Source organism: Micromys minutus (genome assembly GCF_963924665.1).
Source record: "Micromys minutus genome assembly, chromosome: 21".
NCBI classification, from domain to species: Eukaryota; Metazoa; Chordata; class Mammalia; order Rodentia; family Muridae; genus Micromys; species Micromys minutus.
In genome coordinates this window covers 38,071,639-38,142,082 of record NC_137956.1, presented here as the reverse complement: position 1 = coordinate 38,142,082, position 70,444 = coordinate 38,071,639, and the positions used below count along the sequence as shown (strand labels likewise).

At 48.3% G+C, this 70,444-nt stretch overlaps 2 protein-coding genes and 1 long non-coding RNA gene across 3 annotated transcripts; 2 read left to right on the top strand and 1 right to left on the bottom strand.

Moving 5' to 3' along the window:
- The first annotated feature begins 2,780 nt into the window (after positions 1-2,780).
- Positions 2,781-4,685, top strand: LOC308434066. The gene is made up of 4 exons (XR_013975461.1): positions 2,781-3,149; positions 3,327-3,452; positions 3,603-3,713; positions 4,114-4,685. It is a non-coding gene; the product is annotated as an uncharacterized lncRNA (long non-coding RNA).
- A 10,681-nt stretch (positions 4,686-15,366) lies between these two features.
- On the bottom strand, positions 15,367-20,332 carry CISH (cytokine inducible SH2 containing protein). The gene is made up of 3 exons (XM_080934177.1): positions 20,202-20,332; positions 17,121-17,341; positions 15,367-16,897 (listed from the first exon to the last, which is right to left on the bottom strand). Exons 1-3 carry the CDS (start codon positions 20,219-20,221, stop codon positions 16,365-16,367), a joined length of 774 nt encoding a protein of 257 aa, XP_080790303.1. The 5' UTR covers positions 20,222-20,332; the 3' UTR covers positions 15,367-16,364.
- Positions 20,333-25,720: 5,388 nt separating this feature from the next.
- On the top strand, positions 25,721-56,656 carry MAPKAPK3 (MAPK activated protein kinase 3). Its single transcript, XM_080934146.1, has 11 exons — positions 25,721-25,960; positions 26,090-26,366; positions 48,030-48,169; positions 49,241-49,305; positions 49,784-49,863; positions 51,505-51,628; positions 52,736-52,811; positions 53,153-53,277; positions 54,196-54,281; positions 54,545-54,625; positions 55,302-56,656. Exons 2-11 carry the CDS (start codon positions 26,142-26,144, stop codon positions 55,452-55,454), a joined length of 1,155 nt encoding a protein of 384 aa, XP_080790272.1. The 5' UTR covers positions 25,721-25,960; positions 26,090-26,141; the 3' UTR covers positions 55,455-56,656.
- The last annotated feature ends 13,788 nt before the right edge of the window (positions 56,657-70,444 follow it).

Genomic DNA, 70,444 nt, shown 5'->3' with positions numbered 1-70,444 from the left:
CCTGAAGTAACTTTCTCTAGGGCCCAGCTGAAACAGCTTAAAGCAGCCCTGGCCTTTGGAAGGCAGGCCTGGTCAGGTTCCCAGGGACTGGGTCTCCCTAGGGATTCTGCTTCTCAGAGCAGAGGCAGCCACTCAAGTGTCCCGGTCCTGTCAGCTCTGCAGCCTTCTCCAGGGGCGGCATCTGGAAAAGCAGACAGACCAGAGGTCCCCACTCTCAGTCTAGGTAACAGTGCCATTGTTGGGGCTCAGTGTACCTATAGAGGTCCCTGTGTAGGTGAAGTTAAAGCCCAGCAGGACAGGAGACAGGACCATTATTTTGGAGGCCCCAATAGCCCATCTTTTCTCCATCCACTAAAAGCTCCTACCCCACCTTGCTTTCCAGAAACAGTCTCACCTGTCGAAGAGGCAGTTAAGTCCCTCTGTCCTTCATGAAGTCAATGAGTATGCAGAACAGATTCAGGTTAGTGCTGCCTGAGCCTTTTGCTCGTCCTTGGACCTTATACTTCCTTAGTGTCTACCTCAGTGTCTAGCTTAGTGTCTCGATAGACACTGGACACCCCAAGCAGCTGATCTGTATTAGCTATAAATCTCAGGGAACCCTACATGCATTGTAACTGAGAACACCCCAGGTTAGGTTGTACAGCAAACTGGGAGGGAGGATGAGGCTGCCCTGGCACCCATCTAACCACCAGAAACACTGAGATGGGCATAAATGGATCTTGGGGTGCACTCTACAGAGCTCAGAGCTAAGGTTCACCTGTCAGAGGAGAGGCAGAGGTTGCTGAGGCTGTATCCATGGAGGTTTTCAGAAATATAGCAGCTCAGTGAGTGTGCCACTCAGAGCCAGGACCTCAGTCTCCCAAGTCACACTAATTGTCAGGCTCCAGAAAGATAGCTAGCTTATGCCCAACCTGAAGGGCTATAAAACTCAGAACCTCAATGTGTGCACACTAGGGCAAGAACATTGGATTATCTTTTTTTTTTAAAGCTTTTTCTTTTTTTATGGGGTGTGTGTGTGCATTTATTTCCCTTTGGACTGGAATTGAAGATAATTGTGAGTTGCCATGTGGGGGCTGGGAATTGAACCTGGGTCCTCTGGAAGAGCAGCCAGTGCTCTTAATCACTGAGCCATCTCTCCAGCCTCACATTGGATTATCTTAATCAGATGTTATGCTGTCTTGTAAGGTAGAAGCTGTGAAGCCCTCATTTTACAAATAAGAAACCAGAACACAGTCAAACGATATGGCGGGCAATGAAGAGAGTCTGGGAAAATGCTTAGGGGCTGGAAGGTACATGAGCAGGTGCCAAGTGAGTAGGAATGGAACAACCTGGCTGGGCTCAGGAATGTGAAGTGAACCAATTTTCAATCCTTTGGACCTCATTTCTCCAGATAACTGCCTACCAGTCCTGTAGTGGTCATGTAAAGTGCATGACTGGAGACCAGGGGCTAATTCATTTATTACATATTTTTGTATACCAAGGGTGTTTTTGTATGTCTGTGCATCCAGTGCATGCCTGGTACACAGAGACCAGGTCCCCTAGGACCGGAGTTACAGACAATTGTCAGCTGTTATGTGGGTGGTAGGAATTGAACCTGGACCCTCTGGAAGAGCAGCAGTATATTTAACCATTGAGCCATGTCTCCAGCCCTGGACAAAGGGGGGCACTAAAAGCAAGGTTTTTGAGCTGAGTTACAGGGTCATACAGGCATTGAAGTTGCTCTTTCTTGGTCACAGGAAAAGGGGGCTCAGGCAAGTGGCTGTAACTGTCTAATCTCTGAAGTTGGCTAGGGCTACAGAGGAGAAAAAGACATTCTGATCAGCTGACTCACAAATATTACTGAAGAGCTGAATGGGGCTGGGGATGGGATGATCAGGACCATGATATATGCCATAAGGCTCTGATTACGACTCTGGAGACAGTGACTCTAAGAGTAGAGGATATTCTCAGAACATCTCAGAGGCGGTACTGGGCATTCAGAGATCTAGATGTGACCATATAGGAACACTGCATCCAATAGGGAAGAGGCTCCCAGGCCTTGGAACTGGTGACAAGAGTATGGTAAGATATCTGTCATGTATGAGCAGTGAGGAGCACCATGTATGAGAAATGAGCACTATGTATGAGCAGTGAGGAGCACCATGTATGAGAAGTGAGGAGCACCATGTATGAGAAATGAGGAGCACCATGTATGAGAAATGAGGAGCACTATGTATGAGCAGTGAGGAGCACTATGTATGAGCAGTGAGGAGCACCATGTATGAGCAGTGAGGAGCATCATGTATAAGCAGTGAGGAGCACCAGATATCAGCACATTAGGGATGACTGCCTGGCCCACTGTCAGGATAGAGTGAGGCCTGTCCTGCCCAAGGTCACACAGCAGGTGCCCATACTGGGGTTTGTACCTAGCCCCCTAATATCTGGACAGGAGATAAGACAGGCCACAGAAGCCACCTACCCAGGCCTTACCTCACAGAGGGTTTGGCAGCTGATTAGAGACCCAGAGCCAACATAGGCCAGGCCCCTAGGCAAAGGAGAAAATGGCCAAACCAAACAACACCAGACTCTGGTGAGCTTCCTCTTGGCTGTCCTTGGGTGCCCAGCTTTCATATCCCACTGCAGAGAAACCAGACAAGGAGCCCCGGGTGTGGGGGAGGAGGCAAGTTGTTGGTACTGAAACAAGACTCCTGTAACTCTGGATGTGAGGTGGGGCTGGAAGACATCATGCTCCACTAGTTCTTGACTGGCAGGTGAGTTAAGGAGGTAAATCGCCATCTCACTGTGAGGAGGAAGCATGTCAGGTCCCCAGGCCTGGAAGGTTCTAGGAGGAGGCACTGGATGGTTGTACCTAAAACCCCCTTTGAAGGCAATTTCTTTTTCTTTTCTGTTCTTTTCTTTCTTTCTTTCTTTCTTTTTTAAGACAGAGTCTCACTATGTAGCCCCGGCTGGCCTGGAACTTGCCATGTAGACCAGACTGGCTTCAAATTCAGCAAAGATCCACCTGCCTCTGATTCCTGTTTGCTGAGACTAAAGGTGTGCACCACTACGCCTGGTGAAGCTCTCCTTCCTTCCACACCAGCCCCTTACAGCTCAGAAGCTTGTTCTTTCAAACCGAGTTTCCCATGGCGTTACATACCTATCTCTAAAAGGTAAAAGCAGCATTTTAATACCATAGTGTTTAAAAGTTGGAATTTTTTCTTTGCATAAAATCTAGTAAAAAAAAAAAAAAAAACACCAGTGTGTGCACAGGGCCTGGCATGGGGGTGGCTTTATTTTTATTTCATATGTACAAGTGTCTCACCTGTATGTGTGTCTGTGTGCCACAGGTATGCAGGACTGTGGAGCCCAGCAGGGAGGCTTCAGATTCCCCGGAAGTGGAGTTACAGGCAGCTGGATATGGGTACCACAGTTCAAGCTCCAGGTCTCTGCAAGAAGTGGAGTCAGACTGTGAGGTGGGTGCGGGAACCAAACCTAAGTCATCTGGAAGAGCAGAAATGCTCTCAACTGCTGAGCCTTCTTGCTATCTCTCCAGCCCCAGAGATGAGAATCTTACACTGACCTAAGCTTCCATGTTCTTTCAATGTTTGCTTTTCATAACACAGGACCAAGGGACTGAGCTCACACATCAGTGGTTGGGAGCTGTGGCAGTGCCTCTGTAGCCCACGTGACAATCTCTGGCTGTGGTGCAAGGAGGAGGCTCACCTCAAGCTCAGGTCATGGGGAGGGCTCTGATCTGTTATAAAGCCGGGCTATACTTGTTTGAGTCTGTGGTGTTTAGATACCATTATTATTGGTTATTTGTGTGGGGGCAAGGGTGGGGTCTACATGCTACAGTAGACATGTAGAGGTCAGAGCACAGTTTTGTGGAGCCCATTCTCTCCTTCCACATTCACATGGGTTCTAGGAATTGAACCCAGGTCATTAGGCTGGCATAACAAGTGCCTTATGCATTAAGTGATATCACTGGTTCTAAAACCATTTATTTATTTATTTATTTATTTATTTATTTATTTAATTATTTCAGTTAGCATACAAAGTAATGAGTTTTCTTGTTAGATTTCCTTATTTGCATGTGTATATACATTGTATCTTTTTTTTTTTTTTTTTTTTCAGGAACAGGATTTCTCTGTGTATCCTTGGCTATTCTGTAACTCATTCTGTAGACCAGGCTGGGTTCAAACTCAGAGATCTGTCTGCTTCTGCCTCCTGAGGGCTGGGACAGCACACCTGGCTACATTGTTTTTACCCACACCCCTCTGCTCTCCCACCCCTCCCCTCTCTTGTTTGTTCTTCCCAAATGGGCCCCTTCTGCTTTCTTGTCATATTCAAATGAGTATGTGGGCCCGGACTCCCCAGACTCCGAATATGAGAAAAAATACTTGCCCTCATTACCCCTCCCTCCCCTTACATAGTCCCTCTTCTGTTTACTTCTGTGCCCTATGCATGTCTGAACATGTATTCTGCTTACAGAGAAGAAACATGGGATATTCAATTTTCTGAGCCTGGCTTGTTTCACTTAGAATGGTGACCCCCATTCTGTCCATTTCCCTACAATGTTTATTTTTCAAAATGATTATTTTTTATTATTTTTATGTGAATTAGTGTTTTGCCTGCATGTCTGTGTGAAGGTGTCAAATCCCCCAGAACTGGAGTTACAGACAGTTGTGAACTGTCATGTGGGTGCTGGGAATTGAACTCAGGAACAACAGCTAGTGCTTTTAATCACCGAGCCAACTCTCCAGCCCCTATAATGTTCATTTTTAAATAGGAAAAAAAGAAAGGGGGAGGTGAGGGCGGGGGGGGGGGAGAGAGAAGGGAGGAGAGAGAAAGGAAGAGAAAAAGAGAAAGGAAAGAAGAGTCAGCAAGATGAGGGTAAAGGTGCTTGCTGCCAAGCCTGATGGTCTGTGCTACCCATGGAAAGAGAAAAATGCAAATTGTCTTGTGACCTTCACACGCACACCATGGCATTCACATGGCACGCACGCGCACACACACACACATGTAAATGTTAAAGTTTTTACCTTAGAAGGGAGGGAGAGAGGGAGTAGGATGGAACAGGGCATTTTCTGTGTTGGCTGTTCTGCTCCTGAAACCTCCAGCCTCCCCAACTCTTCTGTCCTGGGGGCACCTCCACCCAGCCTCTGTCACAGCAACTGAATCTGGGCCACCTATTTCTGAAAAGCCCCAGGAGTCCTCATCCCAGACCTGACTTCACAATGCATGTGCCAGGTGATGATCCTTGGTTTGAGGCAGTAAAAAGAAGGTCCAAGTGGTAGGTGTGGCCTAGGGGCTTCCCCAGGCTTTATGGTGCCTTTAAGGTGGACAGACTGGGGAACCCAGGGCCCCACAAAGCCTCAAGTCTCTCTGGTTCTCAGTACCTTCATTTCTGGGAACTGACTGTGCTTTGGAAAGAGAGAAATGAGAAGCAAAACCCTTTTGGGCCCCAGCATTACCCCCGCCCCCTTCTGTCTTCTTCCGCTGAGTCACAGTTAAGAGCCAGGCACCTCAGCCTGCCTAGCCACCCGGGTGGGGCAGAATTCAGGGTTAGGTGAGGACACAGCATCTGAGATAAGTTCTCTTCTCTGCCAGCATCCTCTGGGGCATCTAAGGGCTGAAGCTTAGATGATGCTTTATGTCCTGTCTCTCCCATTTCCTTCTCACTTTGTTTATCCCACAGCTTTTATTAAGTGCCAGCTGCATACTGAAGCTAGAAAAGTAGGATGGTCCTGGTGGTCGTTAGGTTTCATGTCTTTAGGGGACTCATGGATATAGTAGATAACAAGGACTCCTCCTAATTGGCCCCCAGTGAGGAACTCGGGGTCTTCAGGATTTTCTTGTCAGCAGCGGGGATATCCATACAGGTTTGTTCTCCAGAGAGAGCCAGCCATATTATACATAGCTATACAGAGAACTATACACATGCCTCTTTACAGGAATGCACATGTACATGCATATGCATGGGTGCGGAACTTGAACACTGGCTGGTGTTTATGATCATAGATATCTATACAGAACCTCCCTTGGGTGGAGGAGTTCTAGGCCCTGGAAACTGGGTCAGGGCTCTCTGTGTGAATGTGTGAATGTGTGTGTGTGTTCCTTTATTATGTGTGTGTGTGTGTAAATGAGTATGTGTGTGAGTGTATATGCATGTGTGTTCATATGCGTGTGTGTGGGTGTATGTGAGTATGTGTGTGTTATTATCCTGTCTCAGAGGCCCAACCACTACTTCTGACTCATGGCCGCCTGTGGAAACTCCAGCACATCATCCCCGTTTCATAGGAAAAAGGGCTGAAACTCTGAGGATCTCCCTGACTTGGCTTGCTTAGTGTCACCCAATGTTTTGGGGATAGGTCTGGGAGGGGGATTACCTAGGTCCCTGAACCTTTGGCCTGGTAGTTGGACCCTGACATTATACCTTTGCTAAGACTCTCCTGGCCTCTGGGCACCCAAACTCTCTATCCTGAATGAACCAGTCTCCCACTTTTGCTGAAATGCTCCCCACCTTCCCTCATCCCCCGGAACGTTCCCATGACTCTAACCTTCTTCCTTCTAGCCTTTGTCCCCTTCATGTCCACCCACTAAGGCTAAAACTGGCTCCTGTAAAATCTCCTGTCCTTTATATTAAGAGTTGTGCTGGCCTGGGTTAGATATCTCAGTGAGTGAAATTCTTGCCATGCGAGTTTGAGGACTAGACCCACATAAAAGCCAAGCTTGCTTGTGTCCCTTTATCATCCCAATGGCTGTGGAGGTGGAGACAGGAGGATCCCTGGGACTCACTGGTCAGCCAGCCTAGCCTACATCAGGAGTTCTAGGCCAGTGAGAGACAATGGTTTCAACAGAGAAGAGTGCTTAAGGAATGACTCCTAAAGTTGACTTCTGGTTTCTACATCCATGAGCACACACACACACACACACAAACATGTATACATGCAAGCACACACATATACATACTCACATACATGCACATGTGCATACACATATACTCACACACACATGCTTGTGCACATACATACACACACACACACACACTCACCTACATCTGTACATGCACACATACAAGCACTGTGAAAACTGAGTTTGTATCCACCTTGTAAGCAAATGAGTTAGCCTACCATGGTCTCAAAGATGCAGGCAGAAAACATAAAACTCCTGGTTTAGAAACGAAGGACGGATCGCCTCTACTTTATTGGGAACAAGGGCTGTCAGGGCCTCAACTGAGCTGGCAAAGGTACCGAAGTGGGAAAGAACTGTGGCAAGTAGTCTTCCCACATCCTACTGGGGCTTTTTGGCATCGCTTTCAAAAAAGATACTTGCATTAGGATCCTTGTCTCAGTGAACTTCTTGGGGGATGCAGGGAATCGAACCTCAGTCCTCTAAAGACCAGCAAGTGACTGCTGAGTCGTTTCCCCAGCCCTGATTTTGATTCTTTTAAAAATATGTTTTGGGGACTACGGGATGTAGCTCACTTGGTGGAATGTTTGCCAACTGTGTCTGTTTGATTCCCAGCACTGTATAAAACCATGCTTGGTGACCCATGCCAAGAATCCCAACACTAGGGAGACGGGAACGGGAGAATCAGAGGTTTAAGACCCTGTCTCAATAAATATAAATAAATAAATACCGGTCCTGTGTTTAAGATAGTTTCAGTTCTTGGTATTTTTCATTTAACCTAAAGTTTTTTTTTATAGTCTTTGGTTATACTGTGCTATTTTAACCTTGAGAACCATTACTGTCAAAAACAATAATTACATGCAAATCTTGTAATAAATGAGCTTATAAATGATTATGATAACATGATCATTTTTTCTATAATAAATATAAGAATACCTAGTGCTTCAGGAAAAAGAGAGAATGTATTATGAGTTAAGTTTATCTCTGTTTTCTTAACCATCAGAGAACACCTAGACACAAATAATTATCAAGAGGTTCACCTCGGGACTTTCAGACTAAATGTCTGGATTATAAATTACACATCTATCCATCTGTCGGTAGACACTTTTATTGCTGTGGAAGTATGTTTGTTAAGAGGCTTGCACATATTTTATTAGCAGTGTTCAGTTTATGAGTTTTCAATATTTAGATTTGTATATTAGGACCTCCCTCATCCCTTTGCCCAGGGCACTGTACACATCAGGGCCCGTGCCCCAGAGGGAAGGAAATGCATCCACAAGAGCTCTGGCTGCAGAGGGAGCCACATCTACCGGTGCCTCTGATGGAAGAGAAACTGGAGAGGTGGGATGGGGCCCAGAGAGAAGTCCTCAAACAAAAACGAAGCGATCCGATGTACAGTGTGTCCTCAGTACTCACTACCGTGGTTCCATCGCTGAATGATGCCCTGCCCCCGTTTTACAGAGGGGGAACTGAGTTTCAGGGATGTTCATGACTTACTGAAATCACAACACTGGCGATACAGCTGGCTCTGGAACGACATCAGCTGGGCATGAGCATGCCCCTCAAACGTAGTAGGGCTAACCGCTCTCCTACCTGAACTGAGTGGCTCTTTCTGCTCAAGGCTAGCCCACCCAAGGACAGGAACCGGGGCTCCAAGAGACAGAGAAATGTAGCACTCCTGCTTTTTTTGTCAGCTTTACTAGGAGCCCCCGGATGATTGGCCACCCCAAGGTGAGCACACAGTGAGGGACTATGTCCTGGGCCACCTGTGCTGCTATTCTACAAGGCTTTAAGGATCTCTTTCTATTTATAGACCATAGCTGCCCCCCCCACCTCGAGCCCAGGCACTGCCTGGGTCTTCAATCCCAGAACCAGCCTTGGGAGGGGGCTGTGATTTTTCTAGGAAGCATGTGAGTGGGTAGGTTCCAAGGTATGAGCAGTGCTCTGGGGTCGGGGTGGGGGCAGCAAACGGCGGCATGCAGAAGTGAGCAGGGAGGCAAGTCTCAGCTCACAACCGAAAGCCAAGACACCAGATAAGCAGGTGTGAGCTCAAGGCTGCATGGCTGGGTGATGCTGCAAGGCCAGCCATGGATGACCCGATGCTGATGCTGAGGCTGCAGTAGGGTGCAGGGATCAGAAGCCAGGAACAAGGTGGAGGCTGCCTGTTCAACAGGAAGTTCCCTCAGCAGGGCTGGCACGGCTTCACCTCGCCTCACACCCTCACTCTTTTGCACCCCCTTTCCTCTGAGCTGGCAAGGTGCTCATATTTAATACACACACCTCCTTCACCTGTGAACACGTACCCCCCCTTTTTTTTTTGCTGTCCATGCCCATTTCTAGTTATTCCCTTTGCCCCAGACTGGACACTAGATGCCCCAGAGATCACACCAGACCTGGGCCTTCCCTAGGAGAGGCCTTAGTGTGATGATGGAGTTGAAGGAAATACTTTCAGTCAAGGAGGGCTTCCTGGAGGTGGGGGCCTAAGCTGAAGCTTTTATACACTGTCTCGTCCCTGGGTCACTGGATGTCCTCTGAGCCTCTCCCTTGAATGGCCATCAGGTTCCAAGAAGTGTCCCCTGTCTCTACATTGCTGGTTCCAAGAACAGCAGCTCCTGGCAGCACTTGCCTGGCATCTTTTCTTAGAACTCACTTAGCTTTCCAGAGTCTCAGGACAGGAAGATTTGGAGGTGGAGGGAAGGCCCTTCATGAACTGGACAACGGGAGGTGGTCCTACACACTGAGGCTGGGCACAGGGGTCAATGACACACACCCTACCTCCCTGGGCCTATCGCTTCCACTAGCATTCTGGATGCAACTCTTCATTCCACTAGTCTGGTACCCAGAGTTCCATCCCACAGAGAATCAGACAAGGCCTTCATCAGAAAACATTCAGAGGCACAGGCCAGGGGACAGTAAGGCTGTTTCTCAATGGTGAGGGGACAAGAGCACACATTCTGGTGCCTTGAAAGCACGTGACACCCGCACTGTGCCTTCTGAGGTGATATCACTGTGCATGCCTAGAACTGAATAAGTTGTCCCTCCAAGGTCCCCAGCTGGGTGGGTGAATGGGGCCGGGGTTGGGGGGCGGGATGAGACAAGCCTGACTGACAGATGATCAGAGAATGAGTGAAAATTCCCTCAAGGTCAGTTGGGCCTCTCCTCTGGGTGTCTTCCACCCACTCCACCTCCGAGCTGGCACCAAGCCTGCCCGCTCGCCTGGGACCTGCCCAAGCACATTGAGCAACCAGTTCCTGAGAAGCGTGGAAAGCTGTTTGGTTTAAAATTAACTCCCCCGCGCACCCTCCCACCCGCCCTCCTCAGAGTTCTTGGAAGAGGCGCTCTGCTCTTCCTGGGAAGAGGTCTCTAGCCACAGCTGCTACGATTCTGGCAAAAACACCTCACCCAGGGTGGGGGCGGAGCTGCCCACAGCAGGCCTTCTGTGCCCTCCACCAGCGCCCGCAGGTAACCTGCTGGAACCCAGGAGAGAGACTGGGGATGGTCAAGTTGCTGGAAGGGGGTGCTGTTGTGTCCAAAGCCCACAGCTCCCAACCCCCCGAGACTGACTGGGCCGGCTCCAAGTGAAAAGGTACAGAACCTGCAGACCCAGCCTGGGCACCTCTTGGGTTAGGACACACAGCAAATGGATCCCACAGACAGTGAACCCAGAGAAGGTTGGTGAGAATGCGTGTCTCAGGAAGATAAGAACAGCCAGCTCAGAGTCACCAGGCTATGTCTGGCAAAACTGAGCCTACTCAGTCGACGCCAAGCTGGTGATGGCAAGCTCCCAGGGGCACCGGCACACGAGTGCCAGGGTTAACAGGGCACCATTCCAGGAGGTCTCCCCCTGTGCCCGCCTCAGCATCTCAGACCACCTTGGGAACTATCTCCGTCTGAACAGGCCTTCGTGTCTCTGAGCTTTGAGGAAAAGTTTCCTGAGAACCTGTCTCCTCTATGGCTCCTCCTCCCAAACTGTCTCCTGGAAGGAGCTGAAGAAAACAAAGGAATGTTGGCCAAGGGGAAAGGTCAGCAGCACAGGCGCGCGCATATTCGCGCGCGAACACACACACACACACACACACACACACACACACACACTGATGTGTTCAGTGGGGAGAGTAAAATGCTTCTCAGGAAGAGGCTGAGAGCTGAGAGGCATCTACAACCAACAAAGCCTTGCCCAACACAGGAACTAAAATCTGTATCTCAGGTGGAAAGGGAGCCAATGTCTGGTGACAGGAAAAGTCTGGTCTGGTTTATTGATACTAGGGCTGGAGGGGAAGTCCCCAGAGCACAGTTCTGCCCCTGGAAAGTATTTGATGCCGTGCCCTCTTCAACCACACCATCGGAATATCTTTGGGGACAGTAAGTTCCAGTGTGGGTGGAGCAGTCCTGGAGGACTGCCTGGAGGAGCTGTCATAGCCCCAAATTTCCCCAACCTTCAGGGCCTATCTGCAGCACCCTGGGCTCTGCTTGCTTCAACCAGTTTTGGGTTTGGAGACCACTGTCTTTCCACTGAGCAGACAGCTTGGCTTCCTTCTGCCTTCAGGCGGCTGCATCTCCTGCTTATAGATGAGCATTGGCTTTGGGTACTTGGCTTTCCCTCAAAGCCAGGCCCAGACAATCTCCACTCACCCTCTGGTCTACAGTCTGGCCAGAATTAACCCTCCAGGGACTGCCTTTAGCTTGTGTCCCATGGGTCCCTACCCTGATGCCCTACAGTGACCACTGGGGTGCCCCCTAGTTGGCTGGCTGTGCTGTCCTGCCCCACTGAGCCAAAGACGGTGGGGAGGCCAAGTGTAAGTCTGCTTTAGATTAAAAGTGGCCTAACAGGTCGGTGTGAAAAGTGCTGCTCTGGCCTGCCCAGGCTTTCCTTTCTAAACGCAAACAACCTCAGTGAGGTGGGGGGTGGGGGATGCCCTGTGCACACATCCCAGATCTTCCTGCCTGCTGGACTTGATTTCAGGAACCAGACCGCTGGCCCTTGACTTCATCCCAGACACTCAGGATAGGAAGACAGCCGGTCATGGCTGCTTAGACAGCAAGTTAAATGCTGGACTTAGGGTTCTGGGGCCCTTGGGACCAAGGGAATGTTACTCAACTCAGTAATCTTGAATGACACTGACTCTGTCTGGCCGATTTGACCTGCTGACAAGAGACGGCTCAGTGGCATCTGCTCCCAAACCATTCCAGGGGCCCTTGTGTGTCCAGAGAGGGACACCATGTAGGGGTACTCTTTAAACCTACCTTTCAGTGGCTGGGCAGAATCTTCCAGAGCCAGCATGCTCTTTAGAGAGTCCTGATGAACACATCTACCCTTCTCTCTGGTCTCTGACTCTTGGCAGACTAAGGCTTTGGCAGGTGAGTCTTCAGAGACAGGGTAGAGTAGTGGTTACTCAAATAAAGTCTAGAGACAAGGCTTATGATCCTAAGCTAGTGTTTGCTTCTCACTAAACCAGTGGTTCTCAACTTCCGTAATGCTGTGACCCTTTAATACAATTCTTCATGTTATGCTGGACCCAGCCCCCCATCAGAGAATGATTTTTGTTACTTCCTAGCTACAGTTTTACTAGTCATGAATCGTAATGTAGGTTTCCGTGTTTTCCAATGGTTTTAGGCAACCTTTGTGAAGAGGTTGTTCAACTCTTGAAGGAGGTCGCGACCCACAGGTTGAGTACCACTGTTTGTCTCAGCTGGAAAAACAGGGACAACCTCTATTAATGACTTGTGAAAGGGTTGTGACCCAAAGGTTGAGAACCACTGTTCTTAGTTTAAAAAAGCAGGGACAACCTCTATTAGTGTGCAGGACTGGAGTGAGAATTATTGGGAGTGTTCCACACCCAAAGTTGTCACCCTTGCCTCCAGTTTCCTATGGCACCCCACCCCACTCAGTTCCATACTGTGAACCTTCTCGCTGACCACAGGCTTTGAAGCCCTCACGGAGCCATCAGTGTAGAATCCTTTAGAAATGAGCATCACAGCCCCACTAGAGTCTGACATGTTCCACCAGCCAGAATAAAACCAGCTGGGGTTCCCTTTGTCCTCCCACTCCATCCTGGATGCTAGGTTTGTCTCTGCCTTAGAGCCACTGTCCTGGTTGTACTCCTCTATGTGGCCAACCCCCACTCTTTGTTCTGAATGCCATGTTCATGGCCACCCCACTCAACACTTTCCCGGACCCTCTTTCTGTAGGGTGACCCCACACCTAAATTCACTCTCTGCCCCTACCTTTGCTTTTTTCACCCACTCAAGACTTGCCCATTGGTTAACTTGTTCACCATCTTTCTTGCAGTAGCCACAAGCCCCATGAGGCTAGGGACTGTGTTCATCTTGTTCTCTCCTGTTTCCCCAGGGCCTCGATGGAGTCTGGCTCAGTTTGTAGCCAAAGAGCACATATGTGAAGGGACTCAGTCGGTAAAGGGTTATGATTAATTACTGTTTGGATTTTGTGCAGGGTCCAGCATGCCCACTTCGTGGCCCAGCCTTCCTCCCTAGCTAGTGCCAGCACGGTTGCCCTTTTTAGTGGCCCGGGACCATCCAGGGGTGATTATACCAGGCAGCTGGTTTTCCTTTCCCATTAGGTTTGAGTCTGGGGTCCAGTGACATGTTTTCTGGTCTCCCTGTCTCAGGCAGGCAGCATTTTGATTCCTCTCATATGAAGACTGTCAGGAGCTGGCAGTCCTTTCTCAGGAAAGAGCTAGACTCTGGTTTAAGGTGAGTCAGGGATGGCCCAATGCCAGGCCTGAGGCTCCAGAGCTTTCAGCAGAGATGGGGTAGACAGAAACAATTATTCAAGTAGCCACCCAGCTGCCTATCTATCCCCATCTCATGGGGGCACTCTGGGACAGAAGGGGCAGTTAGGGTGAGTGCTACTTTGTGCTCAGCTCTCTGAATGCCCTGAGCTAGCCCTGCTCTTCGTATTTGAACATAGAGCAGTATCTGGACCCCACTGGCATGAAGTTGTCTCCTCACTGAGTACCCTGTGTGAATGGCTTTTCTGGGCTCTCTTTACAGTGGCCGAGTGTCCAGGCCATGGCAGCAGGTGTAGAGCCAGCCTCTGGTCCCTACATGCCCACTACTTTTCCACTAAATGACTCAGAGCTGGGGGCTGGGGGGGGGATCACCTCACACATTTCAGGAACCACACAAAGGCTGAGATCAATGCTGAAGAAAGACCCTACCAAGGCCATGGTGACACTTGGACGAGGTACATTGTTGGGCTTGTCCCATAGCCAACAAAAGGTTTTACTAGCTGCCACCAACAGTGGGGATTGTGTCAGGCCGAGGAGATGGGCTTGGACACTACTCGTGGCTTTTAAAAATACCATCCTTCCTTCATCTACCTCTTCACTCTAGCCCACTGTCATTCCTTACCAAGAAAGTATTATTACTTTAATGTGTATGTTTGTATCACGTAGGTACACAGAGATCCTAAGACCCACTAGTTCCTCTGGAGCTGGGAACACCGATCGTCTAAAAGAGTAGCAAGCACTCCTAACTGAACCATCTTTCTAGCCCCCACGATGTCATTCCTAGTCTTTGTCATGACTGTCTCCTTGTCCCCAGTCCAGGGTCTCCCTGATTCTAGCTGTTTACTTTTGTAGCCTCTTCCTTACCAAGAGGCCACTCCTTACAGCTTCCGGCTCTCTAGCCACTGTAACTGGCCTCCTGTTGTTGGTGACTTCTGTAGGTCTGGGAACACATCCTGAGTTGTTTCTAAAACAAGGTTTAAAAGGCTATGGGCACAGTTTTGGAGGAGCTCAGCTGGGAGGCCTTCAGACTCAGGATCCCATCAGCCTGCCTATTCCCGAGTCAGACCATCCACCCTGGACAATACTTTCATTTTCATTGTATTTCTGATGTTTGAGATCCTGATTCAGAGGAGAGGGTCCTCTGACTCCAAATAGCCTGAGCCAGAATCCCGACCCAGCCAGGCCTCACGTGACCTATCCGTCACTATCCCTGGCTCAACTGATCTACCCACACTGCACAGGAAGAAGCCTGTCAGGCCATGTCCGGGATCCTCATCATACTTCAAGTCATTTTTACTCACTGTACTTTCTCCTTGCAAGGCTGGCCTGAGTTCTGTGGCTCCTCTTGTTAGGTTACTGCCCACCATGCCCCACTTGCACTCTGAATGGACCCTTCCTCTTGGGCTTGGAGCTCCTCTGCTGCCTGCTCCCCACATATCCAGCAGCACAATGGATAGCACCCCAATGGACATTCACCCTTTGTCTCTCATCTCCTAAGGGGAACAAGGGCAAAGGCACCCGGCAGTCTCCTGACAGACTACCCACCCGGTCGTTAACGTTCTGAGCTTTGGCTTTTCCATGTGCGAAGTGGATTGGGACACTAGAATCACAGGGGACGAACTCTGCGCAACTCCAGACTTCGCACAGAAGGCTTCATGAGTGGAAGGCATAATTTTTATTATCATTACAGAACAAAAAAAAAAAAAAAAATCAGTGGAAGAAAAATTCCCAAACTGGTTCTTGTGTTATAATACTTGTTTTTATAAAGTCTCGTTAGGTATGTCTGTATTTCTCCCTCTCTCACGTGCAGGCAATTGCAATTTCCTGAGCAGGAAGCAGACACAAAAGAGCTGCAGCTGTGGCCCTTGGACTAGCATCCTCTTCCTGATCCAGCACATGCCCCTTGGCAGGGGCTGCACCATAGAGAAGCCAGCTCTATGAAACCATGGTGCTGCCCTGCGAGGAGAGGAGTGGGAGTCCTTGTGTTTCTGGCTCCTGTCTGTCTGGCCACTCAGTCTCCCAAAAGAGTCTTGGGAGAAAAGAGTGGGCATATCCATATGCAAGTGGGCAGGCCCAGGACATTCAGGACTACTTTGGGCCCAACAATGTCTCGGGATGGGGGTCTCCACAGGGAAGAACCAGAGCTGGGGGATCTCTGGACCACCCAGAGCACAGGGCAGAGAAGAGGGATGGCTCATGCCATCACCCCACCCCAAACCCTGCAAGGAGAATAAATAAATAAATACTGTATAACTGTGTAGTCCTCTAGCCCAGCTTGCTTCCCCACAAGGGGCCTTGACACAATCAACCTCTGGCTGATATTCTCCCAGAAATACTCTCTTGATGGGTAGGGGGCCTGCCCTACTCAACAGATGGAGAAACCAGGGCTGGGAGAAGAGACACAGTTCAAGTGACTGGGGCAGGCAAGTGAATGGAGACCTAGGTCCAGCCTCTGGGGAGAGACAAAGGTCCTGCCTGTCTCGCCCTGATACATGGCTTACCACAGAGAGCCATATGCGACCGCGAGGCACTGACCTCAGAGTTGTGTGACAACCCCTCCTCCACCTGCCTTGTTCTTGCTGCCACTTTCTGGTCCAGCTGTCCCATGCATGCAGGCACCAGGGTGACTGAAGAAGGGACAATAGAATCCCAAGTCCAGCTGGGGCCTGTGTCCCCTCCAGGATGTAACTGTGTGTGGCAGGGCAGGGTGCCTGCCTGGCTCAGTCAGAGCTGGAAGGGGTACTGTCGGAGGTAGTCGGCCATGCGCCGGGGCAGCGGTAGGCAGTCCACATCGGCGACCAGTCGATTGATGACTAGCCGACACAGATGTTGTAAGCTACGGGCGCTGCTCCTGCGCACAAAGGGCTGCACCAATTTCAGGTGCACAGCGGTAGCCACGGGGATAGGCAGCAATGAGTCGCCAGGTGCATCTTGCTTAGGCACAGGCAGTGTTGGGGTGGGAGCAGGATCTGGGCTGTCACTCCGGGTATCAGCCGCACAGGAGGCCACGTAGTGCTGCACAAGGCTCACCACATCTGGGAAGGCCAGGATTCGAGGCCTTGACAAGCAGTTGGAGTCCAGCCGGAAGCTTGAATCGGCGTACTCGATGCGTACGTTGGTGGGGCCTCGGGTGGTTTTGACCGACAGCGTGAACAGGTAGCTGGGGTGGGTGCTGTCTCGCACTAGGAATGTGCCCTCTGGCATCTTCTGTAGGTGCTGCCGGGCCTCGCTGGCTGTAATGGAACCCCAGTACCACCCTAGGCAAGTAGAAAAGAGGACAAGTCAGACTGGAAATTACCTAAGGGCACCAATCCAGGGTGGGTCAGGATGAAGTGTCCTTTTACATTTCTCTGGAGATCTGTATCTGTACAATCAGCCTTAGGGGAAAAACCAAGCTTCCCAAATCAGATTCCAAATCCAAAGTGCTAAACTCTGCCACAGACTTCCCAGGACAAGGTCTGTGTCTCCCCAGAGACTCACCAGATTCCCGGAGGTAGGAGAACGTCTTGGCTATGCACAGCAGATCCCCCTCAGGGTCTAGCACCTTCGGTTCATTCTCTGACTGGACAGGGGTCTCCTCTGTCACCTCCTCTGGGAATGCCCCAGTGGGTAAGGGTTGCATGGCTGGCCCAGGCAGCTCCAGGGACTGGGCCCACAGAGGCCGCTGCCCAATTTGCTCCACAGCCAGCAAAGGACAAGATCTAGAGTGGGCAGACAGACAACAGAGGTCTTACATGTTCTCCACTTTTAGAAAAGTCCTTTGACTGCTTTCTCCTAATATACAGATTGGGGGGGGGGGGGTCTAACTATGTAGCCCTGGCTGGCCTGGAACTTGTTATATAGACCAGGCTGGCCTCATAGTCCCAGAGATCCACCTGCCTCTGAATCCCAAATGCTACTACACACCAGCTCCTAGATATAAATTTTTATTTTTTGTGATGTGGGAATTGGACTCAGACGCTCACACATACTAAGCAAGTGTTCTACAACTGAGCTATAAACACCCCCACTTTTTTCTACTCTCCTAAACTTACTAGATATAAATTAACCTGCAACTTGTATCACCAAAATCACAACCCACTCCCCATGAGCACTTCCAACATTCCTACCCCAAGGACGCTGTCAATCCAAAAGCTGTCTCATAGTTGTGCCCCTCCTGGCTGATGTAGCCTGCTAAATGCCACAATACAGAATGAACTAGGATGGAATTCTCAGGGAGACCTTAAGGTTACCATAGAAAGCCTAAGGTTACAGGGTGGGCTCCCTGTCAATAGGAGTATTTATTGGGGGTCAAGGGGACCACAGCACACACTGGTTAAGACTTCAAGACTTAAAACAAGCTCCTGCCCATAGAAGCCAGATTCCCATCCCAGGCTCTGCTCCTCCCAGCTGAGAGAAGGCAGTGTCCTCTAAAAGGCATTGATGAATTTCATCTCTCATAAATGAGCTCCCACCAAAGGGCAGGGTACTCAACCCACATTCCAGACTCCACCCTATGGAGTCAGCCCTGCTGTTGTATGAGTTTTATGTACAGTTTGCTCCTCTCTGGGTTGTATTTCTCCTCCTTCTAGATGATGGTCTACCACTTGCCCCAAGGGGTTTGGCAATATTAGAGGGCTGGGGTTAGGGCAACTGAGGTGGCAGAAATCTTCCTAGCAGAAGTCCACCTAGCTAGTGATCCAGGGGTCCTGCTTCTGGGGAAAACTGAGTTAGCTCTCTCTAATTTCTAATAAACCGTGTCCCCAGGCCTCAGTTTTGTGTCTAGTCTCCAGATCTTAAGACCTTAAGATTTGGATCTTAAGACCTCAAAATAATGAAACCCTAGGCTCAGCCCACACTTGCTGGGGAAGGCAACAGTGTATCAGGTGGTATTGCTTGTAAACAAGGGGGTGGTTAGGAGCTGCTAGCAGTCATCAAGGACAGAAGTCAGACCTGACAGTGTAAGTAGTGTTTTAGAAGGTCATAGTCCTGTCCACTCAGGAGAAGGGGAGACAGGCGCTGGCACCTATAGCCTGCCAAGGGTTTTTCCACACCTGCTCTTGATTGAGCTATGAGAACTCTGGAATCCCACTTAGTAAGCTACAGGCAGAATTCTGAGGTGACATGCTTGCTGGGCCCACAGCTTGATCCAGGCTAGCCAGATATTCCACTGCTTCTGTGGTAGTTATGACCAGACAGCTTAGTTAAGTCCTTTCCATAGGTCCCACAGGTGTATGTAGTAGGCACTTCTGGGGCTAGTATGGTGTCCAGGTATAGAACGACTATGCTAATTCCCAAAGGTTGCTAGGAGGAACTAAATATCTAGGGAGGGGTGTGTCTACCACTGTCATCGTGGTGACACATGGAAGGACTGGTGTGTTTCAAGAACCTGTGTGTGCATGTCTTGGAGTCTAGCCATGAAGTCCTGCCTGAAGACACATGCCAATGAGATGAACCAAGCCGGGGGAGGATGGGATACATGTGTGTCTGTTAAAGATCTTGTCTCCCTGATACCCCAACACTGGTCCTGAGGTTCCTGGGAATCTTCAGTTAAGGCAAAGTCAAAGAGGCTCTGGGGACCCAGAATGGAGAAATGGGGGCATCCAAGAAGAAAGGTAGTATGCGTGGGTCTGCTGAAGAGTCCGAAAATGCAGAGAATAAAGGAGCATGGTAGGAACCACTAGGGAATAGTCTTCCCAGCAGCTCCACACATGTCCTCTTCCTAGGACTTGGGGCTGCTTAGAGCAAGGGCACTTCAGCCTGGCCCCACCTTCACTCTTCCTCACTTGGCACCATTCCCATGTCAGTTATAACAATTGCTACTGGATCACAGTTGTCCTTGGATTTGTAACACACACACACACACACACACACACACACACACACAATTTCCTCCCTTCTTGGGATTTCCTGAATTCCAGACCGATCAATGTTTGAAGGGGGCCCTGAAATCTAGGGTAAACAGGTGTGCCAAGTCCACACAGCTGAAGTCAAGACTTTGTTTTATCAAAGCCCCACTTTCACCGTGGTCCCATAAACCCTGCCTTTGGGAAACCTTGGAGAAGGCAGGCTGAAGTCTATCACACTGAGACGTCAATCTGAGCTAAAAGAAGGTGTGGGGGTGCTCCTAAGGGGTGCTGTTTATTAGGTGCCAGCCTGAGGGAGAGTCAAAGACCTCAGGCTGGCTTCCCAAGAACCTAATCGCTGGCCTGGGACGGAGAAATTAACTTCTGAACATAAAGGGGTCTAAGGCTGGCTCAAGGTCACGGATAGGTGCGGAGCCGGAAGGCTAGGTAAGCTACGAACTCAAAGAGAGGTCTAGACTTGTGAGTCCCATCCTGGAGAACCTCTTACAATTGGCTTAGTGAGATCTCGGGAATGGGGGCTCCTCCCACCGTTCGCCGGCTCCCTTTCCCTATCCCTAAGTGTGTGCGTGGGGTGTCCTAGGCGCACCACTCGAGGTCCTTTCGCACTCCATCATCTCCAGCCGGTCAAGCCCTCCCAAATCCCGCAGCTAGCTCCAGGCCTGTGGTCTTCGGTGCTTCCCGCATGAAGCCAGGGCAGGGAAAGAACTGAGCTTACCCCTGTACGCAGAGGACCATGTCCCAGAGGCAACGGCAGCTTGAAAGTCGGAGTTCGACGGGACGGAAAGAACAAGGAGCCAGTGGGTGCCAGGGGTGCGAAGGTCAGGGTCCCGGGGCGTACCGGCAGCGATCAGCGACTGAAAGGCTGTGGTGTGAGCAGCTTGGAAGAACGAGGGGGGACGGGCCGGGCGGGTGGGGCGGGGCCAGGCGCCTCCTAATCTTTTGTCCGCTGCGTCCCAGCCCTTCCCGGAAGCCGCATCTTCCTAGAACCGCGGGCTTTGCAGCGCCGGGAGAAGAACAGGGGCGCAGGCGTCTAGTGCTTTGGACTGAGAATGGAAAACACCTTTGACAGATTTCCAAGAACTTTCCAGGAAAACTGGGCGGGAACTCTTAGATTTGACCAATCGCATCGCTGGGCGTGGGACGAGCAGTTGGACGGACCAATTGAAGTGCATGGACCCTGGACTGACGTGACCGAGTGGGGCGGGACCCAGAGACTAGTAGAAGACTGGGTTGGGGGCAAGTTAAGAAGGAATATGCATGCAACTCCAGCAACTTGAGACCAGATTGTCTTCCCTTTCCTGCTTTGGGGATGGGTGCGCTTATCTCCCCTTAGAACTACAGCGCGGGGACAGGATCTGGACCGGTCCTCCTAGCTAGCCGCTTCTAGCCGATCGGACGTTTTATTGGGTCTCACTTGCAGGACACTGTGAATGAAGGTGGGTGGTGTGCTGTGAGATCTGGAGAAAGACTTAAGCAGAGTCATGGGGCGCTTAAGAGGACCGAAGAACTAAGCAGGTCCACTAAGGTCATCACAGCTAGAAGAGTTCAGGCTACCTCTATTCTTTTTTAATCAAATGAGGTCATCCATCCCATCTTTGCCTAATCTCTGAGTGGACCGCCAATTGGGGAAATTGCCCTCTTGAGTCATTAAAAGAGTCAGCTCCCAGACAGTCCTGTCTATGGCTTGGTGAGGTCCAACCAAATGCTGTGCAGAAGCCTGAGTTCAAACAAAGGGAGATCAAACAATAGGATCAGAGGTAAGAGGCAGAGTACTGCTTCCTGTACAACAGAGAACCTGCTATGTTTTATTCTTAGTAACTCACCAGGGAGGTTTTGGGGTTTTTGTTTGTTTGTTTTGTTTTTGTTCTTAAATAGAGTTCAGACTACCTTAGAGTTCAGTATGTAGACCAGGCTGTCCCCAAACTTCTTACAATGTGAAGTTACAGGCTAAGTAAGTCACCATATCTGGTTTACCAAGGAGCTGTAGGGTTTATGAGAACTCCCTCCAAACCCACGGTTCAGGATATAGGGAGATAAGATCTGAAGGGCCCAGATGCCCACTCCTTCCAAATCTTCCACATGTCCAGTATGGGTGTCTCTTCTCTCCACACACGTCACACCACCCACGTTCCTCAGAAAGGGTGGCTATAAAATTCTTGGCATAGATGACAGGCTTCTGGTAGTGTCTAGAATCTGGGTATAGTGTCTGGGCTTTCCCCGGCACAGGCTAGGCTCTGGGTGCCCCACCCAAGATAGAGAGCGGAAGACAAAACCCTGTGAAAAGGAAGGGGTGCTTAGTGAAGATAAGAGATGACTCCATGGACCCCAGTTCTCTATAGATGTCTTGGAGGGAAGTTAAGCTCAGTGTAACCCAATCAGGGCTCCCAGAGTACATCAAGAAGCCAGTTTCTTCGAGTATGGGTAGGGTGGTATAGGAGTACCCAGAGAGCATGGGACCCTTGTATGTATGCTAAATCTTCAATAGAAACTGTTGTCACTTTGGAGATACAGGGGATTTCACAGGTGTCATGCAACAGAGCTATAATTTTCTTTTTATTTACTCTCCCCCCACCCCCAAGGCAAGGTTTATCTGTGTTGCCTTGGCTGCCCTGGAACTTGCTTTGTAGACTAGGCTGGCCTTGAGCTCACAGAGATCTGCCTGCCTCTGCCTCCAAGTGCTGGGACAAAAGAGGTGTGCCACCAATGCCCAGCATGATTTCCTTTTTGAAATTGTGTGTGTTTTCATGTGTGTGTTTCATGTGTTTGTAACAATAGCACTCACACAGAATCACAGGATAACTTGAGGGAATCACTTCTCTAAGTCCACTCTGTGGGTACCAGGACCCAAAGTTAGGTTGTCAGGCTTAGTGGTAAACACCTTGATCTGCTGATCTCTTTCTCTGGACCCCAGAGCAGTGATTTTTGAACTTGGATCTTTATGGAACTTGGATGCTACATTTCAAGCATGCTGCCCCCAAACTATGTCCCTTTCACTGTGCCCACTGGAAATTTACCATGTGCTCAACACTCAGCAAATTCTAGTTTCACTTTGCCTCCACAGCTATCACAGAAAATGCTGTCTCCTATGTTAGGAAATTAAGACATGGGTGGGTTACAGCGTGCTTTGGATCTTACAGCTAGCAAGTAGAGGGTTGCAGCCAAGGCCCTACATCAGTCCACACACTTCCTCTCTAGTTCAGGATATCCTCCTTATCTGTCCTCACTCCAATCTGTGTCAGAACACCCAGATATCCTCTTGAAAGCATCTCCTACAGAGGTCACAGATTAGGATGTTCAGCGCAAACCAGTGTCTTAAGGGGTTTGGCTCTCTGGTAGTCTTTTGTGAATTTGACAGGGTCATGCACCTCACCTACATGCTGGGAATGGTGAGGTGCCCTATTCTGCCCGAGCTGCCTGCTGACTTGCTTCATTCAAGTTTTGTGACTGCCTCTCTCCATTCCCATCTGGTCCCCCGGCTGTTTTCTTGATTGGACCCCCTCCCTGACTGCTGGCCCCACACTGCCACCCAGTGGCGGTCTTTCTTAAGCCCTCACTAGCCGACTCTCCAGAGATCGTTCTTCCTAGTGCATTCCATCTCAGGCACTGCATGAATTCCTGTTGCTGCAGGACACTCCTGCACTTCCCTTCCCAGAACGATCACAAGATGGCTCACAAGAATTTACAGCAATATAACCTCAATATATGATTTCTATCCTTTTATCATGATCAGGTTCCCTTTCATCAAAAGGCAGTTGTGGTAGGGAACAGGGATTTCTCTCCATTAGTACTTTGCTGGATGACCTATTTGGTCACCATAAGCTACTCCAAAGGCTTCAGTTTCTGTTCCCTTGAATACCCAACTGTTACTGTTACTATTACAAAGGGCTAAGTGCCAGAGTCTGTTGTCAGGAACCCAACTTGCCCAAACCCAGCATCATATGTTCTGAATCTTTACAACATTGTGAAGGTGATTCTAGGTGGTTGCTACAGTATAAACATTGAGAGGAAGCTACAGATTCTGATTTTCCTGGGTCAAATGAACAGCTAGAAAAAAAAAAAAAACTCCGTTTACTGATTGGTATGGGAACTTTGTGTGTTTGTAGAATCATAGACATTTACATTTATAATTTTATCATGTATGTATGTGTGTGTGTGTGTGTGTGTGTGTGGTGCATGCAATAGTGTGAATACAGATGGTTGTAACCCACCTAATGTGGGTACTGGGAATGGAATTTGGGTCCTTTTAACAGCTGAGCCATGTATGTATATATGCATACATGCATGTATGTATACATGTATGTATGCATGTATGTATGTATGTATGTATGTGTGTATGTATCAGGACATACATGATCCAGACCCAGCCTCTACTCTCAGTTACCTAACTTTCTGTTCCTTGTGGAGCCATGCTTGCAGAGAATGAGACCTTGCTGAGCCGTAGGTTCACCAGCTTTAAGCTGGTTTCAGTGCCTGCCCCAGCCTCCTGGAAGCAACACTTCCAGATTGCATGCCTTTCTTCAATCTCTTAGATCTTCAGTCTGATTATTAGGTGAGACTATGATCCCACCTGATTCTAGATACAGCTAGGCATAAATGTGTGTGCATACATGTGTCTGTATGTATCTGTGCATATGACTAACTCTGTGTGTCTCTTGTGTGTGCTGTGTGAGTGCATGTGTAAGATTATACTTGCACATGTGAATTAGTAGAACGAAGAAAGAAACTCCATGTGAGAAGGTCATTACTTGACCTCCAACTCTGAGCCCAACTTTGAGGTTGCACTTTGGGATTGAGATGAGGTGGGGGGGTTCTCTCTTGCCAGCTGCTGACTTCAAGTGGGTCATGTGACCTCTCTGGGTTTGTTTTTCTTGTGTTTTCAGTGTGTATATAAAGCGATGATCATATCTTCCTTCTTCTGTCTCAGAGACTATTCAGGTAGAACATTTCCTCTCTAATGATTAGCCGAGGCTCTTATTTAGGGACCTCTGTTTCACTGTTGCTAGCATGAAGGTTGCCAGAAGACACAGAGTTACCATTTTGAAGAAGACAAGCTACCCATGAATACTTGTAGCAGTCTCCTTCAGTGGTGATCAGGAACCCGGATGCACTTTTGCAGATAGAAGGGCACCAAGTTCCTGCTGGCCTCTGACAGTTACAGAGTTCTGCCCAGGCACCTTTGTGTGTTGTGGAAGGTTGGACATAGCCGCTTTTAGGTGAGACAGAGGTCCTGGTGGCTGCAATTCTGAATAGAGTCTGTGGATGGCAGCAGAGACCGGCTCAGAGGACTTGCCTGTGGAGCCACCCCACTCTGTAAAATCTGTGATTTGTGGGAAGCTACCTCTAAATATCAATGACAGGATAAGACAGACTAAAAAGTGGAGATCTAAGCGCAGAAGGGAAAAATTTAAAGCTAATATAGAATCTGGCTCTGGGATGCAAGAAAGGGATTTTAATGTTAAGTTAATATTGATTGATTGAGTTTTTTGAGACAGGGTTTCTCTATGTAGCAGTTTGGCTGTTCTGGAACATCTCTTTATAGACCAGGCTGGCCTTAAACTCACTGAGATCAGCCTTCCTCTGACTTCAGAGTTCTGGGATTACAGGTGTGTGCCACGCCTAGGTTAGCCTCACAATCCTCGTGCCTAAGAAAGCCTTCCTCCTGCTGCAATTGCAGGTGTTCATCACCACGGCCAGAGACTTGAACTAGAACCTAAAGCTCAAAACGTAATAAAGTGAATTGCAAAGCCAAAAGTTGGTTAGGAAGTGCATAGAAAGGAAAGCTGGTCAGTGTTAGACAGATGCCCTAAACCACCAGGGAACGAAGAGTGGCGAATTAAACATCATGCCAGTTCCCAGGGCAGGCTGACAAAAAACTCAGAAGTTGAATTCTGGAAAGTTGGGAGTCTAAAATGCCCCCTGGTAACAAGCAAAAAGAACACTTCACTCAAGAGAAACGAAATGCTTCGGCTGTAACTTTTCTAGATCACGGATAAAATCCCAGGCTGGTACAACAGTTGGAGGAGTTCCTACTAGTGTCGCAGGGCGCAGAGAAAGTTCACACGCTGGAAGAGGCCACGCCCCATTTTGTCCCGACTTCAGGGGCGGAGCCTGCCAGGGGCTCAGCCCTGGCCTGCCCAGCCCGGACTTGCCTGGCCCTTTAAGGCTGACCTAGCGGGGCCCCAAGTCCGGATGACGCGCCCAGTAGGGGGGTTGGGGGATCACGTGGGACGCGGGCGGGGAGACTCTGGGTCCAGGGCTCCCCTCGGCAGCGGACTCCAGGGATCACTATCTCTTGCCCCTCTCGCCTGCAGCTTGATTTCCGTCTAGTGCTTTGCCACCAAGTGCCCCTTCGCCTGGTACGCCTTTCCTGGACCCCTATATGGCCGGCTTTCAAGACTTGGCTGCTACACTGCGCCGGACTCCTTCCCAACTCCTCATGTGCCTGGGCTGAGGGATCACCTCCCCCTGTTACACGTAGGTACTCCCAGACAGCTTCCAGCTTGTCTTGGGCCAGCAGCCCAGTCAATCTAGTTCTGGAGAAACCAAAGCTGGGGGTGTGTCCAAAAAGTCCCGGTGGGGAGTGACTTTTTCTCTTTTCTTCAGGTGCCTCTGGACGTGCCAGGCTGGGGCTACTTACAAGCGCCCCGTGGGGGCCATGGATGGCGAGACAGCAGGAGAGAAGGGGAGTCTTGCGCCCCACCCAGGTGCGCTCGGTGGGCTTGCCTTGGGCGGTGCTCCGGCCCCAGGCGTGCGACGGGAACCCAAGAAGTACGCGGTGACTGATGACTACCAGTTGTCCAAGCAAGTGCTGGGTCTGGGTGTGAACGGCAAGGTACTAGAGTGCTACCATCGGCGCTCTGGGCAGAAGTGTGCCTTGAAGGTTAGTGACCCATCTCTCTGAGGGCTGGGGTGACCCGGAGGGTTCAACAGCAGATACCCGTGGGTGTGTCTATGTCCGGGGCTTCTATTAAACGTCTACACTCAGCATCATGTTTTATTTTCATATTCTTCTTCTATTGTCAGACGCATGGTCCCCTCAGCTTCACACTTGCGGAAACAGGCTAGGGTGACTTACCTAAGTTCAGGGTGTGTCCCAACGAGCAAGGGGGAGGAGTCAGTGTGAGTAGAGCTGTTGTACCCGGAAGGCAGGAGGGAGTGGCTGTGCGCTCTGGCTCTGGCTTGTGCTTTGTGTTTAGGCCCAAAGGATGCTCTTACTCTTTCCTATCCCCAGCAAGTAGCTCCTGCTATGGGATTGGGTCTAAGTTTCCCTCTGCTTGAGGGCTGAGCTCCCAAGTCTCAGAGCGGGGTTGCTTCCTCCTCATGGCCCCTGACTGCTGAGGCAGGATTGTCAGCCTCTTTGACTACTGGTAGACGCTTGTGGAAAAGAACAAACTTTCCTCCTAGGCTGACCCACCTGGAACAGATGATGGGGAACCGCTTATATCATACTAAAGGTTCCCTGGAGGCCTGGCACATTGATGTAGGCGGAATGGGGGAGTGGCTTGGAGTAGTTGATCTCATTACCTGAATCTGGTACACGTGGTTCCAGCCCAAGAAGCCCTACTTCTACCCCTGCCCTCACACCACCCCTGTCCCATACTCCAGAATCCCTTGAATTTTTGTCACTGGGAACCAGACTCAATTGGGGGTAGTGTCATTGGTACTTTCATGGAACATTGTGGTGGAGAGTGAGTGACTCCCGGAAGTTAGTGAAGTTCTGTTTTACAGGAGCCAGGGTGCAGAGTCCCATGGCTGTGGCTGTAATCTCTGCTTTGTGTCGGTGCCAGCTCTGTGACCTTGGGCGATACCCGACTTTGTTCAGGGAGAGAACTGGAGTTGATGTGAACTCAAAATGAGAGAAAACACCGAGTACTTGATATAGGCCTGGAATAGGCCCAGAGGCTTTGGCACTTTCTTCAAGCACAGGATCTGAAAGAATTTGATTGAGGACCAGGGCCCTGTTTTTTGCCTTTCTCTGGTGTGTCAGGCTGAAAGCAGAGAATGTCGACTCCCAAACAGGACCCTAGAGGGGATCTTGAAGGTGGGTCAAGGTCAGAGTAAGGGCTGACCTGAGGGCTCTAGGCCCTAGGTTCTTTACTAATCAACCCAACAGTAGAATAGAGCTTTGGGGTCCCAGGCAAAGGTTTTTCTGGGTCCTTCAAGGCAGATAGGCATGAGGAGATGAAAAATGAGCCTTTATCTTCTCCCTTACCACCAGTCATCCTGCTTGAACTAAGAGGCAGCCTGGGAGAGGGTGAGTGGGTGACTGAGGCCAGAGAAACTCTTCTCAGGTTTGAGGCTTTGACCTTGACCTTCTGGGGTTCAGATATTTCCAGCAAGGCTGGCATGAGTGAGAGCCCATAGTCTGAAACCCCGGCAGTTCCAGCTTTTAGCAGGGCTGGGCCCACACCTCCCCCATAGATGAAGTGCCTGACTAATGACTGGAGGAACTTGGTGACATGGGCGGTTTCTACTCCGGCTCCTCCTGTTTTAAGGCCCCGCCCTCTCCCTGTCCTGGTCTGGGAAGTGGCAGTTCTGAAATAGTTTCACCTCTGAACCCCTTAAGACTATGGGTCAGCATGACTTGAAGGCTCTAGGATCTGTCCCTAAATTGACCCTCAAGGGAGACAGAGATTAGATGTGGCTCTCACTCTGATTCTTTCTGGTCTTGGCTCCTACCCTCCAGAAGGGGCCAACTTAACCTCTGGCTGTGTATGTATTGTTTTAGTGGCTTGGCCTTGGGGAGGGAACTGGCACCTTCTCATTTATCAGTTTCTGTCCTCTGCCCAGGAGAGAAAGGATGTATTGGGGATCTCAGTGCAGGACAGACCAGGGCCCAGGGAGCTCGGCCAGCCCCTGAGTGGGTCCTAATCCTATACTCAGCTGCTCTAGCTCAGCCTAGGAGGTCATGGGCTCTGTGCCTTCCTAGATTCATAACTCCTAGATAATTAGACAGCTTGGCTTGATCTTGTAGCTTGAACTCATTCAGGCTATTACATTTTCATGCCCAACTTTAGGCTTTGTTACCCAAGAGGTTAGGTAGTACCTAGCAGGAAGCCTAAATGCAGCAGGCATCTGTGAAACAGAAAGACCGTAGTCATTGTCCCCTTAGATGCAGCCATTCAGTGGGGCCCTAAAGGAGCAGGCCTGCCTGTCCCCTTCCCCTTTCTCTCAACCTCTGACCACTGCTCATTCTGGTTTGGCCTCATGCACAGCAAGGCCTCTCTCCCCAGGCCAACTTCTGCAACCACTGTAGCTTTCTGTGGCTCCCCAAGCCCTTTTGCTGTACCATTAGAAATGGAAAGTGGGAGCTTGTTCCTTCCTAGGCCTAACTAATTAAAAGCAGATGTGACCAGGGCATTAAGTACCTTCAAGTAAAAACATGGAAGCCCCTGGGGAGACCTGGGAGGAGTACACATGGGAGGAGAGGTAAGGTCCTTTACCTTGCTCCTGCTGCTGTACAACTGGCTGGAGACCCTCCCCTTCCCCACTCTGGGCTCCCAGTGCCTCCTCTTTTTTTCTTTGTTAAAGAGAACTGAATGGCTGGTGGGGTAGAGTATCTTCTAGATGGGGTCTCTACAGTGAGCAACCTCCTCCCAATCTCAAGATGAGGGAGTGACTGGGCTGCCTCATCCTGAACAGTTCTCTTCCTGTTGTTGCTAATGGCAGGTAGGCTAGGCTGCTCTGAATGTGTCCTGTGTAGGGCCACAGCAATGTTGTCCAGAAGCTCGTGCCACAGGGGATCTATTTTCCCTGATAGATTGGAAATGACACCCTCGAGACCAGGAGAGCTTGCTAGCCATCACCAGGGTCTTAGATTTGACTCTACATGCTTTGAGCCTCTGAGTATGGCGGACATGCCTTTTGCAGTTCAGTCTTTTGGTCTTTGCATCCATAGGTAGCGGTCTTTCTTCTGTAATGGTGCTATTTCTACCTATGGAGGCTCAATCCCTCTTTCACCTCTCCCAGGAAGCTGTCCCAAGTTTGTGATTTTTGGAGCAATGAAATTTTTTTTGTCCCTAAAGCTGTATTGTCATTGAATCAAAGCTCCCTTGGAGCACCAAGGTTCATGGCTTGGCATGGAGTAGTGGCTCATAAACACTTATTGACATCACTGAGCTCAACCCTTCAGAGCTTGGGAAGGAGTTTTTCCAGTCTCTGTTAACCACAAGGAAAGCTGTTTCCCAGCCTAAAGGCCTAGAACCTCACAAAGGAATCCAGCACCTTCACTTTCCCAGATAGAGGTACTGGGGAGGTCTGCAGAGGAAGGAAGTGTCCTTCTGTAAGGTTCTTTCTGTCACCTATCTGCCATTGGGCCACACCTGTGAGCAGAGGCTCTTTCCACCCAGAATAGCAGGGAGAAGCCTGAATAGGAGTCAGAGACTGAGGGGAGTATGTATGTGTGTTTGTGTGTGTGTGTGTGTGTGTGTGTGTGTGTGTGTGAGAGAGAGAGAGAGAGAGAGAGAGAGAGAGAGAGAGAGGTAGAGGTGGGTGTGTGTGTGTGTGAGCAGGGGTTCTTTCCACCTAGAATGGCAGGGAGAAGCCTGAATGAGAGTCAAAGGCTGAGGGTTTTGTGTGTGTGTGTGTGTGTGCGCGCGTGAGAGAGGGGGGGGGGAGGGAGAGGGAGGGAGGGAGAGGGAGGAAAGAAAGGAGGGAAGGAGATGGAAAGGGAGAGGTAAAGGTTACTCCACCCTATAGCTGGGCAGAGATGGCCTGTTGGGGCTGGTACTGTCGATCTGGATTTGAGGCTAGGTGGGGATGCCAGGCAGGGCAGGCCTTCTCTCATTTGGCAGCCACCATCCCCCTCACCTACTATTTCCATACCAGTCAGTCAGATCAGCCCCTGAACCTTGTTAACTTCCTCAACAGGTCAGAAACACATGGACGGGCCAGTGGCCTGCACTACAGTCTCTGGAAAGGAAAAGGTTTCACTGCCCAAAGATTCTCCACATTTAGAAGGGAAAAAGAAAACCTCCGAGGAACCTGGTGGAGGTTCCTGAACCGGCAGCCACCATCCATTTAGTTAAACAAGTTTCTGAGAGTATCGGACCTCATAAAAGAGGGCTCAGGTCAGACTTGAGTGTCCTGAGATTGTTATGCTAGGGGCTTCTCAATTTTTTCCCCCACTTTGCTGGAAAAAGTTTTACATAACACCTGGCCTATAGATATGTAAAATAGGTATGCAGCCCATACATTTGCTGATAGTAAATTGTAAGACACTTATTTTAAAACAATCCTTTGTCATAGCCATAATATGACAAAGCTATCAAAGATCAAAGCAGAATTTCATATTAATGAGATAAATGTGCTTTTTATTTTTTTTTTGATATAAAGACATCTTGGCTGAATATTTGATGCCATAGGACTTAGAGCATTTTCCAGAGTTGGTCAATATTGTGATTTTTTTATAGTTGTTAAGGCCTTTTGCATAATATTACAAAAGGATGCTGAGAGTAGTGGTACACGCCTTTAATCCTAGCTCACGGGAGGCTGAGGCAGGCTGATCTGTGAGTTCCAGGTCAGCCGGGGATGCACTGTGAGATCCTGTCTCTAACTGAGAAGAATGGGCTGTCCAGATAGCTGAGCACTCCAGAGTACTGGTTGGTCTTGCAGAAGAGTAGGAATCCCATTCCCAGCACCCACATGGTGGTTCACCACTGTCTATAACTCCAGTTCTCAGGTATCCAGTGCCTTCTTCTGGGCTCTGTGGCATCACACACACACATATACATACGTATGTACACATATATGTACATGCAGATAAAATACAAGGAACAGAAGCAGTATGTTTAAGGCCTTTTCAGAAATTGTTGGAAATTCCGTCCTAATCCCAAGCCAAAATCCATTTTAATGATTTTTTTTAATGTAATTCAAGTCAACTGCTCAAACAGCAATTTTAAAAGTCAAATACTCTAACAATGTGATCTAAAGATATAATCATGTAATACATACTGAGGAATGAAGGTAGGGGAATACTAAAGGTCTTGTTTTCTGCAGTTAAACCAGCATGTTTCTGTAAGAGTAGATGACTTCGTAAACATGTTTTTTTTTTTGTTTTGTTTTGTTTTTAAGTCACTGCCATTCACAGTATACAGTTGTTTTAACTCTCACCTGCGGCGGTTTCAGGCAGGCAGCTTCCGTGTTGCCCGGCGTGATGGCATGCACACTGCAGAGTTCTGTTGTGTGTTTGGATACGCATGAAGAGCACAGGCTACGAGGCAGCGAACACCTCGGGTGGTTTTAGAGTCAGAAATCTTTTACTGTTGTCCAGGTTTTGACAACTCTCACTTAACAGTTAGGCAACCCTATGCAGGGTCTAACCCACTGTTTAGGCAGCTCTTCCACTGCTATGCCTGCCTGGATGCTGCTGTGCTTCCTGCCATGATGATAATGGACGGAACCTCTGAACCTATAAGCCAGCCCCAATTAAATGTTGTCCTTTGTAAGAGTTGCTTTGGTCATGGCATCCGTTTACAGCAATGGAAACCCTAACTAACATAAGGGTGGGTGGGGGCTTTCTGGAAGGTGTTGCCCTCTTTAATTCAGAGCTCTGAAATACAGTGATTCAGAGAAAGAAATACAGTGACAGAGAATGGTCTGGCATGTGTGACAATATGTCTGGTTTAGATCCTTAGCCCTTGCTGTGGGGCACCACTTCCTCACTCTCAGATCAGATCCTGGCAGGATGTGGCTGGTTTCAGTGGGGCCAACATCACAGGCTTGGGAAACAGTGGAGGGACTGAAGGGTGTTGGGGAGGGGTAACTGGTGAGGCATCATTGCTGGGAGTGCAGAGTCTGGGTCAAATGGACTATTGTTCAGGGTCTAGTCTCCAGGACAACAGGTGTTTATTTAGCTTTGAATTTGGAGTAGTAGTTTTGCTCTTTTTGTTATCTTGTGAACTGGAACACGCCCCCAGCCCTGGGTCTGTTGTTTTTTTATCTTCCTGTACCCCCAACCTTGTGGCTGTCAGCGGGTGTCCAAGTATCAAAAGAGGTGAGGATGGTAGTAGTTATCTCTGTGGTCAAACCTGGGTTTGTGTGTATGTCAGACAGTAGGATTCAGTTTGGGTGGCTGTATCCACCTTTGCTTTGGTAAGGAGACGGCAAAGGCTAGCACACACTCTCAGAGGGTGGGGCTCTCCTTTGGGTGGCTCTGGTCCAACTTTTCGGTGGTACGTTATTGGCCCATATATGGACTCTACTCTTCAAATGGAGGAACCAGCCCTCATGGGGTGGAGAGCATGGTATGCAGGAAGTTGGGGTTGCCTAGCTCCTTTTGCCCCTTTTGGAACTAAGTGGATTAGACTGCAGGGTTTCAATTGTGATAGAAACCCTGCTGTGTGAGAACCACAGAGGTTTTTTTCTCAAGCAGGAATACAGGGCACTTGCTTTAGGAACCAGGGCACTCTGAAAGCCTTTTCAGCACAGGACAGACAGAAGTGCTGAGAGTCTTACCTTTGCTTTAAGCGCAGGTTAACTTAAACATTTAGACCAGGCCTTTGTCTTTACTGCTTCTCAGCAGGCACAGTTTCTTTGCCTCTTTGTCCCACCCATTCCTCCCTCTGTGGTTCACCCTCTCTCTCAGGCCTTGCCACTGTTTGTTTCAAGCATTTCCGGGCCGGGACTGGCTGCCTCTGCTGCACCCACAGGCTGAAGCAGGCTGAGGACAGGGCAGGACAGGTGCTATGGATTCATTCTAGTTAGCCTACCGCTCCCCCCCCCCCCCCCCCGTTCTCAGGGGAGGGTTGGGGTGGGACAAGAGCAAAGAGCATCTGGCTGTCCCCATGCCACTTCTAATGTCCCCTCCTGCTGTCAGCTCTGACCAGGTGGCAGAGTCAGGCGCACTTGGGCTGTAACTCGAGGCGTCCCTGTGGAGAATGGGAAGCCAACTTTAGCTGCAGCCTCTCCTTACTGGACCTCTTTATAGCCCAACGGTCTAAGATTATTGCTTGGACAACAGTGTGGCTAGGCACATTATGATTCCTAAGGTTACCTGATCAAAGTCAGGGAAGGATAGGACTGGGGTTTTACCAGACCCTCAAAGCTAGCAGAGAAGCCTAGGAGAGACAGGGACAGGGAGTGAATGTGAGTTAGAATGTGAGTTGCAACCCAGTTTTGTTTCTGCAGGGTGGGGCAGAATGTGAGCTGTCCCTACACTATTTGGCACGATCCCCCAAGACTTTTTAGACCGTATTTAATTACTCCAGTAATCTCAGAGGCTATTTCCAGACTCTGAGTGGCCAAGGCCTGATCAGCCACACCCATTGCTCCATTCCCAAGGGGTTCAACCTCTAAAGAGGACTGAGAACTTGTCTTACAGGTTTCCCCAACATGAACAGCCCTCTTCTTAAGATGTGTCTCCTTGGTCTCTGGGCAGCAGTTAGCCAGGAGCTGGGTGAGAGCGCCACTTGCTGCTTAAACTCAGTCATCAGAGTCTGAGAATAGTCACCACTCCCCTGTCATGGCTGCAACCACAAAGGTTCAGAAAAGCAGAGTAACTCACCCATGTTCACAGAGCAGGGTTGTGTCCAAGCTGGGCTGGAGCCCAGGTTTGGCAGGTAGCCAATTCTTGGCTCTCTGCCATCCCCTCCCTGTGTGCCACAATCGGCCCATCTGTAAAACGAGGGGCAAGGGTGCTTTGCTTGGCAAAAGGTCTTCCTTCTGACTGGGGCACTTTGGGTGGGCAGGGATCATGAACAGTGCCAAGGAAGTGGGAAGGAGAGAGTCCCACTCTCTGTTGGGGTTGCCCTTGCAAGCGGTTGAGCTGCAGCATGGAGACTGGCCAGAGGATGCTCCAGGGAGGGTGTCCCCAAGCCACTCAGTGAATCCTGTTACCAGGGAAAGTGTCAGCTGCATGATACCACCAGCAGGGTCTGTAGACAGAGACAGGAAGCTCTGGGGTTATGACTCAGGTTTGGGGACTCCTCGACATTCTCTTCCAGGGCTCAGATATAGCTTTGAGTCAGACTGACCAAGTGCCAGGGAGCATCCCCAGAAGGCCCAAGAGAGCAGAAATGATTCACCATAGCCCATCCCCTTCACAAGGGCGTCCTTTGTCCTTTGGCAGTACCAGGCCACTATCCTGGTCCCCAAGGGGGAAGGTCTCTCTCCTTCTCCTGCCCATGGCCATGACTCTATAGCATGGGTCTCAGAGACAGGAAGATTCTTCTAGAAGATGGCTAGGTACTGGGGACTTAAGCATGCTCTGCGTGGACAGAAACAGGACTAGAGAGGGCCTTGGAGTTGGGGATGGGGTCATAGCAGCCTGGACACATCATTGGTGCTTCTGGAGGAATCTGAATGGAGAGATGGCTGCCTACACTCATGCAAACCTGTATGGGGAGCTACAGAGACATGGATGAAGCTAAGGGAAGGGAAAAGATGCTGAGCTGAGTGGTTACAGACTTCAGGAACTGCAGGGCTGGGGTCAGAAGGTCACTTGCCCTGCCGGTGATGGGAATCTAGGCCATCTTCCCTGCCATCACTTCGCTTAAAAAAATTCTTTATTTTATTTATGTGCATGGATGTTTTGTCTGCTTGTCTGCCCGTGTATCACACGCATGCCTGGTGCCCTCAGAAGCCCTGGGAGTGGAGTGACAGACAGTTGTAAAGATGCCTGATGTGGGTGTTGAGAATTGAACCCAGGTCCTCTGGAAAAGCAGCCAGTGCTTGAAACCCCTGAGCCATTTCTCCAGTCCCCCCCCCCCCCCGCCCTTATACTTCCATCATTTCTGTGACATCCAGAGTAAGAAGATTCCTCTGGGAGTTACAGAAGCACTGGGTCCCTTTTCTCTAGAACTGGCTAGAAGTTGAGCGACTCAGCAGGTGTCGTTTGTGCATGACTGTGCTTGTCCAGGTCCCCCAAGGTTAGACAGAGTAGCCACTGTCCTCTGTAGCCCTATGCCAGCTATGTGTTCATCACTATAACACAACTGACCAATTGAGGTACCTATTTATGGCCACGCTTAGATCTGCTTGTGAAGACAGACCACCAAAGAAGGGACATTATTTCTGAGATTTAAACAAAACACTGTATTTGCTAAAGTTTCTGTTCTTATGATGAAAACAACCCCTTTTTTATACTGCTGTAGAATAAATAGTACTGGAGTAATTTTTTTTTTTTTTTTTTGGAGACAGTTTCTCTGTGTAGCCTTGGCTGTCCTGGAACTCTCTGTGGACCAGGCTGGCCTTGAACTCCCCTCCCAAAGATCTTCCTGCCTCAGTCTCCCAATGCTGGGATTAAAGGTGTGTGCCAGCACCATCACCCTGTTTAAAACATATAATTTTTATTGAATAGAATTACATCTCTTTGCCTTCTCTCTTTCTATGTATGTACAAATATATAAATATCTCTTGCTGAGCCCCCTTTGTTTGGTTTTCAAACAGAATTCTCTGAATTTAGCTCTGGTAGTCCTGGAACTTACTCTGTAGACCAGGCTGGCCTTGAACTTGGAGATCCACCTGTCTCTGCCTCCCGAATACTAGAACTAAGGGCATGTGTCACCACTGCCTGGCCCTGAGTTCATTTTTATTGTTCGTGTATATATAATTTCAGGGCTGACCACTTTGCATTGGAATAGATGTTAGTTGTTCGTAGTTCTTTGTCTAAGGGTGGGACCCTGTGAAATTTCTCCCTGCTGATTAGTGTTTGTGTTTATTTTTTATTTTTAATTTAATTTTATGTGTTTGAGTGCATGTATGTCTACACATGACTTGTGTGCCTGGTGTTCACTGAGGGCCAGAAGAGACTATTATCATCTGGGACTTTATATAGACAGTTGTGACCACTGGGCAGCCCTCTGAGTGTGCACTTGTAGGAATCCCAGTCTTGTTTGCCCTTTGGAAGATCTGAGACTGTTTTCTGACCAATTAAATTGCTCCCCGGGTGCACCTAGCTTTCTTTACGTTCTGGGAAACAGGGAGGAGGGTGTAAGTTTATCTCAGGGCAAGGCCTAGAAGAAGCCAGGAATCATCAAGCACACTTGGAAAGCCACTTCCACCCCTGAAACAGTAGTCCCCCAGAGCACACAGTATGTGCTTATCACTGTGCTCGTGTGTGAACTCTGTGTGTGCTCTCTGTCCATCCTTGAGACCTCCTGGAGAATGAGTACTGTCGTTGGCCACACTTTTTAGAGGGATGGAATGGCCTACCAAGGCTGAATAGGGGGATAAATTAGCCTTCAGTGTTCAGGTATGTCACTCCTGAAACTCTGTAGCCACAGCTCTTGCCCTGTGTGACCTGAGGCACTGGAACCCCAGTGCACCCCAACTGGCACTCATGCGCCCACTCTTGCCAACGAGACCGGTTTTGTTCTCTTTTTCTGGCAACATTTCTCCCCTTTCTCCAGACCCACCAGATTTGACCCCTTTTGTCTTTATTTCTTGATTGTCTGGAACTGGCAGGAAGCAGACAAACTGAGACCATCAAATTTTAATAAATTGGAGGAGTCTGTTCTGAGACTTGCTGACATCCCAAAGTACCTTGGCTCTGCCGTCAGCTGCACATCTTTGGGAGGATGGGGTTTGGCGCTGCAGCTGCTCTTTTCCTCCCAGAACGGTGATGAATCGTGGTCAGAGAAGTCCCAGTCTGCCAGGAATCCTGGCGTTGATCTGGAAGGGGAGCTGTCATTTGGGAGCCCTCTGTGCTCCTGGGTTCTCTTGCAGTGGTTGTCTTTTCTCCATCTTGCCTGCTCTGCAGGAGTACAGCTCTTGAAAGAAGGTAGAAGAGAGGGAGCCAAGGCTGGTTTCCCAGAGTAAATCTCCCCATCAAATGCTGCAGTGATTCATACATAGAAGCCCCCCTCTAACCCCCCAACCCTTGAGGACAGAGTGTCTGTGACAGCATTCCTTGCCAAATTTTTGGACTGGCACCAAGGTAGGGCCAGGGAATGTCTGTGGGATCTGGGAATGGACAGGCCTTGATAGGGAAGAGAGCAGACTCTGGGATCCCAGGGGCTTCTCAGACTTGGAGATGGTGTTATACAAATCACATGACCTAGGAAAGCCCCAAAACCTCTGAGCTACAGTCTCTTCAACTGAGCATGGTAGGTTACAGCGCAGCTGTCGAAGGGCAAGAGCTAACGGGTATTACGTATCTAGGACAGGGCATGGGATCTGCAAAAATCTGCCACTGTTGACACCATCTATGTGGTCTGGATCCCAGAAGGATGGGACCTAGGTCTAGGAAGGACTGACTAAGCCTTCTCACCATCTCTCTCTCTCTCTCTCTCTCTCTCTCTCTCTCTCTCTCTCTCTCTCTCTCTGTGTGTGTGTGTGTGTGTGTGTGTGCATGTATGTGTGTGTGTCTGTCTCTGTCTCTCTCTCTCTCTCTCTCTCTCTGTCTTTCTCTCTCTCTGTGTGTGTATGTATTTATGTGTGTGTATATGTACTTAAAAGCCAACAGCTCTGGGTTCAAGTGTTGTCTCATCATCTGGCTGTGAGTTTGGGAAAGTCACTTAACCTCACAGAGAGACAGTTTCCTCACATCTCCAGATACAGTGAGCTGTATCAGCACCAGTATGGGCTGTGCACCAGGGAAAAACGGTTGCTTTGAAGGGGGGTGCTCGCACTGACCTCAAACTGTCCTTCTCTAGACATCCAGCTTGCGCCCGGACATTTAGAGGTCACTGGTAGCATATGAGCTGACCTCCCTGGAACTTTGCATCTGAGGAGGAGTAGGTAAATGACCAGGGTGCGACAGAGGACAAGCTGTGGTCAGACTGATCTGGAGCGAGGCCAACTAATCCATAGCTGCAAAATTGGTTCCATTAGCTCTCTTAATGAGCTACAAAAGCTGGGAAAATGAGTGTGAGAGAGTAATGGCACATGTCTGAGGCTCTAATTTGAAACTGTGGCTAAGAAGTTAGATTTGACATCACTACCAGCTCTTTAAATAGCACGGGTACTCTAGAGGCTGCAGCCACAGGGAGTATGTGTGGGGGAGTAGGGGAGTTGTGACGACTTCTGTTTTATAAGGTTCACGCTTAACGAAATTCTGGTCAAGCCAGTGAGATGGCTCAGCAGGTAAAATGCTTGCCACTAAGCTCGGTGATCTCAGTTTGATCTTCAGTACCCACTCGATGGAAGGAGAGAATCAACTCTAGCAAGGTGTCCTCTGACCTCCCCACACCCTTACTATGGCACGCACGATCCCACCAGCAGCCTGGGAGATGGCTGAGCTGGAAACCTGTCAAGGAGGATGCATGACAGGACTTGTTAAGTCAACACACGCTGGATTTCATTACGGCATTTTCAAATGTACTTGGTCTTCATTGCTTCTTCTTCTCTCACCTTTCCTACATTTTCCTCTCCCCCCTCCACTCCCAGGAGCCCCACTAAGGTTCCACGTTCGGCTCTCACATCATGTGTATTCATGTGTCTTACCCTCAGAGACCTCTCCTGTCCCTTCTGCCCCCTCCCATGGTCCTCTTTCTAATTGTTGTGCCATGCTTGTTTGTAGCTTCCTCCATGAGATGGTGAACACTGTTAAGTTCTTTTTGCACCGGTGCTTGACCCTGGGCATGCGCAGCCCTGGCTCATCAGCATCTGAGATGTGTTTCAGTTTCCTGTCTGCCCTGGCCTGAGGCAGGATGAAACCTCGTATGTAGGTAAAGAAGTGTTGGAGGAAAGATCCTTGGCACTCCCCTCTGTCCTCCTGAATAGGATAGAGCTGGAATCCAAGGAAGTAAAGGGTCTGGCTAGCTTCTGTGCCAGGCAGGTACAATGTGCTAAATCGTCTTTATAGGGGAATCCATATTAAATATGTCCATTTGTATCTTCCTGTATCTTTTTCAAAGTTACTGTGGAAGGTGTTGCTGGGATGTTTGACTGTTGACTTTCATGGGAGGGTTGATACCAAATCCCTTTTGGAGTTTGGTCTCTTGTAAAACAAAGAACATGTACCTGGGTTTGCTTTATTACCAAAACTTCCAGGAAGCTCAGAATTAAAATCTGTCTTGGTTTGTACTTACAAACTTAAATGGGTTTCTGGTTGTTTTGTCTTTTTATTCTAGAGACAATCAAAGGTTTTTTGTTTGTCTGTTTGTTTGTTGTTTTCCCCTCCCCTTGGCTTTCCTTGGGCTTTGGAATTATATAATGCTGAAATCTTGTGGTCAGTGGGCAAGGTATTTGGAGATAATAATAAGGTTTGGAGTGTTTCATGGGTAACTGGGACTCCATGAACAAGACTCCAAGCTTGTGTCTGTGGAGTTGCGTGTCAGCGAGACACCTAAAGCTTTAGCTTCTTGACTGTTCCTGTCTCGCTGACAGGAAAGATGAAAAGTCAGCCCACTTCCCCTGGAACAGGCAAGTGTTCCACCCTGAGCCAGAAAGCTGCCATGCCTGGGTGGCAGGTGAACTGGCTGTGGATTTGTTAGCAGGGGTGTCAAAGGAAGCTGCCTGTCCAGACCAATAGTCTTAATGCCTTCTGTGTGTGTGAGAGAGAAGGAGATAGTGTGATCACTTTGATTTGAGAGATCCCAGAACCAGAGTAAGCTGAATCCAGGGACACAGGATGGAAGGGTGAGTATGTGCCTCTAGATAAGTGGCCTTCCTTCAGCCACAGGAGACTGGGAAAGAACATTTAGAGATGGTTTCCAAGGCTCTGTTTTTGTTGCTGACATCTCAGCTTTGTGCAATGATAACTCTGGGAAGACAGAACACATTTCCAGGCCATGGGTAATGGAAGGATAACAATTGTCCTGTAATGGAGATAGTGGGAAAAGACATCTCAGTGGAAGTTTCCAGGCTCTGTCTTGGGCAAGGCTGTATTAAGTTGAGTTGTGGGGGTAAGACCATCAGTTTTTTTTTTTTTTTTTTTTTAACCTCCTTGTGGCTAATTCTCTGCTAGTCACTTTGGAGAAACTGATAAGAAGAAGCAATGAACTGTTGGATGAATCTCACTCTGAGAGTTTAATGTCAACAAAGTAGAGACTGGAGAAGCATGTAAATGCCATGCAAATGCCCAACTCCTACTGCATCCCGTACTTCCTGTACATGTGCACTTTGACATGCATGTGCACACCTACATTTCCACACACATATCTATCTCCATGTGCTTGCACACCTATTCACACATTTACTTAGAATTTCGTTTCCTGAGTCTTGTGCAAGCTATGGCTTTCCAACCCCTTCCTCTCACCTCCCCTTAGACGCTCTCTTTTCAAAACTCCCAGCCTCCACAGTGAGACTGGAGGCCCCAGGGCAATGACTTCATCTTCCTGAGCCTCCATCTCCTTAATCTGAAAATTGAGGCTAATGGTTCCCACCCGGATTGCCTCACAGGGTGGCACCAAGCATTCCCAGGAGATAAAGGACAGCACAGTGCTTTCTAGATTGCAAATTGTTTTGCAAACAAACAGATGCTGCTGTTGTGTTCTTAGCTTCGGGAACTCAAGAATCAATCCACCCTCACTAAGGCCTTATTTGGGTGGGAAAAGGCAGAATTCTGAGGTGCTATGGGGCGGGGTAACTTTTCTGAGGCCCAGTTCCACCTGGGGATGCCAGAAGGGCAACAGCAAGTCCCTGGCTTGCTAGGGTCTGGCCATCTGGCTGCCAGTTCTGAGGGCAGGAGAGAGAATTTGGCAAAGGCGGGTGAGGGGAGAAGGCAAGGTGGAAACCATTGCTTCACAGGCATAGACTAGAGAAGTGTCATTTATCCAAGGGCATGCTGCCTCAAATCCAGTACTTTACTGAGATTCAGAGGGGTTCAGACTTTAACCACAGCCAGGAACCCTGATTCTTCAGAAGGAAGCCGTCCAGTGTATATGTGCATGTACACAGAGGTCCCTCTGTGTGTAGCTGTTTACATCTGTTGGGCACTAGCTGCAGTGGTGGAGCTGCCCAGGTGTGTCATTGCTGACACCCCAGCTTTGATGGACCCCTGGGGAGCCCAGGAGACATAGGACTGATGTGAAGCAAGGGTTTTGGCCTATTTGTCATAAGCTCTTTCCCTAATCACTTTTGTTCCTCCCATAGCTGTGACTGGGCACACTGTTGCCCATTCTGGATAGACCTCAGTGGGCTCAAGTGTGTGGCTATGAGGTCCCTCCATGGTCCTGTCCAAAAGCTACCTTTGTTACTAGGGCTTACAGTCTGACAATTTTACATTTGGGGAAACAGGCCCAGAGAGACAAGGACATGTTAAAGACAGAGACTAGGCCTTCTGTCCCTGAGCCTGTGCTCATCCTCATGCTTGGGGACACCTTTTTATTTATTTCTCCCTGAGACAGAGTTTCTCTGTGTAGCCTGGGATGCCCTGGAACTCACTCTGTATACCAGGCTGGCCTTGAACTCAGATATCTGTCTGCCTCTGCTTCCAAAGTGCTGGGACCAAAGATGTGTGCCACTACCACCTGGCTTGGGGACACCTTTTATGACAAATCATGTAGAATCATGAATCTGCATGAATAAAGTCAACTTGCCATGGGGTCCCTGGAAGAGGAAGTAAACTAGTTTTCCAGGGAGAACGGAGGAGGGATGTACAGAAAGTTTGGCCATGATGTCATTCCCGACCTTTGTGAAGCCTGGCTCTTGTTCTTATCTTGTTCTCATAATGCATTGTAAGAGTTTCCTTCTTTCAGGCCTCCTTTGAGGTTGTAGTCACCTAATTTGCAAGTAATATCAGAGTCAGGGTGGGGCTCTGTGGCAGGCCCTGTGCCCCAGGACTGGCAACCAGAGGTGATCAAACAAACCGACCCTATTCTGTGGCTCACATTGTTAAGCCCAACCAACTCTGGTTTTTGAGAAGTTCCATTTTGTGTGAAGGAAGAAAACTCTAATGCTAGGAAGAAAAGCATAAAGTCCACTTGAGCAAAATCCTATAGCAACCCACCCTAAGCAACAGCTAGTCAGGCTTCAACAGCAGAGTCAAGCTACATACAGATTACCTAAGACTCCTGAAGAAAATAGATGACCTATCCGTCTTGTTTGTCAGGTGGTTTGGCCCCCATGTTAGTTCTTGCAGACTATACCAGAAATGCAGTTTTTAAAATATTAACTTGCTGACCCATATGGAAAATCCCCAAGCTGCACCCTAAACTTAAGGCTTTCACTTCTGACCCTTTGTGACTGTGACAGTGTGAGCTCATCGCCATAAAGTTCCTTATGTGTTTGTATGGTAATTGGTTCCACAGTGTTCTTTGGGGCCCCTGTGATTTGAGTATAAAATCTTGGTGTGTTCATCAGGAACCCCAAGATCCCCAGGACTCCTAACTGAAGGGTTGAAAGGCTGGCTGGTAAGGAGATGTCTTATTGTTGATCTTTGTGTCAGTGACTTGTCTGTTGAATTTGTGTCTGTGTGCCTTGGCCGTCCGATTTTCCTTGATTATTCGTGGTGGGAAACTACTAAAGAGGCTGTGGAATCCCGCTACAGAAGACATGCTGGAGGGGTGTAGCCATAGGGGCTTGGAAGATGGTCCAAAGCTTGACAGAGGAGACAGTAATGGTGTTAATTTCTAGGAAGGACAGAGAAAACATGGATCCCAGTTACATGCTTGTGGCCGTCCATCGTCCTGACTTCATTTTCTCCTGCATTCAAGTGGAGTGATCTGCTGGCTAGCCTTTACAACCCCCTTGTTGCTTTTGAGTGTGGCACTGTACTATTCTGTGGCTGATACGGACAAAATGAGACAGACTGTTTTCACCCCAATCACCTTGGTCTTAGGGAGATCAAGGTCCAGGGACACAATTTGTCAGTGAAAGCTAGAAAAGGGAGACTGGAGAGCTTTTGTAAATCTGAATGGTTTGCTTATAACATAGGGTGGTCCCCTGAAGATTATTTCTAACTATATATCATCCAGGAAGTCCACTGAAAGGTCTTTGCACATTGGGTAGGTCACCCTGACCTATGTTGTGATCTGGGAGGACTTAGTTACTAACCTCTCACTTGGGTAACATCCTTTTGACTGACAGGACCTAGACCCACTGTATTGGCTATGACAGAAAGTTCTCCGTGACAGTGGCCATGGCAGAACGAGGCTGCAGCTAGACCCTCGGCGCCTCCTTACCCTGTTTTATAGGGTGGAACAGCCAAAGACCTCCTTTTCCCCCTCCCCTTCCCAGCCAGTACAGGACACTACCATAAAAGGAGCTGGAAAACCATCATGTGGTCAGGGCCCAGTTACTTCCTTTCTTAGTGCTTCAGTTTCTTATCTAAAAAAAAAAAAAAAAAAAAAAAGAAGAAGAAGAAGAAGATAATTATGTCCTCTTTGCCTAATATTTGTATCATGTTCAGAACAAAGCCAGGCACACTGGAAACACGGTGTCTGTGTATATTTGTTTAAGGAGTGATCAAAGGGACAAGCTAATTGCAGGCTGTGAGCACTTCAGCAGAGGAGGTAGAAAGGACTCTGACGAGGGAGCATTCTGGGGAGCTGGGAATGTTTTCCATCTTGATGGGGGTGTGGCTCCCAGGGTGTGTGGGATTGTCTAAACTCATTGAACCAGACCTGTGAGACCTGTACATCTTAGTGACTGCAAATTATACCCAATAAATAAACAGATAGAAACTATATAGGCAGAAAGAGACATAAAGGGTGAAAGGAGACTGTTGGTGTCCTTTCTAGGAAAGATGGTCATGAGGGCTCATGAAAGGAGGTGACTTTAAGGGGAATCTTGGAGGAGGGGGAGGAGCTGGGGAGAAGAAGGAGGGAGGAGGAAGAGGAGGGAGGAGGAGGCTCTAGCTATGGGGAAAGAAGATGAGAAAACTTAGGTTTTATGAATTTGGAGGCTGACAATGTAGCTCCAGTTGGTAAAGCTCTTGACCCCTAACAATTCATAAACCAGGTATAGTGGTACATGTTTATAATCTCAACTCTCAAGAGGCAGAGGTAGAAGTGTCAGGAGTTCAAGGTCATTCTTGTCTATAGAGTAAGTTCAAAACTAGCCCAGGTTCTAAGAGGCCTTATCTCAAAAAAAAAAGAAAAAAACAGAACAAACAAACACAGATTTGTGGGGCTAGAGAGGTGCCTCAGTGAACAGGTAAACACTTCCTGGGTAAACATGGGCACCTGGGTTGGGAATCCCCAGCACTCATACAGAATGTGGGTGTGGCAGATCTTGTCTGTAACCCCAGTATTGAGTGGGGCTCAGACGGCAGATCCTAGGGACTCACTGGCCAGACAGTATAGCTGAAATAGGGAACACCAGGTTCAGTGAGAGACCCTGTCTCCAGATATATAGATAGATAATAGATAGATGGATGGATGGATGGATGGATGGATGGATGGATGGATGGATGGATGGATGGATAGATAGATGGATGGATAGATAGATAAGATTTTAGATATAGCTAGAAAGATGGCAGTTCACAACTGTCTCAATGCCACAGTTCCAGGGGATCTGACACCTTCTAACTTCCTTGGGTACCAGGCCCACATTTGGTGCACATACATGTGTGCAAGCAAACACTCGTTTGCATAAAATAAAAATAATTTTTAAAACAATGCAGAGGAATAGAAGAAGGCACCCATGGTTGACCTCTGGAGTTCACATGTTCATGAGCAGGCAAGTGCACCCACACATACATGTCCACTTACAACACATGCATACAGATTTGAGGCTATGCTGAGGGAACAAGTCAAAGTGACGAAAGTGACATTCAGAGATTTCTTGGCAGCTGTGCCTGAGTGGGCCTAGGTTCAGGGCTCTGACCCCTGTGGTCTCACCTGCAGAGAGAACAAAGGAAGCATTCATTGATTTACTGGGAATAGCATTATCCCGAGCCTTTGCCCATTCTCAGGTCTTTGGTACTAACGGGCTAGTTAGTCTACTTGGGAAGTAGGGTAGGGCTGTCACACAGCTTTGTCCCAGAGCTGCCCCCCACCTCTGCTCCTCTATGTCAGGCCCAACTCTGAGCTTCTGTGGCTCCTCTGTACCCACCCTCTTCCCTCCCTCACCCCTCTATTTCTCCAGCCTCTCCTATCCCACCCTCCTTTGTTTCTCAGGAGCCCAGTGTTTCCTTTGAGGGCAAGCCAGAGAACCCCAGTTCACCTGCCTGGCTTTTGCTCCACACCTGCTATAATCTGGCTAGTAAAATGGAGGGAGGGGCTGCTTAGAAATAACAAGTGCAGCCTTCCAGCCTGAACAAATGATTTAGGGCCAAGGTGATCATGAGTTGGGTGAAGAAGACAAGTTTGGGTGCTGGGGTAGGGTGGGTTGGTCATTGTTTACCTAGAGGGCCTGTGGGAAAGAGATCTCTGTCTACAGATGGAGACAAGAAAGCGAGGCTGACCTACTGGATGCATTTCAGCTGTGAGCTTGGGGGTTTCTGAGAAGAAAGAGCGAGGGACTTAGGAATGAATGTCAGAGGAAGGCAGTGGGAGGAGGGGTCTAGAGCCAGTCTGGGAGGCTTGACAGGAGATATATCAGCTCAGGGAGGAGGGACCTAAGGAACAAGAGGTAGGGGAGAGGGAAAGTTGGGAGGTAGATCACACCCCCACCCCGCCCCAGGATGCAGTGGAGGGTGGCTGAGATAAAGGCCATTAGCTTTGACAGCAGGAAGCTGGTACTCCAGTGTGGACCCCAAAGGTATTCTGAGAGGCCAAGATCCTTGGTATTCAGACCTTGCTGTGTGGCCTTGGCATTCCTACCCTAGCCAGAGTAACAGAGTAGGGATATCAAAACTGACAGAGGGGCATAGTAAGCCCCGCCTTCTGGTGTTTCTGCACAGGCACTGCCCGTGTTCCCAGACTGAAGCAGAGAAGAACACCTCAGGGCAGAAGATTCCCGAAACGACTACATTCCTCTCCCTTCCCTGGGACACTGCTCTATCTGAAGAGCTTGGTCCCATGGCAGCCTTAATTGGGCCCTGTATAAAGTGGCCTGGCTTCCCCCATCTTGTATGGGGGGAAAACTAAGGCAGGTATATCCTGGGTTTCTACAGGTGCTGAGCAGGGCAGAGATGATCAGATTGCTGGTGCATAGCCTTACTCAAATAAGCAATAAAATATAGCTGGTCCTTGAATGAGCCAGTCTGCTGAGGGTGGCTTGTCACTATTGTCCCCATTTTGGCCCTCTCCTCTCCTATGCTGACTTCTCTCACAGCTCCTCCAAGCTCTTTCACTCCTGGACTTTGCTCATTTCCAATGGCAGCCTTAGGGAAGGCAGCCATAGCCCAAGGCTGTTAACCTGAGTGAGATTCCTGACACCCGCCTACCTCATGCCCGCTTTACCTGAGATGAATCTTGTGGGGTGACTCTGTTATTACTACTTTTTACTGGGTTGTGGGCTGTGGCTTGCAGCTGTGCACACTTACTTAAGGTCACAGTAAGTCACTGAGGGAATCCAATCCCAAACCTACATCAAACTCCACCAAGCTGTTATTTTCCTCAATTAAGGTCCTCCCTGCCCTGAGTTTAAAGCTCTGCCCTATAAACTGGGGTCTGTAGGCATGGGATAATGGTGAGGTCATCTTGAGGTGAATCCATCTCTCTAGCATTGTCTCTTCCTCTCCACAGAGGAGGGATGCTGCAGAGTTATGTTGAAAGCTGGAGGTCGTGACCAAACAACTAATTTATTTTTATTTATTTATTTATTTATTTATTTATTTATTTATTTATTTATTTATTTATGTGTGTGTGTGAGAGAGAGGTGTGTGTATGTGTGTGTGTGTGTATGTGTGTATGTGTGTGTGTGTGTATGTGTGTGTGTGTGTGTGTGTGAGAGAGAGAGAGAGAGAGAGAGAGAGAGAGAGAGAGAGAGAGAGAGAGAGAGAGAGAAGGTACGTATGTAGGACAACTTTCAGGATTTGGTTCTCTCCTTCCACCTTGCAGATCCAGGGATCAAATTTAGGTCACCAGGCTTGGCAACAGGAACCTTTACCCACTGAGCCATCTCACCAAGCAACTCTTTTTAGAAGTACTTTTTCTTGGGAGTGACAGTTTTATTTCTGCACCCACTCCTGGAGAATGTGATGTCTTAATTACCTGTGCTCCTGCAGGAGCACAGCTTTGTCTCCCTCCACTCGGGGCCAGGTCTCAGAGGGTAGACTAATGGACACAGGCCTCCCAACTTCTTCAGACACAACTTCTTTGTATCCTAGGCTTTTCCTTCTGCCTTTCCCTAACACCTCCATTTTCTCACAGAGAGAGGGTACGAGAAACAGGGAGTTGCCAAGGACCTGGCATATTGCAGATCCCAATCAGCCTGGATAACTGGGTAACCCTGTCATCAAGGGTAAAAAATGGGGCTCAAAAGACATGTGGTCCCTGGCCTGGCACCCAGTGACTCATGTGATTCACCACAAACCTTGCTCAATCCCCACTTCATTTTTTTCCCCTGAAAAGAGAAACAGGGACTTTTCTGACCTCTGGTCTCTAGCTTGTCACCCACCTCCCAAGGCCATCTACACCTACTGGCCAAGCTGCTGTGCCCAGGACTGACCCCTGGAGTCTAGAGACTCACTGGACTGTAAGGCAGGAAAATCTGGATTTGAATGCTCATTCTGCTCCTCGTAGATAAATGTCTGGTACTTGAGCAGGTCACAGGTCTCTTTGAGCAAAGGCAGGGGAGTGAGTCTGATGCCCTTGATGCCTGCTTCCCACAGCTCCTGTACGACAGCCCCAAGGCCCGGCAGGAGGTGGACCACCACTGGCAGGCCTCAGGCGGCCCCCACATCGTCCGTATCCTGGACGTGTATGAGAACATGCATCATGGGAAACGCTGTCTCCTCATCGTCATGGAATGGTAGGCAGGCACTCTGCCTTTGAACCCCTCTAGTGCCCTTTTGCCCTGGGATCACTTTAGCTCCAGAGGAGGTGACAGTCACGGGGCTTTGATTTGTAGAGCCGGTCACTAGGGCATTTTCACAAGGGCATGAAAAATACTACCACAGCTCCGAAAATACTGTTTCCTTCTTGGATAGGACTTCCACTCTGCAAGCAGTTGTCAGAAAAAGCTGCCAAGCCCTGGATGTGTGGGCAGGGAGCTTTGGGGAAGAGTGGGATACACAGCCCTTTGGCTTTCTTTCTATTGGATGCTGTTGATGAGTCCTGGGGCCAGGACTCATCATTTTTCTCCACTTTGGGCTTCTGCCGCCAGCCCTGGGGCTCTACCTTAGCCCTTCCTCAGACCCTATGCCCCATGTTTGGGTTCTTCTTGTCTGCCTTTCAAGTTTCTCCTCCCTCTGTAAGTTAGCTAGCTGTTCAGATTTGGGGCTTAGTCCTGGCTCTGCCACCCACTAGCCATGGGACTGTGGACACCAGCTAATCTCTCTGAATCTTTGTAACTCACATGTTAAATGTGGAGGAAGGTCATAATGAGGCATTCACCCCAAGCTCGACTCTGCTCCATGCTCTCTCTGTATATCACAGTCAGTCTTCAAGACGAGTTGGAGGTTGGTGTTATTTTCCTTTAACAAAAGAGGTAGCTGAGGGAAGGAAGCAGACCAGGGCTACGTAGCAATGTACATGAAGGATGGATGGAACCCAGGGCGTAGCCCACACCATGCACTTAGAGAGCAATGGGCTATGAAAATGACAACTGATGTCTCATTATGCATCTGGGAAATACCCTTGGATAGGGTTGGGGGGTGTTCAAGGTCATAGCCAGGTAGAGCCAGCACCATAGGGACCCTAGGAGTTTCTGGGCAAGGATCCAGGCTCTCCACCTTTTCTTAGTTCTGAATGTTCAGATCAGCCCACCCAAGCTGACAGCCATCTGCCAGGTTCTGTGTGGCACACCGACCCAGGCCTCTGATCCGGGCAGAGTGAGTGAGTTGGGGATACTCAGGTCTCCCCCTTTCTGCTTGTCTTGCAGTATGGAGGGTGGTGAGCTGTTCAGCAGGATTCAGGAGCGTGGTGACCAGGCTTTCACTGAGAGAGGTTTGTGCAGACGCTGGGACCAGTGGGGAGTTAGGTGGGAAGGCTACACTGGAGTTGCTATGATGTACTAGCCAAGGCTTGCCCCTGGCTGAACCTCAAGATTCACTTAAGAGCTAAAAAGAGGGAGATGGAATGTCTCATCCCCTCAAGGGGTTTGGTTTTTTTGTTTGTTTTTTATCTGTGACATTGAAGATGGACTATCTATCTATGGCCTTGAGACGAGGAACTTGAAGGGTCTCAGTGCTGACCCACAGTGGAACTGACAAAAGGCAGTATCGGCCTGAGGAAAGAGCCCTCAGGACATCCTTGGAAGAAATTGGAATGTTTGGATGGGTGTCTAAGATGGAAGACCTGGGTTGTAGAACCACCATCTAGTGTTAGCCTGCTAGACCATGCTCAAGAGAGATTATAGGTAGATCCCCCTGGGGTCACATGACTTGTAACTGCCATGTCTCCCCTCCTCTGTCTGTGCCTGCAGAGGCTGCAGAGATCATGCGGGACATTGGCACTGCCATCCAGTTCTTGCACGGCCAGAACATCGCCCACCGAGATGTCAAGGTGAGTGGCCCAAACAGCCTGGGGGACAAGGAAGGAGTTACTCAGTTGCAGCTCTTGCTGCCCCCCAACCCTCAGCACTCACTGAACTAAGGCTAAATTCCTTGCTTCAGCTTCTCAGTTCAAACTGTTCTTCTCTCCTCCCATGGCACACCACACTCTTTCTGCTCTCGCCAGATGGACGTCCTTGTTGTCTTCAAACACTGGGCAATCCCAACAGTAATGAGAGTAACTGCCTACTTCCAGCCAGTGGGCCCCAAGCAAGCATCTCTTAATCCTCACCTGGCTTTGTGGGGTAAGGGGCCATTTCCCCATTTCATAGACAAGCAAACTGAGGTTCTTGAAGAAACTGTCTTGCCTGCTTTGGGTTTCCTTCATTTGTTTGCTTGCTCAGTAAGAAGTTTTATGACCCTCTATCTACGTGCCAGACCTTAGAGAGGGGCTGCCCTAGCATCAGGTCTTCTGTGAAGTTAGAGATATAATTTAAACAGATCTGGCCACCGAACAACAGCATTTAAATAGAACAAAGCCATTTGCTGGCCATTTGAGGAAGGAACGAACCCAGGTGGTTTCAGGACTGGGCTTGCCTGCCTTCTCCATGGATGGATTTAAAAAACAGGAAGCATAACTCCTCCAAAATGTCTTTCCTGGGAAAACTGAGGTCTCCTGGGCAGCCGTACATACATATATGCATGCACACATGTAAGCGTTTGTGTGTGTGCCACTGTTAGCACCAAATCTGTTCCTCCTCACCTTTGTGCCCAAGGCTTATTTCCTTTAGGAGGAAGACCTAGGGAAGCAGACAGACAGCTGACATGTCTCTCTGGTTGAGGGTTGCCAGCTCCTGCAATCACCCCTTGATTCAGGCTACGCAGCCCAAGCAGACTCACCTTCTAAATCCTTGCTTTATTTTAGCCCCTGAGTTCTCTTCTTCCTATGTTAAGAAAAGCCTCCTTCGAGCAGAGACTACTAAACTGCTTCTCTGTTTATTCTAATCCAAGGTCAGATCATCTCAAACAGAACCTACTAAACAGCTCCCACTTCATCCAAACTGGAGTACTATTCTTTCACCCAAGTTTTGTTTGGGTATCATCCCTCCTGCTCTTTGGCACAGACCTAGATCCTACCTGTTCCCTAAAAGCTAGCTTTCAGAGCTCCCCTTCCCTGGAACCCTGCTGGCTGTCCCCATCTGCCAGCCCCATCTGTGCTTTGCAGCAAGGAAGATTTCTTCTGTGTAGCTCCTGGGGGTCTGTGTTGGGGGGGCTTCTTTGAGCAATCTCAAGTGGGCCTGGCCTGCTGGCTTTGTGGGCTTCCTTCTGGGCCTGGTTCATGAGCTGTCTGCTTTCTACCCCAGCATCCTTCTGGCATCTCATGGTATTCACACCAACTCAGGAACAGAAGTTTCTGCCTAGGGCCTTTCTATGGTACCTGGTCATTTATGGTCTTGGCTGAGAACCTGCTTCACTTTTCTCTCTGTGACTGAAGGTATCAGTTCCGAGTTGTAAGTGATTGAGGTCCAGAGCTTTTCATAAAATGGAGCTGGCTCATCATATATTGGGATGGAGGCAGGGAATCTGGAGGAGGAGGCTCTGTCCACTCCTGGTATCTTCATCTATACTGATGCTTTCTTTCTCCTGGATGCAGCCCGAAAACCTACTCTATACATCCAAGGAGAAGGATGCTGTACTTAAACTCACAGATTTTGGCTTTGCCAAGGAAACCACCCAAAATGCCCTCCAGACACCCTGTTACACTCCCTATTATGTGGGTGAGTCTTATGCATGTGGCTTGTCTCCCCATCACTGTATACTTCTGCAGTATGGGGTAGCCAGTGGGTTGTGGAAACCAAATAGTTAAAGCCTGGTGAAGAGGGGAGGAGGGAGCACTCTTGTCTGCATGGAGGCGGGTGACGTGGGGGGCCGGAGGCTGCAAAAATATTCTTCCAAACTTCAGCTTCTGCTTTTGAAAATAGATCCAGGAAAATTCTGGCTGTGGCCTGTGAGCTGAATGACGTCACAACAGCTCCAAATATATATGTGATAAAAGGCTGCCATCAGCTCGGGACGGAGCCCAACCACGGTTGTTTTTCTCCGGTTTTCGTCTTCATATTCAGAAAGTGGGCAGGCCTTTTTCTCCTACATTAGCAGGATACAGGGTACTAGTAAACTGCCTTGTGGGAAAGGGTCCCTTGAGCCAAGAATTAGGTGGGTCTAGGGGTTATCCACATACTTATGATTCCTGGGAACACTCCCAGCCTCCAGTGTTGCCTAAGGTCCTGGAACAAGCGCCCCTTCCTTGAGAGCTGAGCAATGATAGAAGCATTTTTCCCTTTTGGGAGGACAGCTAAGGGGTACAAAGCTCCAGAAATGGCCCCTTGTTTATCTGAGCGTATTCTACAGTACTTTCATGATAAGTCTGGCCTGCTGACCTCACTGCACTGATTGGAAGACTGAGGCCAGTGGGTGGGTATCCAAGCTGACTGGAACACAGAGCCCTGCCATCTAGGCTGTTCAGGGAGATGAGAGGCACAACATAACACAGCTGGCAGACGGAGAGCCTCTTGTCAAGGGTGAGGCCTCTCCAAACTTGGGGTTGGCCTCCCTTCCTCTCTCTTACCAAGTTGAGACTGGCAGAGGGGCTGAAAGTAGCTAGGGGGTTGTCTGAAAGCAGCTTTTTTTTTTTTTTTTCTGGTAGCTGTCTCTCCTCCCCCTACTTCACACACATGCTGCCTTCCCAGAAGGTGCCAGACACCAGTCTGCTTTGCCCTACCTCCCAGCCTGGGTACCTGTTCCTCACCTTACCCGGGCTTAAGACTCCTTCCCAGTCCCCAAGACCCCTGGGGCTGAGAGATCTTCTATGCCCTCTGCTCTGGTAGCTCCTGAGGTCCTGGGTCCAGAGAAGTATGACAAGTCGTGCGATATGTGGTCCCTGGGGGTCATCATGTACATCCTGTGAGTACCACTTCCCCCCAACCCCAACCTCAACCCTCTGCCTCTAACTTCCCATGAGCTATTTCAGCTTCTCCCTGTGTCCTTAGGGAGGAATTTTTACTTGTCATCTCTTGGCCGGTTGTCTTTTGTTTCTTGTGTTGTGAGACATAATCCTTGAAACTGCCTGCGGGCTTCCTCGTGTCAAGGCTGATGGCGTTCCTGGGATGTGTTCAAGGGTCCACAGGGCTGGTATTATTGCTATGGAGTCTAGCTGCCTGTCTCTCTAGTGAAAAAAAGAGAATGGGTCTGTTTGACTCTGTGTGCCCCAACCATTGTACTGAATGACCTCTTCTCTTTCCCAGTTTGTGTGGATTCCCACCTTTCTACTCTAACACTGGTCAGGCCATCTCTCCAGGAATGAAGAGAAGGATCCGCCTGGGCCAATATGGCTTCCCTAAACCTGAATGGTCAGAAGTCTCTGAGGATGGTGAGTAAACTTCTCTGTCCCCTTCAACCTTTATTTTGGAAGATCTTCTTTTCTGTTGTATGTTATAAAATGGTGGTGTGAAGGGGTGCCTTGGCAGACCCTACCCAAGGTGTCTTCCTGAACAATCAAGCCATGCGACAGGCATAATATAAAAGAGAGTTTATTTGGGACCCAGAGAAGGGTAGAGGCAGAGAACGGGTGACAGAGAAGGACAAAATGAGAGAGGGGAGAAAGAGGGGGAAGAGGCCATCTGGTGACACATGGGGAAGTGGGGGGGGGGTGAGAGGAAAGATGGAGAGAGAGAGAGAAGCCAGTTGAACAGATTGAGGCTCATACCTGGCAGGCAGCTGTTGCTAGGTAAATGTTGGGTGGAGCCTAGAGGAAATGCTAACACCTTTGGATGTCAAACTGACTTGAGCTCAAATCCTGGCTTTGTGAACCTAGATGAGTCATCTGAACTTTTCAAGGTCTCAGTTTCTTTATCTGTCAAGTGGGTTCAATATTTGTCTCTCTAGCTGGGAGTCAGAGGCAGGAGGATCTCTTTGAGTTCAAGGCCTTCCTGCTCCACAGAGCTAGTTCTAGTACAGATAAGGGTACACAAAGAAACCAAGTTTTGAAGAACAAACAAAACAACAACAACAACAACAATATTACCTTCCCAGGATCCCTCCTTGTCATTTTGTTCATATTTTCCCTCCCAGGTAGCAAAAACAAATTTTGCCTTCTATTATCTATTGTTGTTTAACAAATTATCGTGAGCACTTAACGACCTTGAAGGAGAAACAGTTGTTAGTTTACCATTTCTGGTCATGAAGAATGTCGGTGCATGTATAGTCCTGTCTGACAGAGCTTGTGACTCATGGGGCAGGGGTGTAGAGGGACTGCAACTCACTGCTCTCTCTTTTTTGGGACCCCTAGCCAAGCAGCTAATCCGCCTGCTCCTGAAGACAGATCCCACAGAGAGGCTGACCATCATGCAGTTTATGAACCATCCTTGGATCAATGTGAGCATGGCCTTAGCCTGGCGTAGGGCTGGCAGGATGGAAGGGGATAGCCCTGGAGGCCTGGGGGTGCTGGGCTGGACTGGAGTGATGTGTGGTGATAACATCCCACCTATAGCCTGGCTTTGCCACTGTCCCATTCAGGCTCCTTCACCTCTCTGAGCTACTATGGGGCCTCGAGAATGGGAGCAGGGTATGTGGTAGAGGTAGCCTAGGCTGTACCACACAGTTCTAGGCAGTAATCCATGGCTTTCGGTTCCTTCTAGCAATCAATGGTGGTCCCACAGACCCCACTCCACACAGCCCGAGTGCTGCAGGAAGACAAAGACCACTGGGATGACGTCAAGGTGGGTAGATTTTTGTCTCAGTCTCCATACATTCCAGGATGCCATTTCCTTAGAATCTAGAGTTTAACTTCCCTGGGCTTGGAGGATGACAGTGACTGTCCCAGTGATCCAACCAGGGAATATCACTGAGCTCTGGGCTGCTGCATTTTCCCATGGGTCACTCTTTAGTGAGGGGACTTTAGGCCAAGGATATGGGGCCTAAGCATTGGATGTAAACACTCTTATTTACCAATAGCATTTGAGATAGGAACCATAGTTGTTTTAGACATAGGTGGGTCCCTATAAGATAGCATCATAGTGTGCTAGGGTGTCAAGCTTCAGACCCTTAGAGATCCAGGGAAACGTCATTGTCTTTGGGCCACAAGGTTCTATACAAATGCTACTGGTTCAGTTCTCTGTCCAAGTCAACTTGGTGTGGTCCAGGGACTCATCCCTTTCTTTTGCCTTTGTTGAATAAACTCAGTGTCCAACATGCATACGCACACATGCACACATGCACATGCATGCATGCACACACATACCTTAGCCCAGGGCCAAGCACATACTGGGTTCTGGAGTTGTGCACGCTGTTCCTCCTGTTAGTACTATTATGAAGGGTCTTCCCAGGCATGGAAATGATAGTTTTTAAGGTCAATCTATACCAACCTCTTCTCTCTCCCATGATGATGGTATGCAGGAAGAGATGACCAGTGCCCTGGCCACTATGCGGGTAGACTATGACCAGGTGAAGATCAAGGACCTGAAGACCTCTAACAACCGGCTCCTCAACAAGCGGAGGAAAAAGCAGGCGGGCAGCTCCTCAGCCTCACAAGGATGCAACAACCAGTAACTCATGGTGCCTTGGAGGAGCCGGACTGACAGACTCTAAAGTCCTGAGGCTCTGGCCAGGAGGGGCTGGAGTCATTCTTATTACAAAAGGATAATTTTGTTGTCTTATGTGTCACATTGAACTTGAGGATAAGGAGCTTGACCCAGAGTCCCAGCCTAAGTCTCAGGCTCTAGAAAGCAGCAGGTCCTCCGGGATGGGGAGCTCTCTGCTACAGCTGGAGAAACTTTTGCACACTGGCTAGACTGAGGCCACAGCTCTGTTCTGCCTTAGGATATAGCTTTACTTCTAGGCCACTGGGAGTTGTGGCAGATCTACCCTTTTTCTATAAAGGATGTATCCTGCTGTGTGGGCAGATGGGTCTGGCCTTGAGGAAAGTATTGGGCCATTGGTTGCTATGGTGACCAGAGGCCATGTTGCTGTCTGAGAATACTGAACAAAGGAGGAAGGAGGAACAATCAAGGGTCTACCTTCTTGGGGAGGTTTGTCTCTCTCACACTGGCTGTCCCTCCCCAGGCTTACTCCTCTTTGGTCTGCCAGAGGCTGCAGATTCCTGCTTGCTTACTTTCCTGGGTCGTTCAGCCCAGGTTTATTGTAGCATGAGCCCATGTAACACTCAGAGAGAGCCACTAGCGTCCCTGGGGCCAAGTATCCTGTCATTACCGCTGATGTAAAAGGTAACTTCTCATCTCGACTGAAGGTGTGGATATGTATGTTGGGAGTGGGTAGGTATCCTTAACCTTTTTCCATTTTGGAAAACTTCACTGTGACGAAAGCTCCCATTTCTTCCTGCTCACCAGATCTCAGGTAGGAAAGCCTGTCTCTGCTGATAGTACAGGCTACCTTTGGGTTTACTTTTGTGAAAGGGAGCACTTGGCTCCCTGTTATTCAGGACCTTTTCCTGTGCTCTGGATCAGACCTGGCTGTTGAAGGACTGCTGAGCCATGCTTACAAGGTTCTGATCTTGGCTTTAACCTGAGTTGAGCAGAGAATGTTTTCCTTGGCTTACCCCAGATTTAGCCAGCTCTGCCCAGGGTAGCATCCAGGTGCTGACAGGTTGTTTGGTGATCTGACAAGTGCCTGGTACCCAGCCTCCTTCCTAGTTTCTAGACCCTGGCCTTTCTCACTGTCTGGGAAACTTTACATCTTATCAATTACAACAATGCTGCTGGGTTTTTTATTCATATATTAATAAACACATTTTTAACATTTTTCAATGACTCCTGGGTTTCTTTTTGTCTACCTAGTTGGACATAGGTGCTCAAAAGGCAGCTCCACACCCCTACTGGTGACTTCAGCCTGGCTGAAGAGGGTGCCTCTGGCCTAGTAAACACACCAGGCAGACTCCAGCACCCCTGTCTCATTCATTGTAGAAAGGTCAGAAGTACCGAGGGATGGCAGCTGTCACATGCCTCCGGCTCTGTGCCGCCCCTGTGCACTGTATGTGTGACACCCACCCCCGGCCCTGTGTGTGCCAGCGTCTGCCCACAGTGGCCACCCCCAGCTGCGTGCCAGCCTGCTGAAGGGCGGGCAGAGTGCCTGCTGCAGCACGGAGCTATTTTCAGAAGCTGCCAGGTTTCATTTGGCAGTGAGAATATTGGGAAGGGGAGGGGATATGCTGGAAGACTGGTTTCACTACTAAGCAAGAGAGCACCCTCACCCCTTGGGAGCCCTGAGGGCAGCCTCAAGGGGCCCTCACTGTGCCATTTCTCCTCCCGGCTTCAATCTTGAAACCTCCTAGTTTTCCAAGAGCTCATCTGGCTCGGGCAGGGCTCACTCCTCCTCAGCTGTCCCTCTTCCCTCAGGGCACAGGGGTTTCGGGGTATTAGGGTGGCAAGGGCGCAGAGATGTTAGAAGGCATGCACTCCAGAGATATTCTGCTGCTTCCTAGCTTGGTGACCTTGGGCCAGTTCTTCAGATTTTCTGACTTCTAGTTCCTCAAATACTACAGATGAGGGTGCTCACCTCGGAGTGTCAGCCAGGGGATCAGGGTAGGTGTCATTTGTGCAGTACTTTTAAAAGGGTGCCTTGATACAAGGTGCAAGCCTAGCCCGCTTTAGCTACTTTGGCATTCTGGTCCATTTGGAAGGGGAGAACCTAGCATGGTCTGAGGAGGAGGGAAGCCCAGTCCAGGTCCACTTCTACCTCTGGGACTGTGCATTTGGAAAATCAGATCTTCCATACTGTAGGATTTCACTTCCAAGGACTCACTCTTCAGGGTAGCAACATGTGGGCTTTGAGGGCCTTTATTGCAGCTCTGGACTTCAAAGGAGGGCAATTAGATGACTTTGAGGGTCCCCAAAGTGCATATAGTTCAGGTCAACATTCCTAGCGGGTTCTCTTAGGCTAGTGAAATGCTGGGCATGCAGGGAGATACAAATGTCAAACAAGGTATAGATGGATTCTTTCACTTTGACCGCCGAGTCCCCACTATGTCTGAGATTTGTGTTAGGTACAGAGTAGGTGTCAGTAACAGCTTCAGGCTGGGTTCTCACCTCAAGGAGTTTATATTCATGGGAGAGGGGTAGAGGGTTGCTGATAGGGACTGGACATCCACTGCATATCAGGAACTACCCTTAAGTACTACACAAAAGCATATACTTGAATCGTGGCCTTTATGTAGTCCAGGAAGAAAATTCATGGGCAGTTTAAATCAAAGACACTTTAGGGGATAGGAAGGGTACCTGATAGGTTCAGGGTTTAGAGTAGAATAGCTGGGACCAGAGACTGTCCTCCAGTTCCCTCTGTACCTCTGCTCTTCCAGTCTGGGCCATCACTTGTTTCAAGGGAAGGAGCTTGCTTTCTTGTGGGCCCTTAGGAAAAAGGTTATATAGGGCCAGTTAAGTTAAAGAAGAGGAGGAAGGCTTATTTCTCTATTCCCCATGTCTCCTTGGTCACTTCCACACTCCCATGGGAAAATCTGACTCAGTGATAAACCCAACTCAGTGCTTGGCCCCCTGACATCTGGCATTAGATGGAATTCTTACAAGCTAGAGGGAACCAGGGAGGTTGGAAACTAGGGCCTCAGTGTGGTTACCTATAAAATGGACAATGGAAAACGACAATCAGATGGTAGGTATTAGATGAGCTAAGTAACGAACCAGCTACACATTCACATGAGCTAATCTAAACACAGGCATTTATTGTACATAATAAATAGCTTCTTTAGAAGCTTTTAGTGATGTGTGTGTATGTGACATAGAGAGATATGCATGTGTATGTGTGTGAGAGAGGTGTGTGTGATAGAGGTACATGTGTGCGATAGATCTCCCTCCCTTCCGCCCCTCCGTGTGTGTCTCTGTCTCTCTGTCTGTCTCTGTCTCTGTGTCTCTCTCTCTCTCTCTGTGTGTGTGTGCATGTGCGCGTGCGCACCCACACAGGAGTTGGGTGGGGGAGCCCTGGCTCTGTCCTCAGAACCTGAGGCTGGCTGGCTTCCAGCAGTCTGGCTCATTGCTATTCTATACCAGCCCCTCTCCGCCCTCGCCCTCGATTCAGCCCCACCACTGCAGCATCAGAACTGAGCCTCAAAATATAGCTTGCTACAGCCTCTGCAGGGGTCTCAATGTTTTCTGGCCTCTTGAAACTGCCTCTGGAAGGCATGAAGGTGCAGTGGGAACTGTGTAGCTGTCTTTAGATCTGGTTGTCTTAGGTTGAGCTTCTGTAGCTCTCATGAATTCCCACAGCTGCCTTCCAGCCCAGAAGTATAAAATTCCTCCTTTTGTCCCATTGAGTAGCTGGCTTGCTTACACTTTGGAAATCAAAATCAGCAGGCAGGAAGCCCACCTCATACCCAATATATAGGATGGAGTCTACACTTAACTGGGCCTGAACCTAGGCCTTGGTCAAGATCGTACTCGTTTTTGAGGTTCCCTGTCAGTAAAATAAGATTGTTGATTAAGCAGGACCAGCTTATTCCAGAAGCCTGGCAGATACGTTGCCACCAGTTCTACAGACTGGGAAGAATGTTTTGTGGTCTTGGGCATGCCATGAGCTTTGCTAGGTCTCAGTTTTCTTATCTATTAAATGGGAGAAACCCCTCACAAGGGTAGAGGAGAACTATAGGGAGTTGATTCACCAAAAGACTGTCACCAGTATTGGTTGCTAGCTGAGTCCAGCTGCCTGTCATTCTACTAATTCTTGCCCTCTATTTCCTCTGCCCACTGCCCCCCCCGCCAAATATAGCTGCTAACTCAAGGGGGGTAGTTTCTTGGGGCTCAGGATGCTAGTGAACACAAAAGGTATGAAGCCTAGTTAAGCATTTTGTTGATACCTACTATGTGTCAGAACTTGAAAGAGGGTGCAATCACATGATTCAGTTTCTGCTTGCTGAATACCTACTGTGTGCTGTGCTTTATCTGGGTCACTTAATTTAGTTCTCATATTCCTACTCAGTAGATGGAGAACTGAGTCCCATGCTCTTAGCTTCTATATCATCTCCTCACCTCAATGCTGCAAGAGGCAGAGGAAGGAAATGCTGTTCCTGGTCTTGGTTGTAGACAATCGAGGAAGGCCTCTGGGATATAGTAACACTGGGAACACAAAGGGTAAGCCAGATTTAGATGGAGAAATTAGGCAAAGGGCACTGCAGCTAGCAGATTCCGGGTGTGGCAAGGGTTTCAGTGAGAACAGAGAATGGGTCCATCAAACAGCTGGGAGTCAGCCATGGCAAGGACTCTGTCATTTCTTCATCTGCCTGTAGGAAGTTTGAAGGAGACTCTTGTGTCTGCCACATTTCCCACCCCTACTCCTCACCCCTGTCTCTCCTAGAGATATACCCATCTTGGATGCCAGTTTGTCAAACAAGTCATCCACCTCCTCTTGCTGCTGTGGCATTTCCAGTTCCCTCCAGAGCTGGCTGTCAGAGATGGAACCAGGTCTCATCTATATTGGACTTCGTGAACTCTCAGCATTTGGTGGAGGAATCCTAGCTCCTTGCCTCACACCTCTGCTGCCAACAGAGCTATTTTATATACTGGGATTTCTCTTGAGATTTAAATTGAGCATGAATTTATGTGCTCTAAAAAAAGTTTATGGACCACTGAACTAGACGTTATCAAAATACATCTTCAATCCTTCAAGGCAAGCACTACGATTCCCTCATTTACATATGAAAAAACAAAGACTCTGAGTAGTTCAGTGGCTTTGCTGAGGTCCATAGCTGGAGTGGACAGGAGGCGGGCTCTGATAGGGAGAAATGACCTCCAGGTTATCCTTTCCTCTACTGTACCTACCCTCAGAGGGTCCAGATTTTTGCAGGGATAAAAAGAGAACAGCGGCCTAAACTCTTGGACAAAGAAACCAGAGATGGCTGGGTGACCTTGGTCATCTTATGGTGCCATTTTTGGGGAGCATTTCACTCTGGGAAGAGATAGTTGGGGTGAAGAGGAGGAGTAATGGGCATGAGGAGAAAGCAGGGAAGGTATTGGGGAGTCTGCTTTATTCTGAAAAGGTAGCCTCTGCTTCAGGGACTGTAAAGTGTCCACAGTAAACGAGGGACAGTTGACTCACGTCTGGCAGAGAGATTCTTTGTGCAAGAATGAGGCATGCTTCTCAGCTCCCCCACAAAGCAGTCTTTCATCCCAGTGTATGAACATATCCCAGCCCAGCCTCCCTTTCCGGTGGTAGGACTTTGGCTTATAGGCTATTCTCCCCTACAGAGCCAGTATAAGAGAAGGATGAAGACTCTTGGATCACAAAGAAGGCCAGTACATTGAGGGGCTGGGCCCATTGCAGAAAGAGTTTTCAGCTCAAGTTTTGCATGCCAGATATATCTCACATGGCCTCCCTTATGTTTCTGTTCTTCCAATAGCTTCCAAAGCAGACGTTATGCCCATATTGCAGGCAAAGTCCCTGGAACTTGAGCAGCTTTGTCATGGCCAGGGGCATGGATCTTCATCGCCTCCTCCCAAAGACGTCTGTCTCTAACCAAAGAGAGCCGATGCTCTGTTCCCTTCCCAGATCTGTCCTAGCAGGGGTGTCATTCACCTGTCCTCTCCTCCCCTGATCTTTGTTACTCAGCGTTACCAGGAGAAGGTGATCTACTGTGCCTCTGGCTTCACCCAGGACATGGGTGAATGTTTAACGTCAAGGGGTTCCTTTTTGATTCTGCTTCAAGACTGATCCTCTCTCTAGTCATTCTGGTCCATTTCTCACTAGGAAATATGGGTACCAATGCCTGTCCCTTTACTGTAAGACTGGAAAAGGTAAAACATTGCATTCTGTAGAACTCCTAACTTGTCACAGGACCAGAAAAAATACACCTCGCACATGCGTCTGTGTGGGGCATGATGGCATTCAGAAATGTTGAGTCATGGTTAGTGCCTCTGAACGGAGGCAGTCTTTCAGAGAGAGGAGGTGCATCAGAGCTCCTGTCTGATGGAGCTGCCCACATCTTTTGGGCCTCTCTGTGAAGGCCCCTTGCCAGGCGTAGTAGGCTGTGTAATGAGTCTGTCAAGGCTGCTAGGGAGACAAGAAAGGCAGGGGAGGCTATGCTAGGGAGGTCCAGAGACCCTCTCTTTACATGGTTGTAAAGAGAGTGAGAAAAAGTCTGCAAGGCACAGGCCTGCACACTACATTGTCTGGGTAATAGAATGGACTGGTTCTGGAATCCTACAACGGGCAGGCTTCCTGTGCTCTGGCTAGAGCAGGCAAAGCAGATGGGACTATCCAAACTTGGAGCCCACAGTTGAGGAGTCAGGTCACAGATAGGGTCAGAGAAGGTTGAGTAGGGGACATTCAGCTAGGGACAAATGGTCAAAAGTTGGATATAAGAAGAAGGACATTGCAGAAAGAAGGGCAAACACTCAGTCTCAAAAGCTCTAGAGCTAACAGAGGGACAGAGCATGTATGTTGCTCCTGAAGAGGGCTGTTTGCCACTAGCCACCCCTAAACAGGAGCAAGCATGTGGCAGCCTAATTGGGCTTCAAGAAACAGTGTTTTCTTCTTGGGGGAGTGTGATGGGAAGGGATGGAATGGAGTTTAGACAGGGTTTCCTCATGTAATTCTGGCTAGCCTGGGACTTGTTATGTTAGACCAAGCTGGTCATGAATTCACAGAGATCTGCCTGCTTTTGCTCCCCAAGTGCTGAGATTAAAGGTGTGGGCCACTCCTTTCACTAGGTTCTGTGTAGCAGTAAATATTTAAAAATGTAAAACAGGCACCATGCCACACTAGCACCGGCTACTCTCTGTCACCAGCGGTCTCTTTACCTCCATGCTAGCCCCATTCAGAGACTGCCTATCTCATGGCCCTCTTGCAAGTGGACTTTGCTCAGTCACAATTCCCAGGAACCCAGTAAAATCAAAATTCTAGAGTCTTGTAATTTATCAAGCAGATTTATATCAGTAAATTGTCACCCCACACAATGTCCACACAATAAACTCAGAGCCAATCGATATTGATATAAAATGCCCACCTAGATAAGACAAATTGTCCTGTAATTATCCATTCCTTATAAGATATTTATAGCTACCAGTGGCTATTTAAAGCCACACAGATCTGGGTTGTCCTTCTTTTCCTCCATCTTCCTCCTTCTCTCTCCTATCTCTTCCACCTCTTAAAAACTCTGTGCCCGCCCTCCTTTTTTATTGTCCAATCACAGGTCTTGCCTTATCTTGTGCCTGCCTCACCTACAAATAGACATAAATCTACAGCTCTGCTTTGGCTGCACAGAGCAGATCAGGTCCAGGACTTAGGATAGCTTGGCTAAATGCATATCAGCTCTCGTCTAGCCTTAGACTCTACAGAAGAACCATTAGCTTCTGACATGGTTTTACAACCTTATAGTTGGTAATAAAATGAACTTAGTAACCTGTGGATACACAATTTTCTGGGGGCTATTGTTATCAGCAAACCCAATGGCTATGTCTTTTTATATCAAGATGTAAAAAAAAATAAGAGGGCTGGAGGGAGAGATGGTTTAGCAGTTAAGAGCATGAACTGCTCTTACAGAGGACCTTAATTAATTAATTTTTATTTTATAGGCATTGGTGTTTCACCTGCATGCCTGTCTGTATGGGGGTGTCAGACCTCCTGGAAGTGGAGTTACAGACAGGTGTGAGTGGGCTGCCATGTATGTGCTGGGAATTGAACTCAGGTCCTCTTAATTATGGAGCCATCTCTCCAACCCCCTGAACTATTTTGTTTTTAGAACTTTATTTATATTTTATGTATGAATATCCCCAGAGGATCTGCATTTTTGGTTCCCAGCTCCCAAGTTGGGTTGCTCACAACAGACTGTAACTGCAGTTCCAGTGGGAAACTGATGTCTCTTGACTCCGATGCTGTCTGCATTCAAGCTTCTCAACTCAGTCTGGTTGGCCAGCAAGCTCAGGATTCTTCCTGTCTGCCTCCCCAACCTGGGATTATAGATGTTCACAACCATGCCTAGTTCTTACATGGGTTCTGGAGATCCAACTTGGGTCTTCATACTTGCCCCAAGGTCATCTCTCCAGCTCTGGAGATAAAGTCTAAAGATAGAGTGTGCTGGGCTGGAGAAATGGCTCAGTGGTTAAGAGCACTGACTTCTCTTCCACAGGACCTGAGTTCAATTCCCAGCAACCACATGGTGGCTCACAACCATCTGTAATGAGATCTGATGCCCTCTTCTGGTGTGTCTGAAGACAGCTACAGTGTACTCGTATAAATAAACAGATTTTAAAAAGTGTGCTGTATCTAGTAGATCAGGGAAAGAGGGGTGGGTTCCTCCAGTGAGCTCTCAAGATTGGCATTTCATTTCACCGAAGTTCTATGCTTCATAGGATTGAAATAAGCAAGTTCTCAGTAATAGTCATGCATCGAAATCTCAACCAACTAGAGTCAAGTGCCTCCTTTGCATAGCCCCCTCTAATGGAGCCTCCTTATCTGGATGAAAATATGGCTAACCCCTACAGAATGTGGTCCTGGCATCTGGGCTGTGGAGATCAGGGCTTGAGGTAGGTTTAGAAGAAAGAGGGGATTTAGGAAAGATCCTGACTCTGGTTATGGGCTTCTGAACCTGGCTATAAGAGGTGTAGCCTTAAGTGGATGGGAATGTTAGGGGACCAAAAAATGTTGCCACAGGACAGCCACTCCTCCTACACCTGCCTTTCAGAGGTTTTGTTTTGTGGTTGTGACAGTCAGGTGGCTTACCTCCTGAGAGCCAGTTTCAAGGAGTAAACGTTCCCACCTGACATTGCCTGGAGGAGGTAAAGGGCCCAGTGAATTCAAAGGAATTTAGGAGATTTTATGGGTGTGATGGTTTGTCTTGGTAATCAGCTCTATGGGATTTCGTATCACCATGGAAACATGAGCATGCCTGTTGGGAGTTTCTAGATTAGTTAATTGGGGTGGGAAGACATACTATAAATGTGAGCAGCAGTGTTCCATGGGCTGCGCTGCTGTAAAAGGGAGTAAGTGAGCCAACCACAGCATTAATCACTTCTGCTTCATGATTGTGGTCAGTCCTGCTACCATGCCTTCCAGCCATGAGTTTTGTCACAGCGCTGAGAAAAACTAGCAAATGCAGTTGGGTGATGCTATTCCATTGTTAGGTCTGGGGACCTTAGGTCAATAGCCAGCCCTAGTGGTCTGTTGCCAATGACACGAGCCACCTTTGCTTTCTTCATCATTCAAAGAGGCCCTTGGGATTCTTTGTGTCTAGACGTGAGTTAAAAGGTATAGGCTGTGGTAAGGTGAAAGAGAAAACTTCTCTTCCACAAAGCATGTTCCACAGCTTTCAGATTTGTTTCTGTTCAGTGTTATAGTCCTAGATGGGGCCCTTCCCACTCAAAGTGCTGCAGAATTCCCAAGTCCAGCTCCTTGAAGACTGGTCCTTACCAGGAAATGTTGGAGCTCTGGGACCAGCTGTTATATGCATTCCTTTCGTTTGTTTTTTTTTTTTTTTTTTTTTTTTTCAAGCCAGGGTTTCTCTGTGTAGCCCTGGTTATCCCAGAACTCGACCAGGCTAGCCTCGAACTCTGAGATCAACCTGCCTCTGCCTCCTGAGTGCAGGGATTAAAGGAGTGTGCTGCCACCACCTGGCAGTACATGTACTCTTAGACAAGCCTCTTTTCTTTGGCTCCCCCCCTCCCCCACCTTTTTAATTGCCTGTAAAAATGGCCACAAGGATGCTTCCAGGGTTTTTGGGAGAATTCAGTATGAAAACACATGAGAGAAGCAAAACAAAACAAAGTTTTGATTTCAATTGAAAGTCTAATAATGAAAGTTACTCTTGGGTGGGGGTTAGGAGACAGCTCTAAAGGGTGGAGAGGAAAAAAGAAGATTAATGAAAGTAATAACTGATAGGACCAGAGGGCCAGGGCATTTAAGAGTCTGAAGGCCCTAATTTCTGCAGAGGACTCTATTGTAAAGACACTGAAGTCTAGGGATCTCTGAGCACACATTGTAGTGAAACCAAGCATCCCGGACAGTAGGTAGATGGAGTCCTGTTTTTCAAAGGCCACACCTGGGCTCATGAACTTGAATCACCTTCAGGTCTTTTGTATCAGGAATGGGGTCAGCTTCCCATCCCTGCCTATAAGATGGACTGGCGAACAGGGTGACAAAGACTTTCAAGCCAAAGACAAGTTCCAAGAGTTTCCATCCCCAGGTCTTCAGCTTCCTGTCCCCTTGTACTCTGGTAGCCCTGGCTCATCTCATCAAGTGCAGATCAAACACATACTGTATGTTTCCAGGTCTGATTTTTCCTGTCACTTAAGATCACATCTAAGAAGGAGCTACCGGGTGTACACGTCCTGGTTCTCATGGCGGCATTTCACTGTTTGGGTATGTTTTGCTCAAGTAAGCAGCTTCTGGGGTTTGTGGTTTGAGATAAAATTTATATAGAATGGCTGGGTATGGTGGTACATGCTGTTAATCCCAGCACCTGGGAGGCAGAGGCAAGTGAATCTCTTGAGTTCAAGGCCAGGCTGGTCTACAGAGTGAGTTCTAAGACAGGTAGGGGTACACAGAAAATCCCTGTCTTAAAAAATCAAAACCCAACCCAAACCAATACAATCCCCAAACAAACAAAGAAACATAAAATGAAATTTGAAGTGAAAACGTAGATAAATTTGACCTAACTCATAAGGCCATGTAACCATCTTCCCAACCAGAACATAGAGCATCTTTATTATATCATTTTCTAGTAACTTCTTTTCTCGCACCCAGCGAATGGAGTCTGATTTCTATTATTATCGCAGGATTTGCCTATTTTAGAAGTTCATATGAAGAGAATTTTACAGCACGTATGTGCATAGCCCTTTGTATTTGGCTCCTTTTGGAGATTTATCCTAACCACATTAGCAGCTCTTTACCTTGTATCGTTCCTAGTATTTTTAGTTTTTGGATGCTATTGTAAGTGAAGTTTAAAAATGTTTTAATTCCCCAATAGTTCATTGCTTGTTTATGGAGATATAATTGTTTTTCTTACATTGATCTTACATTCTATGATATTACTAAGTGTATTTATTTGCTCTTCTATTCTCTACACATAATTATGCTATCTGTGATTAACAACAGCTTTATTTTTTCCTTTTCAATCTTTTTTCCTCTCCATTCCTTTTCTCTCTTGTGCAGTAGGGCCTCATCGCCCAGGCTAGTCTTGAACTCACAATCTTCTTGTGTCCAGTGTTAGAGGTGTTAGAGTGCTGGTATTAGAGGTATGTACTACTATTCTTGGAATTTCCTTTCTAGTCTGTATGGCTCTGTTTTCCCTGCCTTGTTGATTTGGTAGTGACTTTACTTCAACACAATATACAGGCTGGGACTTGAGTTTTGAGAAGTCATTATTCCATGCGGTGCTTCACATTTAATTCCTCTGGCTGCCTGGGAAGAATCTTAGGGGACAAAATGAAGAAAGCAGAGAAGGGAAAGGAAGCTGAGGATTTCAAGAGAAAGAGGGAGATGGTTTGGCTTGAGAGAATGGAAGAATTGGACTAATTTGGAGTTGGAGTCATAGAACTCACTGTGGATGAGTGTGGAGAGGTTGAGGATACCAGGAATAACCACTGAAGTCATTGGGAGAGATGGAAATGCTTCCTCTTGACATGAAGGCTGGAGTGGCAACTTTGTTACTTTCTTTTCAAGATACTATTAGACACACTCTTTGGAAGGGAGCTGTAACAATCAGGTTTAAGACACTAGGAGACAGTGTAACTTAGGTGTGGTTCAAAGCTCTGAAAGTAGACAGGAGAGGAGAGAAACAGATAAGAAGAGAGTTGAGAGGAGAAGAGATAAAAAGAGTCTATGGCAGTTTAGATGAGAATGGCTTCAGTAGGCATATGTGTCTCAGTGCTTGGTCTCCAGTTGGTAAAACTGTTCAGGACATTGGAAAGTGTGATGTGACCTTGTTGGAGGAGGTGTGTCACTGGGGCCAGGTTCTGAAGTTTCAAAAGTCCATGCCATTCCCAGTTAGCTTTCTCTTTGCTTTATGCTTATAGATCAAAATGGAGGTGCTCAGCTACTGCTCCAGTGCCATGCCTGCCTACCTGCTGCTGTGCTTCTCACTGTGATAGTCATTGCCTCTCATCTTCTGAAACTGTAAGCCCCTAATAAACTCTTCCATCTCTAAGTTGACTAAGGTTAGGGTGTGTTACCACAGTAACAGAGAAGTAACTAAGACAGAGCCCTGATTCTGCAATAGAGATTGTAGAGAGATATATTCACTGCCCTTTTGTGACCACTGACAAAAAAAATGCAACTTCAGAGAGGAAAGGTTTATGTGGGCTCACAGTTCAGGGGATATGGCCCACCAAGGCAGGGGTAGTGGGAGGCTGTTCTTTCACATCACGGAAGATCAGCAAGCAGAGAAGAGGGAAGACTGTCTTATCACAGGAGATGGGAAGGTATCAGAAAAGTAAATGAACAAGGAGAAGCCAGGTAGAAGGAAAGCCAGAGAGAACAGCTGTCTTTTGATATCAATGGAGGATTGATTCCAAGATCTGAGCATGTACGAAAATCTGTAGATGCTCCAGTCTCTTACATATTATGACGTATTCACAAATAACCTATGCATCCTCTTGTGAGTACTTCACATCATCTCCAGATCAGTTTTAATACTTAGTGCAATGTAACTGCTGTGCTAATAGTTGTTAGACTGTTTTGTTTAGGGAATAATGACAAGAAAAATTTTGTATCCAGTATATATGTAATTAAAAAAAAATCTATTTTCCAGTGTTGGTTTAAGCCACTGATGTGGAAATCCACGCATAGCTATATAGTTTATTATAAGACTCTAGATGCAAGTGTTCCCAGAAATGGCTGGTTAATGTGCAAGATGCTGCTGAATAGGAAAAGTAGGGCAAGGACAGAGACGCCATCGTGGGACTCTAAAGCATCTGCTTTAGAGTCAGGGGGGGGGGCATTTCTGTGGAGCAATAGAGCTAGAGGCCTCTCTGGGTGATGTGAGAACTACTGGTGTGGAGGTAGAACTATGTAGCACAGCATGGGTGGTGGTAGTGGTGCTGAGGGTGGTGGTAGTGGTGGTGGTGGTGGTGGTGGTGGTGGTAGTGATGGTGTTGGTGGTGATGGTGGAAACCTTTTCCCCTTAACTCCTGAGAAAGCAGCGAGGGGGCTCTTGGTGATCAAAGACCTCACTTATCACAAAGAAAAAATAGACCCAGTGTCCTTCATGGCAGGACTTGGACTGGCAGACAGTCTAGACCAACCACACTAGAGAGGATAAAGCAAGTATAGGACTCCCTTCTCAGTGTTGTACTGTGTCTCTATCTCAAGACCTTCACTGTGAGTCAGTCTTGTTTGTTTCCAGCAGAGGTGAGTACCAAGGAAGGTAGAAAGGTGAACTCCGGTGCTGTTCAATGCCACACTCTGCCTCTGTGTGTTCTTGTCCTGAGAAAGTTACAGTGCTTTGTATATATACAGTGTATATATACAAAGCTTATATAGTTGACTTTAAGATGGAAACTATGCACACTCATTGGGAAACTGCAGAAAAATGAAGGGTTATCTTTTGACATATTTTACTCTAGTTGGCATCCACATATATTTGTTTCTACAGAAGCTTTCTTGTTTTTCATTGAATGTTGTATAATACATAATTTTCATGTTTATGTGTGGCTTCCATAGTAAAATTGCATGTTTTAATGCCTCTTGTTAAGCAATTCTATGGATGATCATCTGGGTTATACCTAATATTTATAAACAGATATTTAGATCACATTGAGTATCTATAGAAATAAATTTTACTTTTGATTCATTTCCACAAAACTCATAATTGTAGATTTTTTGGTATTTACTAGCCATATTGTTGGTGGGAGATCAACTGGAGCCAACCCCCTTAGAATACCCAGTTCAACACTCCCAACCATCTACACATTTGTCATTTATTTAATTCTTTAAAAGATTGATGCACCAAAAAGGGGTTTCATCATAGCTTCAATTTGTCTTTCTTGAGTGATTAAAAAAATATCTTCATTCCCCCATCTGTTCATTTACTGATTCTATTTCTCTCTTCAGGAGCAAGGAGCTCCCAAGGAGTGATTTGCATTGGTGCCTTTCTCATCGAGGTCTCAGAACTGCTCCTTCGAGGCCTGCCTGGAGCATCCTCACCTACGGAAGTAAACCAAGTCAAATGACTGCCCTTTTGCTTGTCCCCCACCACCAGCTACTTTCCATAGTCATATTCTTCCCATTGAAGGCCCCACAACAGCCTTTCATAGACTCTCCTCTAGATCTCCATTGGCTTTCTCTGTAGCCATTTTCCATGGGCCTCAGTCTCTACAACTGACTGCTCAGAATTCTTTAGTCTGTCTCCACCTACCGCTACTTCCCCAAATGAAACCCATGCTTTAGTTTGCCTTGTTTTGTTTCCTTCTATAGACCTGTTTCTCCCTCCCTTCATATCTTGCTTTGTGAGACCCTCTTCTTAGGGTTCTTCTATTTATTCATGGCTTATGTCAAGTCAAATATTATCTGAGACATAGGCTCCTTAGCCAAACTTTCCTGGATTTTCTTCTAGTCCATCTAGCCTCCAGAGTGCCTTTGAGTGTCTGAAG

Coding starts and splice junctions, on each gene's coding strand:
- CISH (XM_080934177.1), bottom strand. CDS start 20,221: ATGGTCCTCTGCGTACAGGG. Junction 17,342..20,201: donor ATGGTCCTCTGCGTACAGGG/GTAAGCTCAGTT, acceptor TGCCCACTCTAG/ATCTTGTCCTTTGCTGGCTG. Junction 16,898..17,120: donor CTCCTACCTCCGGGAATCTG/GTGAGTCTCTGG, acceptor CTACTTGCCTAG/GGTGGTACTGGGGTTCCATT.
- MAPKAPK3 (XM_080934146.1), top strand. CDS start 26,142: ATGGATGGCGAGACAGCAGGAGAGAAGGGGAGTCTTGCGCCCCACCCA. Junction 26,367..48,029: donor GGCAGAAGTGTGCCTTGAAG/GTTAGTGACCCA, acceptor TGCTTCCCACAG/CTCCTGTACGACAGCCCCAA. Junction 54,282..54,544: donor TGAACCATCCTTGGATCAAT/GTGAGCATGGCC, acceptor GGTTCCTTCTAG/CAATCAATGGTGGTCCCACA.